Source organism: Ambystoma mexicanum, chromosome 5q, assembly GCF_040938575.1.
Source record: "Ambystoma mexicanum isolate Mex_15411 chromosome 5q, UKY_AmexF1_1, whole genome shotgun sequence".
NCBI classification, from domain to species: domain Eukaryota; kingdom Metazoa; phylum Chordata; class Amphibia; order Caudata; family Ambystomatidae; genus Ambystoma; species Ambystoma mexicanum.
In genome coordinates this window covers 1200934497-1201006585 of record NC_090933.1, presented here as the reverse complement: position 1 = coordinate 1201006585, position 72089 = coordinate 1200934497, and positions in this window count along the sequence as shown.

The window sequence follows — 72089 nt, the reverse complement described above, 5'->3', positions numbered from 1 at the left end:
ACACATTTGAAGGTTGCCAGAGCAAAACTGTCCTATCAGAAGGCACAGTGGTGTAGGATCCGTGTGAACTTCTTAGGGCATGAAATCACCTCTGAGGGTCTCTGTCCCCAGACGAAAAAAAAGTGAAAGCACTACTAAAACTAAAAGACCCCACATCTCTGCGTGAACTAAGGAGCCTTCTTGGACTGACTAATTACTGTAGAAATTTCATTGAGGATTACGCAGAGGTCACGAGACCCCTGGTCCATTTGTTAAAGGCCGGGGGGGTCAAGTAGGAGTGGGGTCCAGAACAAGCCGAGGCAGTGAAACAACTGAAGAGAAGCCTCTCACAAGCTCATTGTCTATCTTACCCCGTCAAAAAAAAAGGAGTTCTTCTTCGAGACGGGGTTCTTGAATATGTGCTTAACAGCAGTATTATACCAGAAGCATGACAAGGTCAATGAAGTCATCTCCTATGCGAGTAAAACTTTATCCTCTGTGGAGGAAAAATTCAATGATTATGAGAAGGCACTCCTGGCAACGGTGTGGGCATTGAAAAATTACCACCCGTTCATCCAGGGTGAGCACATCATTGTCGAGCCTCCTCACCATCCTTTGCAATACCTCCAAAGTGACAGAATCCGGGCAGGGGATGTGAGGAATTCCAGAATTACTTCCTGAATTCTGTCCATGCAAGGCTTTCCTGTGGAAGTCAGATATGGCCAAAACAAGAAGAGAGCCCTTGCGCAAGGTTTGGCTGACTTGCATGATTGTGCCCGAGAAAACTGTCTCGAGAACAAAAGTCTCAAAACCCAAGACAACATGGAGGTGTACCTGAATTCCCCTCACAAAGTCTATGAAGAAGACATGTGCAAGTGGATGCCCACAGTTTATTTGGACGGGTGCTCCTACCATGTTGATAACAACGGGGAGAAGTAACTGGTGGTCGGCATTGGGAATGCGTGGGTGAATGATGCCCCAGAGACCTCCACTGGGTACAAGATCGGTCCCTGCAGTAGTCAGGTGGCAGAGTTGATGGCAGTTCACCAGGCCATCCTCACTGCCATGCAACACCGACTCCACAAACTGGTCATAATCACCGATTGAGATTATGTCCCGAACTGGTTTGTGGAGCACCTGATTAATTGGAAAACCAGAGGCATGCTGAGTGAAAACAAGAAACCACTCAAGCGTGGCAAACTAATACAGAACATTGATGATCTGGTCACCTCTAATGGGATCACCATCTATTGGAAGAAGATCAATGGTCATTCCAGAATAGAGGGATCTGACAAAACCGGAAATTACCTGGCTGATCAGTTTGCCAAAACCGGAGCCATCAGGGGGATCTCCTTGATCCAGGTCGCTGCTGTCACCAGGTCCCAAACACTTGCTCAAAATGAACTCTCAACTGCCTAGTGGAGTAAGGAGAACCCAGAAGCTGATTTGATAACGGCAGTAAAAGGGTATCCGATTATTGGTAAATTTTACCAGCACATTGAGGACCCTGTGAATTTTCCTCTGACGGAAACCAATTACATCCGGAGAGAGGATTTCCGGGTGTTGATGAAGTTTCCCAAATTTTTCCGAATCCAAGATGGTTGGTTGGTAAGGAGATCCATCTCTGGATATGACCAGTGGGTGGTACCTACCTAATTCTGAAGCCTGATGCTTAGTCACGGCCATGACGTGGCCACAACCGATCATCGGGTGTTTCATACTACTTTGGAAATCTTGCGAGAAGTTGCATACTGGCCACACATGGGGCAGGACCTCAACCAATATTTGAAGGGGTGTCTTGTGTGTGCACAATTTCAGCCAAGTTCACTCACACACTGAGATCCCATCCAGAAAAGGGGGAGGACCCTGCCTTGGTTATATTTACAAGTAGATCTCATCAGGCCCGTGATTCGCTCCTCTAGGGGAAACAAGTACATGTTAACAGTAACATGCTTGCTTACCAAATGGGTAGAAAGTCTCCCAGCCCCAAATTGCAAGGCAGAAACAGCAGCTGCCCTGATGTTCAACCACATCTTCTCCCGTTTTGGCCTTCCCCAAAGGATTGAGTCAGACTGAGGAAGTCCCTTCTCCAGTGAGGTGATGACAAAGATGTTGGAGATACTTGGGGTAAAGAGAAAACTCTTTATTGCCTCCCGACTAGCTGCTAGTGGGGGAGTTAAGAGGTACAATAAAATGATTGAAAGCATTCTTAAGAGGTTTGTGTCGGTCTCAGTGCCTAGTTGGGACATCCGACTACCGCTTGTCCTGATGGCCATTAAGTCTACACCATCTTCTGCGACCAAAATGTCTCCATTTGAGCTAATGACTGGACAGAAAATGGTGCTTCCACAGCATCTATAGAACACAAGAACAGACACTGATGAACACGTCCACAACACATGAATATATTGAGAATCTGAGAAAACACCTTCAACATGCTTTTGCGTATGCTCAGCGGAATCTGGAGAAATCAGCAGAAGGAATGAAAACCCATTATGATTTAAAATGTACAAAAAAAGAATATCAAGTAGAAGACAGGGTCTACTTGTGCAATTTTCAGAGGAACGAGACCAAGGAGCGGAAATTCCTCCCCTCCTGGCACAGACCCTTTGAAATTTTCGACAAAATCTCACCTGTCGCCTATAAGATCTGCATCCCCAAAGGAGAACTGTCAGAAGAAAAATGGGTCCACATCAATCAGTTGAAAAGCTGTCATCCCAGACACGCTTTGCGACTGATTAATGAGCCAGATGAATGTCGAGCAGAAGAACCATCTGAAGAATGAAGAGAAAGGAGGAAAAATCAGATGGAAGTTATTAGAATTATATATATATATATATATATATTCCATATATATATATATATATATATATATATATATATATATCAGGGAGTAATTTACTTGAAGTTATCAAAATTGTGCAGGAAGCTGGATGGTATCAAAACTGTAAGTTATTGTCGTTGTGAACTCCTTGTAATTTTTTTCTATCTTCTATGAGAGAATTAACTTCCTTACATTCCAGCCAGAAAGGAACACCCTGAGGACCTGTAAGGGAAGGAAGGAAAGAGGGTACCAAGCCACACTCTCCAACAATAAGACGGAGAGGGATCCTGGAGTGCCACTCCCTGATGAAGGAAAATTCTGCCAAAGGAAACCCCACTTTGCCTACTCTTTCCCATAGAGCAGGGGTGAGGTGGGCTCTGGGCTGCATTTAAGGCCCTGAAACAGATACCCCTGTGTGGGATATTTTGACCCATTCCAATGTGCCCCACTGCATCACTTTACAAATGGGGAAAGAAACAGCCCAAAATGGATGCACTGACTCCTGTGCGCACAAAAATCTGCAAAACTGTGTTTGGGTCACAATCACAAAAAGCTGCACACCCTGCCACACACTGTCCAGAGGGGTGAAAAACAGAGTTCTCACCTCAGGAGCATGCCAGTGGGTTCTGTACATTCAACATGGAGCAAAGCAGCAGGATTGTAATGAAAACCGAAAATGCCTTTTAAAAATGTAGCTCTGAAAGCTTCAAAAGTGTTTTTTTGGCGCTAGATCCATTTATTTTCCATTTAATCAGTGAGATTAAAAGGGTACTGAAAATCCAGGATTATCCAGTATCGCTAGAGGAACCAGGCCTCATTGACTGACAGCAGTTCTGAAATGTATCTAAGGAAAAGGCAGTCCAGGAACATTTATTTTCAGTTCCACAGGAAAAATGCGGCTAAAATTGCAACATGTAACAAAACCAGCTGTGCAGACAGAAACTTTAAACAAAGGCTGGATACATGTATCCAGTCTGCAAACAGTCCCAGCACTCAAGGGAAGAAATAAGGCTGAATCAAATGTGTATGTACTGCATAGAAAAATCGGATTTAAAAGAACTCAGTTTAATGTGTTTTTCCATGAAGAAAGTGCAAAATCGCCTGATTTGAAAGCATGTTTTTGTTGAAAGGCCTAATTCTTTAAGAAATGTCAAAGGATTGCTAATGTCAAAATCCACCTATAAACTGTGTTAATTTTACATGTTTTAATGAAAGATGTAGGTAACTTCGAGTTAAAACCCACTCTTGAGTTAATTAACTATTACAATTCTGCTCTGACAGTCCTCAGCCTGGGAAAGATTGAAACTTCACTGCTGGCAGGAAAGGACTAATTGCTGGGGGGAGGCCTTGCATACTCATGACAAAGGACCTCATCAGACTTTCATTTGGGCCCCAGGCAAAGACAATGGAAGGCTTGAACACTCATCCCTACAGGGGAGGGGCAGGATGTTCCATTCTCTGGGAAGAGCCTTCTCATTGAACTTCAAAGGACTGGCCATTTGCTCACACTTGTGAAGGAAGAAAAAAAAAACGGACTTGTGATTTTTGGATTTCATTTGCTTACTTTGCCACAGAACTTCATGACATTTCACTTGGCAGCTAAAATAAGTAAACGAATGAAAAGTACATACATTGAAATCGGAATGTATGATAGACTTTTGAAGACTTGGTAGGAGTTCTTACTGTATAAGGAACAAAAGTTATGCAAAAACACTAATTGTGCAGAGACTATTAATGCTGAAAATCTAATATTGTGTACCCGTGTTCTAGGGGTGATTTCACATATATGTACCGAATTAGGAATTGTTAGGCCAAACATTTATGATTAAAATTGCTAAAATTCAATAGAAAGACAACACCAGGTCTCACTGACTTGGAAGTTGGATGTAAAGGTAACCCACAAAATCTGTAATGTATGTGTCTGATTTTATTAGAGGGCATAAGTATATAAATATGTATTTGTGGGAAAGTAAATTTTTTGGTCCAAATAACTATGGGAGTTTCCCAAGTCACATCATAAAATATGACAACCCATTTTGTCCTCCAACCAGCCAAGAGCAAGGAGGGAACTATGCTTTTGACCAATTATAGCCTTGTGGGTGTGGGTTGTAAGTCTGCCCCTACCATAAACTTAGTGATGTCATTTGGCAGGATAGATAAGGGAACCTCACAACACACAGACACACTGATTCCTGACTCTATCCTGATTTCCGCGTGGCGCTTTGTTCCTGAATTCTACAGCTTGTTCCTGATTCCAGATTCTTTACCAAGCCAAGGCTTCAGCATTGCTGAACTCTTCTTCAGCTAGGCCCAAATCCTGAAACCATCCCAAAACATAAGGGAAATAATTCTGATCCAGTCTGGCTTGCTACCATTCATGCTATCCTGCGGAAACTCACCATCCCGCTGATCTACAGTGTTCAGTAACGAGAAGGGCCAATCTAATCCAATCCAGTCTAAGGTGCCAGTCCAATTGACCAGAACCGCCCAACTGACCTATCCCACCAGAAGTGCCCTGCTGTCTGTAGACTCCAGATGACCAGAACCCTTGATGATCCAAATCCTAAATTAAAGTGGACTGAAAGTATCAATAGGAATCACAGTAACCCATAGTATAGTTGCCTTACATTGTCCTATCCCAATCTATAACTCATCCTATCTTTAACTTAAGAACTTGTAATATTGGCACCCCAGTCTTGAAACCTTGCTTTGATTTCTTGTGCTAGTGATACATTCTTTACAATCCAGTTGTCTTGTGAAATCCCAAACTCTTAATCCTCCCTCGGCTAATCCGACTGCGTCCTCCAAGGCGGACACGGAGGTGCTAGGGTTGGTTCCACGGACCACTCTGGAGCTTACTGTGTTTCAAACTGGTAACCAGCCTGAATACCCTAGTTTAGAGCATAATTGTCATTGTAAAAATTGATTTCTGTTTTCATTTTTGCGCCTTTATTTTCCAAAAACGCCTCTCATTCAAGCTTGCATAACTTCTTCAAATTTATAGCTGAAGACTTAATTTCAACTCTGACTTAAACCTAAGACCTTTAGCTACATCCACACCTAAGAACCGCCTCAAGAAACAGTGTATTTGACCTGTTTTTCTTAAAAATCGCATAGTGAAATTTAGGCGGGAATTCACATTTTTGCAAATGTTTTTCACGTGTGTTTTCCCATTCAAAGTATTTCCAAACTCTCATTCTGATTTAAAGTGTGCACTGTTGCTCATATTATAGCTTATGTTTGTTAGGATCTTTTCCATGTTGCTCCCATAGGAATTTATATAAATTTAAGGATTTTTGCACACTTTTCATTGTTTTCCTAAGCCATTTTCAAATGTCATTTTAAAGGTGTAAATTTCCAAAACGTTTTTCTCTCTTGTTTGGGGAGTGATGATTGCATTCAAACCCTACACACTGTCCTTTTTATTCCTGAATACCTGCTGCTTACTTACATCTGTGTAGAATTGCTTCTTTGTGAGTTGAGAAAGTTGCAGGGGGAAATCTTAACTTAAGTGCTATCTTTCAGATAAGCCAAACTGTTCTGTTCTTTGTGTGCTAAAGAGTGATTTCAACTGCCTTATCTACTTTCCTATTTGCATTGTCACCACATTGGTGATTGCTGCCCCATATATTAAAACTTGTGTTTGATTTGAATTTTAATAAATAAATAAATAAATATTACCATTACCAACCAGCCTGATTCCTGGTCCACTGTGACCTGGGGGTAGTTTGAGAAGGGGTGTGATATGAGTGGTATATCACTCAGAATACTGAACCTATAGACACAATAAATAAGTATTTCATTTGTGCATTGCATGCTAGGCTGAGACCGGGGTGTATTGCCTGATTGAAATCCTTAACACCTGTCACTTGAAAAGCTACAATAAACATTGCCGCCAAAAACAGCTGTGTTTTCCTTTCCCTGGCACATGTGTGACAAAACTTAAACATTTCACCAAGAACATTCCTGCATTTGCTTTATTCCATTTAAAAGTTAAAACATTCATTAAGAGCGACCCTGCGTTTGCTCCTATTCCATTGAATGACAAAAGCATTTAAACATTTCATCAAGAACGGCTCTGCGTGTGCTTTTATTCCAGCTGAATGACCAAAACTTAAACATTTCACCCAGATGGCTTTGCATCTGTTTTCCTTTCATCTGAATACCAAAGTTATGCACTACAAAGTGCTGAGGGGGGGTTGGCTAAGCAATATTATGTTTCCCCCATAAGACTTCAATCAACTTGGCGGAGGCCCAGAAAATACCAGTAAAACCAGTTTTGCTCAGGCAGGAAGAACTCAATGAAAAGCCTTGCCTCCCACTTGAAGTCACACCTATAAGTGAACTATTCTACAATGACATGTGAGGTGGCCGAGAGTGTGAAGATTCTCTGCTCTGCCAGACTAGCAGGCAGTACTGGCAGGGGGAACAAAGAAGGACAGTGGGGCTAGTGCTTGACCAAGAAGTGCGAATTCCTCCGGCACCCATCACTGAAGGACACATTGTCAAACTTCAAAGGGCATCATAAAAGTCTTTTGTTACAAGCCGGGCCAGGAGGAGACAGTTTGCTGTGGGGGGAAAAGCCCTGCCCCCATATGTGACAGATCCTCCACATTGATATTAAAGGACTTCTTCATTTTAAGAAATGTTTCCCAGCACTCTGAACAAGTACTACATTTGTTTGTCACTGATGATCCCCAACAAGGGTGAAACACGTGTATGGGGTTGCTGGTGGTACTCTCGTTCAGATTGGAATTGCCATTGTATTTCGGTGCTGGACTGCCCCTGGGCAGGACAAAGACTGATATGCAAATGGATATTTCCCATCTGTGAAAGGCACAGTGAGTAAAAGCAGTGGCTGCGAACTCTCAAGTGGTTAATAACCACTGAACAGGTTATCATGTCTGTTCTTGCGAGAGAGGGGCGCCCGCTACCTTTGCAAAACTATTTTTCAAGGAACCTGGGATTGGTAACCCTAGGTCTCCTGGGGGCAACCAGACGTGGTCTCCCTCTCACTGTGCTTAGAGAGGCATCAGCTTCACCTCACTGATGATCCCCAACAAGGGTGAAACACGTGTATGGGGTTGCTGGTGGTACTCTCGTTCAGATTGGAATTGCCATTGTATTTCGGTGCTGGACTGCCCCTGGGCAGGACAAAGACTGATATGCAAATGGATATTTCCCATCTGTGAAAGGCACAGTGAGTAAAAGCAGTGGCTGCGAACTCTCAAGTGGTTAATAACCACTGAACAGGTTATCATGTCTGTTCATGCGAGAGAGGGGCGCCCGCTACCTTTGCAAAACTATTTTTCAAGGAACCTGGGATTGGTAACCCTAGGTCTCCTGGGGGCAACCAGACGTGGTCTCCCTCTCACTGTGCTTAGAGAGGCATCAGCTTCACCTCACTGATGATCCCCAACAAGGGTGAAACACGTGTATGGGGTTGCTGGTGGTACTCTCGTTCAGATTGGAATTGCCATTGTATTTCGGTGCTGGACTGCCCCTGGGCAGGACAAAGACTGATATGCAAATGGATATTTCCCATCTGTGAAAGGCACAGTGAGTAAAAGCAGTGGCTGCGAACTCTCAAGTGGTTAATAACCACTGAACAGGTTATCATGTCTGTTCTTGCGAGAGAGGGGCGCCCGCTACCTTTGCAAAACTATTTTTCAAGGAACCTGGGATTGGTAACCCTAGGTCTCCTGGGGGCAACCAGACGTGGTCTCCCTCTCACTGTGCTTAGAGAGGCATCAGCTTCACCTCACTGATGATCCCCAACAAGGGTGAAACACGTGTATGGGGTTGCTGGTGGTACTCTCGTTCAGATTGGAATTGCCATTGTATTTCGGTGCTGGACTGCCCCTGGGCAGGACAAAGACTGATATGCAAATGGATATTTCCCATCTGTGAAAGGCACAGTGAGTAAAAGCAGTGGCTGCGAACTCTCAAGTGGTTAATAACCACTGAACAGGTTATCATGTCTGTTCTTGCGAGAGAGGGGCGCCCGCTACCTTTGCAAAACTATTTTTCAAGGAACCTGGGATTGGTAACCCTAGGTCTCCTGGGGGCAACCAGACGTGGTCTCCCTCTCACTGTGCTTAGAGAGGCATCAGCTTCACCTCACTGATGATCCCCAACAAGGGTGAAACACGTGTATGGGGTTGCTGGTGGTACTCTCGTTCAGATTGGAATTGCCATTGTATTTCGGTGCTGGACTGCCCCTGGGCAGGACAAAGACTGATATGCAAATGGATATTTCCCATCTGTGAAAGGCACAGTGAGTAAAAGCAGTGGCTGCGAACTCTCAAGTGGTTAATAACCACTGAACAGGTTATCATGTCTGTTCTTGCGAGAGAGGGGCGCCCGCTACCTTTGCAAAACTACATTTGTGTTATGCTATTTTTCCATGTGATTTCCAGGTGGATGTAAAGAGACTAAATGCATGTGCCTAGGACTTTGTGAACTGAAATGGCCGGTAAAGACTCGTTTCTGGCTGATTTATAAATGGGACAAGTATGAAACTTGGTGGAAAGATTCAAAATGATATTATGAACATGCGTAATCATTGCAGGAAGGAAATAACCAGAAGACAGGCTGTCTATGCCCCCAGACTCTGGAACTTCCTCTCCTCATGAACAGCACAATGTTCAGCACTTTACCTACACATTTCAGGAAGGAGCTCAAGACCCTCCCCTTTAAGGCATGGCTCTTCCTTAACACCTAGGTCCACACACCCTCCCCTCCCTGCCCAACCCAAGACTGGACGATCTGCTCCCTCCTTTTTCCTCCACTGGTTGGTAGTAGATCCCATGCTGCCAAATTGGCGCCCTCCTCCTCTGTTGTTAGCTCCCTGTTCCCTTGTATTTATGTTTTCCTCTCTGAGTACTTCCCTGTTTGACTGTAAAACACTCTGTTGCTTCCCGAAGCTAGGTACTTACTCAGTAAATATCCAAATAATACTAATAATCATAGAGAGGGAAGTAAAGTAGATAGGGAAGATATAAACTGAAGAGCATCAAACGACTTAAGATCTCTGCAAAGAAAAATAGAAGAGGGAGAAAAAACAGAAGTAGCGGGAAGGGTGATTAAGCAGGAAATGAACAGAAAAATAAGTTGGGTTCTAGAGATTGAAGAAGTAAGCGGGAGAGATAGGAAAGAGTTCAATAAAGAGAATGCACAGATGTGTGAGAAGGTGTGATGCAATTTTGGTGAAGGTAATGTGATTGAAATAGTGGGAGACAATGCCAGAATGCATGAATAGTAGAAAAATTAAGAAGAGAAAAGGGATGAAAGTAAACAATAAAAATCATCAGAGAAAGAGAGCAAAGAGATGCAGGTGTGATAGATAATCACAAACGTCATGGGCTAGGGTTTAGAAAAGAAACTAAGATGATATTCAAAGGAAGGAAAAAGTTTATTATCTCACCCTCTCTGATGGAGGGACATGAACTAGAGTAAAAATTATAGGAAGAAAAAAAAGAGAAGCTGGGGTAGTAGTGTTGGTTGAAGTGTTGGTTGAGAAATCTATGTCTTGGGTGAGACAGGAATTATTAATTAAGTCAAAAGAATAGATCTAAACCAGAGAGAGATTAATTGCATATAGAATGAGCATGCATTAGCCAAATAGAGATAGTGGGAGAAGTAGATGGAGAAGAAGTAAGAGGTCTTGGAACAAATAAGTTACAAAAACGAGGAACAGAGGGATGGGGAGGGTGCTGAAGGTAAGGTGAACAAGAATTGGTGAAGAACTAGAGGACAGGAAGGAACACACATGAAAGAAAAGGATGGAATAGTAAGGGTACTGAAAGAGGAGGGCAATAACAAGACTTCAAAAGGGGAGGATAGAATCAAACGTCAAAGACCAAGGATGGAGGGCCTGCAGCGCCACGTGTCCACATGGTATGGTGCAAACAAAAGAGAACACATCACAGCAAGAGAGAGATGGAAGAGGAGGGTCAACCAGATTACTTCATGCCACCTGCCAGTTGTGACAAATTCACTTCTACCCTGCAGGAGTACATGGATGAGTAGAGGCTAAAACACCCACTCAGCCCTCATACTTCTACAAACCAAGAGTCAACACAATCATAAAGGTAAAAGAGGCACAGTCAAGAGACATACTCTCTCCTTTTCCTTTTGTGGTAATGTGGGCAGAGGTAAGGCTATACTCTCAAGAGGGGTGTGAATGTGGCTCAGTAGCAGCCCAAACAGTGAAGTATAACAGCCTAAAATAATGGAATGTCCAATCAAGGTTCTATAACAAAATATATACTGTAATCAAACACCATGTAAAATAACAACTAACTTGAAAATACTGTAAAAACCCACTGTTGTAGAGCGAACACAGAATCGAATAGATGAACAAGTTATTTTCTTACCTGGTAACGTTCTTTCGATGGGATGTTCCGACGACGTATTCCACATCTATGACAGGTAATCACCACAGCTGTGCTGCTTCGGAAAAATTTTCAGCGTCTGCGTCCTTCATCGATGACGTCGATACGCTGTCCTCGAGGGCCTCCATCGAGCCGACGTCACCGGCTGTTATAAGTAGGACGCATGACGCCCGTAACCTCAGTTGTAGTTTTTTCCCCAGAACGTGTGGCACCAATTGTCTGCCAGAATGACTACAAAAAGCCTTGCAGAAACGTTAGCTGCAATCGCATAAGAAATTCTGTAGAGGGGCAGGCTGGGAGGGTTCGATGTGGAATATGTTGTTGGAACATCCCATCGAAAGAACGTTACCAGGTAAGAAAGTAATTTGTTATTGGAGGGGATTGGTTCCTCTGAAGTATTCCACATCTATGACAGACTCCCAAAGCAGTACCAACGTATGGAGGTCGGAAAAGAATTTTGAATTTTAGAATGCCCAATCAAATTGCAGAATAGAGGACTGCCTTACCAAAGGCCAAATCTTGCCCATGGATAGAATCCAGGGAGTAGTGTTTGACAAAAGTATGGACAGAGGCCCATGTGGCTGCTTCACAAATGTTACGAATGGGAACACCCCTCTGCAGAGCAGTAGAGGCAGCCACAGCCCTAGTAGAATGGGCCCGTAAGCCTACCGGAGGGTCCTTACCCACCAAACGGTAACATTCAGAGATTGTCAAGAAAATCCATCTAGACAAAGTCTGCTTAGTAACAGCTTGTACCAAACACCTTTCAGCGTATCCTACAAAGAGCTGATCGTCCACTCTGAGCCAGGACATGCGTGAGATGTAGAAACTTAAAGCTCTCCTAGGATCCAACCTATGGAGCCTCTCCTCTTCCTTACCAGGATGCGGAGGAGGATAGAATGCCGGAAGAATGACCTTCTGGCTCAAATGAAATTCTGACTCAACCTTCGGAAGAAAAGAAGGACGAACCCTAAGGACAACCCTGTCCATATGGGACACTGTGAAAGGTGGCTTAGTGGATAGTGCCTGCAACTCACTCACTCTGCGAGCGGAAGTAACCGCAACTAAAAATACAGTTTTAAAGGTCAACAGTCTCAAAGGACAAGAATGTAAAGGCTCAAACGGAGCTCCCATTAGGAATCTTAGAACCAGGTTCAAATCCCAACCGAGCGCCTGGAAAGGTGACGGTGGAAACACATTAGTGAGCCCTTTCAGAAACTGAGAAATCAAAGGAATCTTAAAATAAGAACACTCCTCAGACGAGCGCTTAAATATGGACAGTGCCGCCAGGTAACCTTTAATGGTACCCACTTGCAGGCCCTTGTGGGCCAACGAAAGAAAAAAAAGCCAGAACCACAGGAATGGCACATGAAAAAGGATCCACATTCTTAACCCTGCACCAGTCACAGAACTTTCTCCAACGGCAACGGTACAGGGAATTTGTTGCGGGCCTTCTGGCTGAAAGCAACACCTCCATCACGTCTTTAGGGAGGTCCCAATCCTTATACCTCAACCTTTCAAAAGCCAAGCATGAAGATTGAAAGACTTGACCTCTGGATGGAGAATCTGACCCCCTCCCGTGAGAGCAGATCGTCTTGGTAGGGGAGAGGGCATGGAGGGCAGATGGACTGATACCACAGTCTCCTGGCCCATGCCGGAGCAAAGAGGATCATTCAGGAACTGAACCTCCGTAGCCTCCACAGCACTTGCGGAATGATGGGGACTGGAGGAAACGCGTACAGCAGTGGGAAGGACCACTCCACCACGAACGCGTCCCCTAAGGCTCCTCTTGGAGGAAATCTCTCACGCTTCCGGTTGACACTGGTGGCGAAGAGATCCACTTGTGGGGTCCCCTAAAGGGCGAAGATCTCCAGGGGAATCTCCTGAGCCAGCTCCCACTCGTGAGAGACCGTGCTCTGCCTGCTCAGAGCGTCCGCCGCCTCGTTTTTGTCTCCGGCCAGATGAACTGCCGAGATCGAAATTTCCTGCTGGATGGCCCAGAACCAGAGCTGCATCGCCTCTCTGCACAGAGGGAGAGACCCTGCCCCCCCCTTTTTGTTGAGGTAGTGCATGGCCACTGTATTGTCCGTCAGAATCAGGACATCCTTCCCCTGCACAGACGGCAGAAAAGACTTCAGGGCTAGCCTGACAGACCTCAGCTCCAACAGATTGATATGGAGTCTGGACTCCGACAGAGACCAACGACCGCTGACGGTCAACTCGTTGGCATGAGCTCCCCATCCCGTGAGGGATGCGTCCATCACGATCATCTTCTCCGGCCAGGGTAGCCAAAATGGAGCCCCCTTCATCAGATTGCCTTCGACGGCCCACCACAGACTATCCTGGGAGACCGAGGGCGGCACCTGAACGGGATCCGACAATCCGCCGGAGGACTGTGACCACTGCAACTTGAGAGCCCACTGCAGAGATCTCATCCGCAGCCTGGCCTCTGGCACCAGGAGAATGCAGGATGCCATGAGTCCGAGCAACCTCAAGAACTCGAATGCCAGGAGACTCTGGGCACATTGAAACTTGTCCACCATCTGCAGAATGTGATGATCCCTCACCTGGGGAGGCGAACACTGCCCCAGAGATGTGTCGAGCACTGCTCGATGTACTGGAGCTGCTGGGTAGGTGTCAAGTGGGACTTCTTTAAATTGAGGGAGAAGCCCAGCCTGTGAAGGGAGTGGCAGGTGACTGACAGATGATCCAGGACTTGCTCGGGAGAGCGCGCCCTGATCAACCAATCGTCCAGGTAGGGGTAGACGTGAATCCCCCCTTTCCTGAGATACGCTGCCACCACCACCATGAGCTTGGTGAAGACCCTCGGGCGGAGGTCAATCCGAATGGCAGGACCCGAAACTGAAAGTGTGAGTCGCCAACCGTGAACCTCAGGTACTTCTTGTGCTTGGGAGGGATCAGCACATGATCGGAAGCGTCCTTGAGGTCAAGAGAGACACCAACCAGTCCTGAAGTTGAAGGGCCTGGAGGACTTGAGAAAGAGTAACCATCTTGAACTTGTCCTTCCTGAGGAGCTTGTTCAAACCACACAAGTCCATGATGGGTCTCAATCCCCCGTATTTTTTCAGGATCAAAAAATATGGGGAATACCATCCCTTGTTCCGCTCCGCTAAAGGCACCAGTTCTATGATGCCTTTCTCCAGCAGGGATTTGATTTCCGGCACAAGGAGCGGATTCAGACTCTTCAAAGAGAGATTCCCTGGTGGATTGTCGTGAGGCCTCTGCCGGAAAGGAAGACGGTAGCCGTGGGCTATGATCTCCAGAACCCACACATCTGAAGTAATGGCACGCCATTCTACAAGATGTTGCGCCAGCCTTCCCCCAACCGGCAAACCATGGGACATGGCCTCATGACTGAGCTGAATCGGCTGCGGAGGTGCCTGAGGGCAAAGAGGCAACTGCCCGAGCGGCTTTGGCACCTCGAGTACCTTGCTTTCCACCTCTGGTACACCTACGTTGGTCCCTTTGACTGGCAGCTCCCCTCGATCTACAAAAGGACGAGTAGTATCGAAAGGAACCTCCCTTCCATTGCTGTCCCCTAGGACAAAAAGGCAGAGGTTGGCGAACTACAGCGCTCAACGACTTTGCTGCAGCTTTGGAGGTCTGAAACCTTTCAAGGCTCTCGTCAGCCTTGCTGCCAAAAAAATGGTCACCATCAAAGGGCATGTTGAGAAGCCAGGCTTGTACATCAGGAGCAAACCCAGACTTCCGCAACCGCGCAAATCTGTGCATCACGGTGCTCGTCCCCATGGACTGGCTGACACAGTCTGCCACGTCCAGACCCGATTGAATGGCTTCACACATGGCATCCTTGCCATCTTGTACAAGGGCAAGAAAGCCATCCCGTTCCTCCCCTTCGGGAATATGTTCAGCCGCCAAAGATACACAATTCCACAGAGTGTAAGTGAAACTTGCTAAGGCACACACAGAGTTGACTGCCTTCAAAGCCATCCCCCCTGAAGAAAATAATTTCTTCGCTCAACCGTCAAAACGTTTGTCGTCTCTATCAGGAGGGATGGTAGGGCACGACGCCTGCTTTGCTGGGGCCGTAGCCGCCTGCACCATCAATCTCTCCGGAGTGAGGTGCAATGTCAAGTAGCCGGGTTCGCCAATGGCTGGACCGTATTTTTTCGGCAACGACTTATTCACTGCCGGGAGACTCTCTGGAGCAGTCCAAGCTGCCGCCACCCTTCTTTGCAAGGCCATATGAAATTGCAGTACCGGGTCAGTTGGTGGACCTTGGTCCAAGATATCTGTCAGGTCATCCTGCATAAAATCCACTGGTGGCGAAGTCCACCCCAAGTACTCCATCACCCTTGACATGAGACACCGGTATGAAGACTCGGTGTGCATGCCAGGCTCAGGCCTACCGAACTCAACCTCCGGAGAGGTGTCCAGACCACTGGCATCGTGCAAAGACTGACCCAGGTCTTCCATCTGGCTATGACCAGACAATAGTTCATCAGGAACCTCATCCGGAACCAAACCGTCATCAGACCCTTCATCCACCTCAGAGATGTAATCCACAGGCTGGAATAAATCCCTGGATGAGGGCACAGAAAAAGGTCCAAATACAGGCCTCACCGACTTCTTCAGGGCCTTCCTCGGAGTTTCCACCGATGCACGGGGTACCTCTGGTAAAGCCTCCCCAAAAGACGTCGAGGGCATCAACAGAATCGGCGTCGATGTGGAGCGTGGCGCTGACGGCTTCGACACGGGCCTCGAGGCCGGAGCCCCGAGCGTGTCCTTTGACGGCCTCGGTGCTGATGGTGTCGATGACTTCCTCTGAGGCGGAGCCTCGAGAGAGTCCCTCGACGGACATGGCGCCGATGGCGTCGACGTCTTCTTAGAAGACCTCACAGGCTCCGATGGTCTCGATGACGTCGAGGACCAGGACCTGGAACGGGCATGTCTAGAGCGATAGACCTTGTCCGATTGGGACCTCGGCGGCTCCCGATGATCGCGCCGACCGCCCGAAGGCGTGCGAGCGGCGGCCCTAGTGCGTTCCTTGCCGGCTTCTTTCGAAGGCGCGGATGGAACGGTCCATTTCCGAAGCAGCACAGATGTGGTGATTACCTGTCATAGATGTGGAATACGTCGGAGGAACCAATCCCCCCAAAGCATCAATCTGGGTAATGAGACAGGAGGGAAGAAAAGGCAATTAAGATCACAATGTTCAAAGAATATGTTCTTGAGGTTGCAAAAGGAATTAATTTCCATTCTCTAGGGCCCAAAGATGGGCCAGGGGGCATATGCTAGTCAATAATACCTTTGCAAAGGTCTTGGTGGTTCGACGGTGTCGAACCAAACATTTTGGCGTTGATTGTGGGTTCTTTACAGTTCCAAGATGCAGCAGGCAGAGTGGTACAGCGACAAGCTGGCGTCGAATTGGGGTTGAATGGAAGGTGGCTGCAGTCTTGAATTGTCTAATCATGCTGTGCAGATCCGGTGGTTGATGCTCGAAGTTTGACAGTGGTGAGCTAGTACCAGGATGTGCAAGAGAGCCGATTCTATGTGGGGGCTCGAAGGGCGCTGTTCAAGAAACACCAGGATTGGGTCGATCAAATTACAGGCATGGCGATGTCAAGGCGGTTTTTTCAGATAAAGATTCGAGCAAGGCCAGGCAGCAGTACTTCTTTGTTTCAAGCCGAGGCAACAACATGCTCCAGCTGGCTCCCCAGCTCCAAAACAAGGGGAAGGCTGACAAACACCTTCAAGGGTCCTGCAACACAGTGAGGTCCCAGGCAACGAGGTGGTTGGCAGTGATGAGGTCTTGGTCCAGCAGCAAAGATCGCCTCCAATGGGAGGACAATAAATGGCTGACCAGCAGGAGGACAATCTTATATCAATTAGTAAGCAGCTGAGTAGCCAGGCAGGGGCAGCAGATCCGTTAAGTGAGTTGCAGTAACACGCATAACCTATCCAAACATTCCTCTACATCGATATGAGGATGTGCAGCAATAACCTGAGCAGTAAATCAACATGCAATGTAGAAGCAGTGTGTGCGGCTATAAAGCAAAAGAACAATCCTACAAGCATACACCTTCCTACACCTTTGAAGACAGAAAAGGATCATAATGACAAGCAGATGACATGAAAATTAGCTGCATAGAGGCTGGCCAGGGATAAGCATATATGCCTAGTAAATTATTCTAAAATGCTGTATGCAAAGTACAATAGTCTAACAAGACTAAGAGGCTATTAGTGAGAGCTGTTCCTACTAGGTAAGACAGCACTGTTGCTTGATCAGACGTAAATTACCCAAAACCTTGATCGACAAACAACACCCCTCTACTAGCAGGAGGACAAGCTTATATCAAAGAGGTGAAGCAGTAGACATACATTAGAAGACAGAGAATGACAATGTCTGCTTATTGACAGAGTGTACACGGTTAGCAACAGAGTGAAATTGGGTGATTTACTATTCACACAAAATGTGTATTAGTTTACATGCAAGTGGAGGCGCGTAAGTTTAGCATTAGTGAGTCAAGGAGATTGCACTGAACCGGCTCCAGCGGCAGATGGCAAGGCAGGCTAGCTAAGAAAGCCTGGGTGTCCCAGATGAGTGAGGGAGTGGTGGAGGGGTGGCGAATAGTGGGGGCATGGGGTGTTGAGGCACTGGATCATTGCAGATTTTACGCCAAGGAGAATGGGCAGAATATGAGTGTGTTTCCAAGATCAAGGCAAGCGTTCCAGTGCTGGGAGTAGTGTACTTCCTACCTAGGCAGGGCAGCAGACAAAAACACAGGGAGAGAAAAGGAGGAATGCAAAGGAGCGCAGGGATGAAATGGTTAGGGAAAGAAGTTAAAGGGGCAAGGACAGGGGAAGCCCTGGGATCTGTGGGAACATAAGTGGGAAACTCGGCAGGTTATGGGGATGGAAGGGCAAAAACAGGAGGTATGAGCGGGCACCGCTGTTGTGCTTAGAGTTCATATAATCATGCAATTAATAGTGTCACCAAGTAACCCAGCATACACTGTACTGGAACAACTGCAGAACAGAGAAAGGTGTCTGATGAAAAGCTTCCATCAGACCTTGGGTCGCCAATTTGTAGTGAAGACTACTGATATTTTGTTCTTTCATATCATATAAATAAAGAATAGTTAGGATTGCATCCATACAGATAGACAAAAGTCCTGTGCGTTTCGTTTTGTGGCTTATTTATTCTCAAAGTTCATTTTAATTGAAGAAGCAGAATTCCTGTATGTCGGTCCTTCATCAGGGCGAATTCTATACTACCAAAGGAAACAATACAACACACCAATTAAGGTTATCTGAACTAAGTATTGTAAATAGATCAACATACATGCATGATAACAAAGAGCAGCATGTTGTCATGCTGGATAAAGCACACTGTAATTTCTGTTAAGTGCCTGCAGCTGCTTGAATCTTTGCCACGTGTCCCATGCGGTGATTGTCACATCACAATATGCACACATTAGTGGCTGACATTAATTCCTATTCAGAACTGCAAGATGTAATGTTAATTTTCACATCAGATCTTTAATGAGAATTGTCTCCGAGTCTTCCCTTCTGCAAAATATGTGAACAGACAATATGCAACGAGCGTGTTAACTAGCACGCAGATTCAGTTTCAACACATGTATATACAAAGTAAGAACAAGTGCGTACGTGGTCCCACAGAGTTTCATTTCAATTATCGTGCGGACTCATGTGAGCCTGTTAAGGCTGCACGTAGTGGCTGTGTGCAGCTGTCCTTTCCTCTAGATTATTTCGTGAACGTAACCCTGTTAGATATGGAACTTGATTTCAGTGACATTCTAACATATGGAGTTTCAAAGCCAGTAACAGTAACATAGAACTGCATTTATGGTGTTCTTACCTCGAGATCACTACCTTGTCTAAAGAGACGGTCTCTCACAATGTTGTTTGTTTGTTTGTTTATTCACTTATTACACGCACCAGACCCGGAGGTAATAGGGCGCGACAGTATGAGAATGCAAGGCTTTCATAGTTATACAGTAAACAGGTATGCACAAATATAATGCAAGGCTTCAGTATACACAAAGCACAATTCGAAATACGAATATAACATCTATATGGTTACAGTAATATATCATGTACAAGTATACAAGTTGCAGAATACTACACTCCGTGGAGCAATTAGACTCACAAGTAGAGTGTATTGTATAAAATTCAATTGAGCCGCAGTTCGTAGTTTCCGAATGCAAGCATTACCATAGAAACACTAATAAACTTAATGTGACGTGATTACGTGTCAATACGTGTCTTTTCTCAGTGTTGCTTGTTACCTGGGCAACAGCTTACCGTACTTGCCCAAGGAGGTTCACACGTAAAAAAAATAAACTTTTTCTTGGTAAACGCTCATGCGCGGAAGTGTGTGCATGTGTGCAAGCTATGTATTTGTTGACGTTATGCGACTTGAGTATGTATACTCAATATATGTCACCATACTATACCTTGAATACATGGTTTGTACGTCAATACCAATATCGTATTGTGTTCATATAATGCGCTCAAAGTGGCAGAAACTCCACGATGTTACTGTAATCAACACTAACTAAAAATACAACAGGCTCCTGTTGTTGAGACTTATATGAGACTCACTGTGCTTCTTACTGTCATGCAATTAATATATAGAGTGTGTACATCGGTGTCAGTGTTAAAGGGTAAATATTATGTTTATATGCTGCAAATGGCATAGACTCCACGCTGTTACTGTGATCAATACTCATGGCCCAAAGTTCATTATGTAGTACAGGCTACATCAAGTGGGGGGATATTGGGATTATTGAAAGTGCACCATGTCCAAGGGACCTAATATTCTATTACAGACTTGTTTCTAATGCTGATTGTTCAGATACGATGCAGAGAACAACACTTCCTCCTTGTAGAAGATACATGTCAATGATAGCAAATCTATTTCAGACTGTTGCCTGGCCTATAAACAGCCTGGTCTAGGAGTCCAAAAAACAACAGTCAATACCTCACCATTAATTGTGCATCCACTGATATAGCTGCATAAGCACATTCTTGGGTTATTCTTGTATGTGTACCATATGGGGATGTTAGGGCACATGATACCACAACAGTGGGGGGCAAACCTGACACCTTTGTGGGGCTGGAAGAAAAGAGAGGTGGGAACTTGGCAGCGGTAGGGATAAACTAAAAGTAGGGAAGCAATACCACATAAGAAAAAAGAAGGGAGTGGAAGAGAGGTGACGGACATCAGAGGAAAGCAGACAGTGGAATAAGAGAGAAATGTGGAGGAGAAAGGAAGAGAGGGAGGAGACAGCAGTGTAGATCCACTGCCATGAAGCCCAGGGAGCAGGAGAATACTGAATGTATTGCCTATGGCTAGGGGGTCATTATAATGTCTTCTTTTTAATACACACAGGCATTCTATGGTGACACCCGTAGCTTTCCTAATAATGAAAAAAGACCACACTCACAAATAAATCTCATTGTTTCACAATATTCTATATTGAAGTCAGTATATTCATGTACAAAGCTTGTTATAATAGACCTGTCTACCTAATTCATACATTCACACATTTGTCACTTATTTGCATACAGCCTGTATATATATTTAATTCAGTAAAAAAACTTTGTTAAAGGGACGTTATGGTTCAAAGTAAAACCGAAAACCCCCTGAAATTCACTAGTTATGGTAAGTATGCAACCATAACTCGCGCCACCACCGTGCATTGCTAGGACTAACACCCAGGACATCAAAGATGACATCACAAATGTCATTGATGACATCACTGTTGACATCACATGTTCATTTACTTTTCATGAAAGTCTGTACAAGGGATTCATATTATAATATTGACAAAAAAGGGTCAAGGATCATTGGAATAAATATTAGGAGCTATGCAGTGCATTAAGCAATGCATTGATATAAATAGCATTCTATTATGAAGTTCTTTATAGTACAGTAAGCTACTCATGTAGAATCATAGGCATTGTGTGCAGCATACATGATGTAAGTGCAATATTCATAATCTTCCCATGTTGAATAGTGAAATGATAAATGCTTTCTTATTAGAGTTTTGCGTACTGTGCAACATGTAATAAGTATCTAATAAAACCCACTTACTACATCATTTCATTATTACATATAAAACCCAAAGACAGAACAATGCATACAAATATGAGTATATAAAAGGAAAGTGAAGTACGCAAAAAAAGCAGCAGTAGAAATAGAAAGTGTTCATAATTTAACTGAGCATTATCTTTATGCACAGAAATGCTTGCGCTGCTTCAAACCTACTACTTCCCTATGTATAACTATCACATGATCTGACTGCACCCTAAAGAAAGTAATGCGAATACAAATATGACCATATCCAGAGAAAGTACAGTAATAAATAAACAGCAAAACAATAAGAAAGTGTTGATAACCTTACTGATTGTCTTCATACACAGAAAGTATTGTTGTGTTTCAAGTGTGTATTTTCCTTATGTATATGTTTCATATGCTGTGAGTGCACCCTAAGTGAATTATTGTAAGAACATATTAGAAGTATAAGTGTACAAATATAGTACTTTTTGAATTTTTTTGTTCCTAACTATTACTGAGCAAGATATATCACTAAAGGAAAAAAGAGCGAGTCAGACGTGATGTCATCAATGACATTTGTGATGTCATCTTTGATGTCCTGGGTGTTAGTCTTAGCAATGCACGGTGGTGGCGCGAATTATGGTTGCTTAGCTTACCATAACTAGCGAATTTCAGGGGTTATTCCGTTTTACTTTGAACCATAACATCCCTTTAAAAAAGTTTTTTTTACTGAATTTCATAGGTTTTCAGTAGCACAACTTAACCATAATGTCCCTTTAACAAAGTTTTTTTTACTGAATTTCATAGGATTTTAGTAGCGCAACTTAACCATAATGTCCCTTTAACAACGTTTTTAACAAAGCATTAGCATTTGAATTAAGGCAGGTGTCTGAGCATTACAGCTCGACCTGTTGGTTCAAAAGGAGCCAGACTGCAGAGGCGCCCAGAGAAAGAAAGCAGCAGGCGGCAGCACTGTGCTGAGCAGATGGCCACTTGAGTTTGCAGAGTGGCTGTGCTGGAGGCAGGTTGTCCGACCCAAGTCGGGACAACCCACGTCCCGCACAGCCACTCTACAAACCGCGAGACGGTGTTCCTAAGTGCAGGACAATCCCGCGAAATCGGGGACACGTGGCCACCCTACTACCCCCTACCTTAGAAATAACACACGGACAACATTTCCCCCTTTTCCATCTGCACCTCCATATTAGTGTTTGGTGCCTCTTCCCTCATTTCCATCCCCACCTTTCGTTCTTAGCTCTCCTGTCAAAAATAATCCATCCAGAAACAAAATAAATGTTCCTTTAGGAACCACCTTTCACAGTTAAAAAATACATAGACGCAATAAGATTTTCCAACATTTCCATTCGCATTTTTTGTTATAATAATGAGAATATTGTAGCGTTCATGTGCCATTCCAGGGACTCGAACAGTGGATAATGGCCCAGTAGCCCTAGTAATCAGCCCAGGCGAAGCGAGGGTGAAGAACGAGGTCTCTGGACCATTAGCCCCCATTTCAGCCCCTAAAATGGGGGATGAACGCCATTACCAGCCTAGGTTCCCAAAGCGGTAACCAGTGCTACTGAAAAATAGGATTTCTCGTCCTATATCGGGACGCGGCGTCCCGGTCTAGAAATAAAATCCTTTTCCATGATGGCCACCATGGAAAGGGAAAGCGGCAGTTCCATACAGGGCCCATCTTCCCTTTCCATGGCAGCCTCCAAAAGGCAAAAAAAAATCCTCTAACCATATTAACATAAGCACATTTTTCTTCCCTTTCAAATCTTTCCTAATTGCAAATACCTTTACGACAAAGCCAGTCCCAGGTGGACATGACCACTTTAATACTATGTTTTTTCCCTTCTGGTCATGGCCAGTAGCCACATTGTCTGGATCATGACCTTATACCACTACCCCGACATTCGGTCCACTGCCCATGACTACAGCCTACCCCTCAGGCACTAAAAAACCATGCTTCTCGATCCTTGCCAATGAGTCTTACGCAAATTTGCTGTAAATCCACCCACGTTTTATTTTTTCAAAACTGTCAAAATAATACAGAAATCATTCGTCATATAAGCTATAAAATTCCAACAAACATTGTAAAGTCATTCCAAATTACGTCTGAAATATTCCAACCATGATCATCACCTCTCACCTCCCCAAACATTATTGCATAAGTTTCACAAGTGCAATGCTTACAAAATATTATTGTCCCGAGGGTTTGACCATGTATTTTTGCACATACGTTGATTTATCGCAAACATTTCCACATCAGCTTACCGCATTTCTCCTCTTTGAGAAACGTACGAAATCTGGCAACAGGGCACGTCCATCTTGTGCTATTGTTAACCATTGCTGCATCAGCCTAAGGTAAACTGGCCGGACGTCACTAAATCATATGCCCGGCCCTGACCCTCACATAACCAACCCTCGTGATAATGAACACCTTTTTTGGTGACGTTCCTCTTCAGCGTAGCCAAATGCGCCCATAACTACCTACGTGACGTGACGCAGAACCCAAAAATCAACACACAACGACTAACAACATACCACGTCGCAATTCAAATTATTAAACCGCTCTTTAAAAGAAAACAATAACAGTATACAACTTAGAAAGTACTTTTATTTCACAATAAACTCTTCGAGAACATCCGACTGTTCCCATAATCAATGAAATTGCAAATTTGTTTCTTCGCTCGTGATCGAAAATGTTAATTGTGAGACACACGTTCTTCTTTTTCCATACACAAAATGTTTGTTTTTGATGAAGGAACAGCTTGGGTCCCACAGTGAATTCCAGGTCGTCTGCATCAATTTACGCCTAGACCACCAGCAAAAGAGGTTATGTTACTCCTAATCGCTAGTGCAGCGTACCGACAAATGGGCCCTGGCCGATCATCCCACAAAACAGTCACAGTAATCCACCCGTTCTACGTGCACCTGATGAATCTAGATGGCATCTAGAATCCATGGCAATCGCAGTAAGGCAGCATGTAGCTATTTGGAAAACATAACAGAAAATATGTATCAATACCCGACCTTTATTACACTTTATTGCAATATATGTATTATTTTCTTAACTCGGCATAGGGTTTAAACTAACGATTAGCACACACATCAAACAATCTCAAAAAAGACAAAAAGAACCTAGAAACTGATACACAATTCCATATAGTCATACATGACATTTTAAAGAATTATTAGCATTGAACCTGGGTGAATCTAGTTATAGTGGACATACGACTACATTTTGCACTTCCCATAACCACTTAAAAAAGACAACCACACAGAAAAATAGTACTTGAGTTACATTGCCAAAATTAATCTTCAGAAAATAATATGTTAAACCTCGTTTCGGTATACAGTTGTCAAAATCAATCTTACATAATATTCACCGTCTCCATTGTATTTGCGAAAATCAGTTCGTAATGCTCAATCCGCTTGCATCAAAGAATCTTCATGAGCTGAATTTACATGTTCCGTACAAACTTCTGGAATGCATAACCTTATCAAATGTTCTTTATTACAAACCTCCTCTCACTGACTCTTCACGAAAAAATCCCTTTCTCTCAAGGTCAAAAAACAATTGACTCTTCTACTTTCTGTCCCATGCGTGGGCTCCCTTAGCTTGAAACCAAAAAATCAAAGTTGCTGACCTTCACTCAGAATCTAAATACATTCTCACTTTGCAACAACACGGCTCAACGCACCCATGAGAACTCGTATTGTCATACACGTGCACGGCCGCTGTTTCCATCAAACACTGCAGGTGGCTGCCTCAGATGCCAAAGTCTAGGGGGCACCAATCTGACTCCAATATTATTTTACAGACATTGTAACACAGACACATTACTCCTTCACCGGTATTTTACGCACACTATATTGTGGAATACCTCCAAATAGGGTGGCCAACTTTGTCACATCCCTTTGCGGGACAAAAGGTGGTGATGATGTCACAGCGTCATTCACCTGGCAGAATCAATGCATTGCACCCAAAGCTACTGACATGACCAGCCTGCAAGCCTGTCACGTCAGTAGCTGCAGTTGCAATGCAATACAATAGGACTCTTATTTACAGATTAGCTGCCACTTGCCAGCCACTGTTATTCCCATTCGTGGAAAATGTATGTATATGACCTCCTCCCCGCTCGGCCCCAACCCCCAGCATGACTAATTGTGACTCCTAACTTACTCTGTTAGATCACAAATTGTGGTGTTCTGCCCACGGAGCGAACAGGGAAGTGTGTCCGCGGAGCAGACATAGATATCACTAATATTTTTAGACCTACTTTTTGATTGTTTAAAAAAAACTACTGGACACATTTTCACCAAATTTACAAAAGCACACTTTCGGGACTGAACTGCTGCTCCTGCCGCACATTTGTGAAAATCCGTCCAATGGTTTGATCTGTAGCCATGCGCAAAGTTTTTCCCCCATTCACTCTATGGGAAAAAAAGAGGTTTTGGGACCCCCCCCTATAACTTTACCCCTCCTGGACCAAACCTCACCAAACTTTGCAAAAAAATCAGAGTGGGCTATATACATTTTTGCATAGTTTGGTGAGGATTCGTCCAGGGGGAGTGGAGTTATAAGCCACCCAAAAAGTCCTCTTCCTATGGAAACAGCAACTTAACCATAACTACACGGCCACTAGTGTGGCCGTGTAATATGCGATGCCCTTGTCCAAGTCTCCATTTGCCCAGCCACCAGGGTCAGGATATAAGAAGGTCAAGGTGGGATTAGCTGGCACTTATGAAGGTGATACACGAAGGCCGGGGCCTGTGTTACATGCCAGGGGCAGCCCATCAACGTATTGCTTTGAACGCATAAGGTCCTCTTTCCCTCAGGATTCAGCCAGCCGCCACGTTAAAATGGCGGCCCATAGTGTGAGTGCTAAAGTAACAAGATAGCATTTAATCGATATCAAATACATTTCTGAGGACTTGAAATGTAAAAGAGGTACACATGAATTATTAAAGTTAGAAAAGCGTACATTGCCCACTGCATGCTAAGCTTTATCTTGTATGGCATTATACTTGATTCCCTTCAAGTGGTGTTAAAGCACCACCCAGGAGCCAAAGCTAAAGAAATACTGCCTGAATAGCATAGAATCACCGTCCTCCTGTCAGTAGCGCTCTTGCCCTCATAGTGTAGCCGAGGAATTCTTCTCGCCAATCTACCGAACTAGTCAGTACAATGAACAACCAGAACAATTGATTGGCGGAAAGATGGAATGCCAATGAAGAATCCAGAACCGCATGGAACAGGATATTGGAACGGGATGTCTTCTCAAGGTGTACAGGCAAGACCCCCAGACAGCTGCAATAAGAGCAATAATCACACTGATGCGACTCTATGCCAAAAATGCAGACATCAAAATAGAAACCAACCACTAACCTGTGCGGTTCTTCAGAATCTCCGAATCTCCGAATATCCCCAGGAAGGAATAAGAAGTAAGGTAGTGGCAAACCCAAAACGAAAGGACCAGGAAATCAATCCAGAAATGAAGGCAAAGCAAGAAGCAGGGTGAAGATCCAAGCTGAATGTCCAAAGAGCAAAATCTAACCCGACGGCACGAGGACGCCTAAAGGTACATTAAAGGCAGTCTCTAGTCCGTGTACCAATGGTGCAGAGTTCCAATGCAGGAGAAAAAAAACGGTAAGCGGGAGACAGTACAAATGAGTAGCAGGGCAGGTCCGTGGACGGTCCGAGGTCGAAGAGCAGGGCTGGTAGCAAAAGTACAAAGGAGTAAGCAATGCAGGTCCGTGGACGATCCGAGGTCGATGAGCAGGACTGGCAGCAAAAGTACAAAGGAGTAAGCAATGCAGGTCCGTGGACGATCCGAGATTGATGAGCAGGACTGGCAGCAAAAGTACAAAGGAGTAAGCAAGTCGGGTCCGGAGGCAGTCCGAGGTCGAGAAACAGGAAAACAAGGCAAAAGGGACAAGAACCTGGATACGAGAGAAAGCAAGCCGCTAGAATACAAGATTCAGAAGCGCCGGCAAAACGCACAGGCGTGGCTTAAATAATAGTCACATGATCACTATACGTCTTTCAACGTGTACGGGGAAAAGTGAAAGACGTGAGAGGACGCCATCGTCTCCATGCCAACTTCCAAGCTCCCGGCAGACGAGGTCTTAAAGGGACCGTAACCACCGTTCGTCGGCAAATACGAGAACCACAAGTATTAGGTCTCGTGGAAGCCGTGGAAGCCGGATAATTACGGCGTCCTAACACTGATTATTTCTGCCGATACTTGACACCTCCTGTGTAGAAAATTATTTCTTATAGGACCATTGCCTAAATAGACATAGACTAGAAGCTATTTGCTTGTGTCATTGCCCTCTAGGAAAGGCTATGACTTTCCCGTCTCACCTATTCCGCTATGCAGTGATGGTTCTATTGTAATAGCATGTAATGGCTCACAAACCACACTTAATGACATTTTGCAAAAATCAAGCACTAGGAATGGCAATTAACTTGACTCTAAACAAAGTATTCACAACAGATGGGGGATGCAACCAGCATGGTGCGGCCACACAGAGGACATGATGGCGCGAAGTCGCGCACAAAGCATGCAGGCTGCACAGAGCTTTAGGGGCACACACAGACTGGGGGTTTGAGAGGACAGAATATGAGCACAGTGGGGGTAGAAAAAGCATAGTAAAAACATTAGTGGGTGGGAATGTTGAAGGCACATTCCAATCACAAGTCATACTCCTGCACACACCAACCACACACATGAAAGGCTCTGAGCCCGCCTAATGGATCACAAACACCCCCAGAATTACATGGCTGAAAACAATCTTATTTATCGCACATCATGCTTTCTCTGTGTATCTGTGCACTGTCATCCTGGGAGACAGTGAGACCTTCAGATCTGCTCTCATCACCAACGCACCTCACTTTTCAGGGGTAAAACAATCTCAAATGCTTCTTGAGGTGTCAGTCATTCTGGGCTGTGATGATTGGCCTTAGTCCCTGCGAGGAATTTGACCATCCACATGGGGGCTTTTTGAAATGTTTAATTAAATGGAATGATGGTAGACCAACCTCAGAGAAATATGTGGGGCTAATCCACACACATTTTCATATGCTGACACCATGACAAAAGCATAGACCCATGTATTTCGGGCTGGATAATGATTACAGTCACCGTCCATCGCTGTCATATTTAGTTGGAGTGTGACAGCCGAGGAGTGCACAATGCCATCCACAGGAAGGGGGAGGAACAACCTTCTCCCTGCCACGGTCAGCCTGATTAACTGACAAAGGCTACGTGGAACCGCCCTGCCCTTTTGTTAGGTCCTGCAGCTGGTGGCAGCGATTATCACACCAACAGAGGGTATTTCAAACAGGCCCACATGGGGCCTGACTGTGGAGGATAACAAAGGAGGCAGGAAACCCAACAACCTTTCATATGCAACTGTGTCAATCTGAAGGCAGCTCCCGCCTCTCAGTATTGATGGCAGTGAACTGACATGTCTGGGTCTGTTGTTTAGAGTAGGCCACCCCGCAGGGGATCCCATTCATATGGTACGAGAATGTGGTTGGCAGAAGCCAGAGACTCTGGTTTTGCACAACTTCAAGGGAGTCCTGGTACTTTAACAGGAACCACACAGGGAGGACCATTAACCAGAGAGACTCTTGGAACACAACAGACAGGAAGATGGGTGGGACTTAGTAGCACAAGGGAGTGTATCCAGAGCACTTTCTGTTGAGAGAAGGGTTTAGCCATTTTAGTTCTGGGGAACACCTTGTTCCTGTTTTCACCCCTTTACCTTTCCTGTTGTAAAGCACACTGGCTATGACCTCACGCATACAGGAGATTGTTGGTAGGGACCCTCAACTTTGCTCACTAAGGAAGGCTTATTCTACACCAATCACTGTGGTCCACTTGGCTTTAAAAGAGCACTGAGCCCCACTTTTGGCAGATCATCTGAAGACTTCACAAGAAGTAAGAAAGAAGAACACAACCTTGGGCCCTGGCTGAAGGTACATTCTGCCTTATATCTTCCGCCAGTGAAGGAAGGCTAGGATATCCAAAGAGGGAAGCAAGATCCCTCTCCTAAACTTCTCCAGGGAACAAAGCAAGAAACAGAACTCAGAGGACCCTCCAGCTGCTCCAGAACCAGTACCCAGCCAGCACACAGTGTGCCTTGCTAGGCTCTGCAACAAGCTTCCTGGATAGGGAGAGCCAGAAGGTCTTTGAACCTAAAACCACGGACAAGGCAGCTGGCTGCAACACACTCCTCGGCTGTGGGCTGAGTGCCTTAAAGGATGACACAAGCCAAATGAAGACACTGGGGGAGGGGCTTCAACAAGCATCTACCACCATCTTCCTTAAAGGACATTTTTCAGCCAGTCGAGTTCCTCGATGCACCACCGACGGCAACGCTGAACGTTGTCAAGCCCCCTTCACTTAAAGACATCCGAGATGTCTCGACCAGAACCACCAATCAGCACTGAGAAAACAATTCCTGACCCCGAGCCGCTATGTAGGCCAGCCTGAAGTTGTTCATCCAGCTTCTCTAGCTGAACCATCTTGCTTCCTGATACCCACAGCTGTCACAGAAGCCTGCAAAAGCACCCTGCAGCTGACTCGACCCTGTTGAGCACCAGGAACACCTACAGCACAAGGTACATTGTGGTTCTCTCCCTTTGGTCCTTACCAGAAGGCTCTTAGAGACATTTTAAGACCCTTTTCCACCCTTGTGCTAAAACCAAGAAACCTTGACAAACTGTTGTGGTTATTAACCATACCAACTACCATCCTGTCAGTATCCAGAGTGCATCCCTGTTCCTTCTTTGAAACTGTCTCTCCTCTGCATTCCTTTACAGGGTGGGTTTTACTTCATTGTGTTGTATAGCTGTTAGACTATCTGTTGTGATTATTACGGTAGATATTTTTAATACAACCTTTATTGGACACTAATTGTATTTTTGCTGTGTTGCAACTAACCAATGTCCACGACCTTTAGGAGATAAACCTGCTGTTCTGTCCATGCACCAAAATTGGACAAGGAGGTTTCCCCCTCCAAAACTTTCCTGGGCTCAGACACTCAGTCCTTGTGAGGAGTTGGCCAACTTGGTGGGCAGACCAAATCATCTTAGTCATTCTGGGATCCAGAATGGACACTCAGTCTCTGAAGGAACCACAGTCGGTGATTGGTGCTGAGCCCTGGGAGGAGTCAAAGCCTCCTCTGGTAAGCTAGGGTCTCTGACTCACCCGAGCTAGAGCTCCAGGAGGCACTGCAGGCTCACCTGGTCCTTGAACTCCGGATCCCAACCCAATATGGTTGACACTATCCAGGGCAGAGTTCCGTATATCCTGAGAGGCAACTCCACCATCTCCAGGGACCCAATCCCAGACAAAGTGAGAACACCCAGGGTTGCAGAGAGTGCACATTATGCTAGCCAAATGGAAAACACATTTTACATTTTATATTTTATGGATAAAAAACAGAGCATTCGGTCTTGCGATGATGGCACATTTCAGTTTTTCTTTTTTTTTTTATAAGTGCAAGGTGCTGTCAACATGTGCAGTCACTCGATGTTGCGCTTGCAGGTACAACTTCCACACAAGCACGTTTGCCACAATGGAATGCAAATCACTGCCAGCAGCAGCGTGTGCGGCTCTTAATTAATCATAACTTTAAAAACATTCTTTTCTCGTGGTATGCGACCACCCTCTGCACAATCAGCCAAAAAGCTCAGAAGCTTTAAGGCGCTATAAGACCAGGGATATAGCTCAACAAATCTGACACTCGCTTTAGAAACCAGGGTATCTGGCTATGGCCAACCGGGCCCTTCTGTTATCCCCAGGTCCATATAATGACCCAGTTTAGTGGCTTATCATCACTAAGTGTAGGGGATATATTTGTTTGTTAATATTAACACATTTCCCCCTTTCTATCACATACTTGACCCAGTCCTCAATAAGCAGGATGGAGTTGAGGAAGAGTAGGACTTGTTGTAATGAGGATTACCAGTAAGTAAACGAGAGCTTCCCTGGTCATGGGAGTTGGGGTGTATCCGGCTGTGCGGACCATCTTTTCACTGCTGAGATTATGCTGCGCACCCTCTCATTGCCAGATCACAGGCAGCCAATGGGAGCAGGATGGGTCCATCTAGCGTAGGGGTCTGCAACCTTTGGATCTCCAGATGTTTTGTACTGCAACTCACATCAGCCCCAGCTAACATATTCTATGGGGAGGGACCATGAGATGTGTAGTCCAAAAATCTGAAGTTTGCAGACTCCTGATCTGACGGGAGGCCAGGGCGTGGGTGAGGGGAGGGGCATGTTGAGGAGTGGAAAACTGAACAGAAGGAAGGGCTCGGATTGGACAAAAGAACACGGATCATGGGGTATGTTCCATGCGAAAAACTAAAAAGGGAAGCAGGAGTCAAAGGGATGTCCCGAGGAAAGGGGGTCCAAGGAGTAATACATGCTTCAGCAGCCGGGATGGATAGCGTCATCGCCTTCAGAGCAAGGCCAGGAGACCAGTCCCAGGGATGCTAAAACATAGCAAAATGTGGGTCAGTCTGGTGGGGGCCATGAATGGGACGCAGATTGTCCGATCTGGGCTTGGGAGTCACCATGCATCAGCGAAAGAGGGACAGAGTGACCGGGGCAGTAGCAACATCATGCGTGACACATGACGACCTGCAGAAAGATCACCCTCCTCCCAATTTGGAAAAGACATGAAATCATGGAAATCATGGAAACAGGTATTTCTGGTTTCCCAAATTCCACACAGGTTCAGCTGGAACAACAACTACAAAGTGGGCCGGGTGCCAAGAGATGGGGTGACCGTGATTTCCTTTCATTTTCTTATTATTTGGATTTATAAAAAGAGCCAGAGAAAAAGAAAATTTAATCTAGGCATCATTACTCAGATCTTCATTGGGAAACATTTGGAAAATTTGGAAAAGACATGAAATCATGGAAATCATGGAAACAGGTATTTCTGGTTTCCCAAATTCCACACAGGTTCAGCTGGAACAACAACTACAAAGTGGGCCGGGTGCCAAGAGATGGGGTGACCGTGATTTCCTTTCATTTTCTTATTATTTGGATTTATAAAAAGAGCCAGAGAAAAAGAAAATTTAATCTAGGCATCATTACTCAGATCTTCATTGGGAAACATTTAATTAAATGCTTTTATTTGCACTTTTATACCCCATTCTACAATAAATATGATCTCTCTCCTAGATGGCATGAAATTCAGCATTACTAATACGTTATAACACTATTGTAAGCAGAGATTATAATACAGAAACATGTGCATGGCATGAAAGAGCCCAGATGATGCCATTCATTAAAATGCTTCTGATCAAAGGCTTGATGGTAAAAGATGCCAGCTTTGCTTCAGTCCATGGAAGTTCAAGTATGGTGTGCTTCTGTTCTCATGTTTATTTTTAAATAAAAAAATAAATGAAAGTACATAACTCACCTGTCAGTCCATGGTGCTAAAGCAAGCCCTTCCTAGCCGACTACTTAGGGCATGTCTCGGGAGGATAGCTCAACGGCAACATGCTCACCCTGGAAGCAACACAACACAGAGCAACACTGGTTCGATCCCAGGGCCAGCGCTTAGAAACCTCTCGGTATTAAGCGTGTTATAAATCACCTATCATATCATGATCAGCCGGCCAGTGTGCCACACACAGAGAGCACAAGGGGGCGCCAGATTGCCCCTATGAGCACCAAACTCCACCTCCATTGCCCCCTCCAATGGAGTTGGCGGTAAAGGATCCTTGCGCCCTGCTTCCAAATGGCCAAGCCCAGTGGACACCATATTTGCTCTCGGTCCAAAACTATTCTAAGAAAAGAAGCAGGCTTCCGACTGCATATTTTAGGGTTGTTTATTTGGACAAACAGTGGAAGCAGCAGGCCAAGCCGAGTCAGGACTCTGGTGACATTTTGCAGAACCGTTAAGTTAAACCGTTTTTGACAAGCAACCGAATAAACACAATTATACAAAATAACTACTATTAAATGATCTATGTAGCAACAGGTAGTGGCATTCAATCACATCCAGCCTCTAGCAGGAGCACGTTCCATGTTGCTAATTTACTAATATGTGTCACATTGTTTGCATGGCTCTGGAAGCTTTTGGGCATTCAGAGTTTACATAAATGTGCAAACAGGAAAGAAAGTTGAAACTTAACAGAGCAACATTGGGATGCTGGAGGGTGTGAGAATGAATTGATTAATGAACAAAACTATCCGGAAGTCGATGTAGGTTGCTGTTTGACTTCACAGCAATTCAAGAACACAGAGTAAAGCAAGGTGTTCGCTGCAAAAATAGACTTTTATATTCAAGCAATGTAATAGACAGGGGGCCTCATTACGACCCAGGTGGAGGACCATGGTGCTGTTAGCACCATGGTCCATGCCGGTGTCCGCCATGGCGGAATGGGGAATTTCCACCCCATTACAAGGTTGGCGGGGCGGTTATTCACCCTTCCGCCATGGCCCTTCCCCATTCCCATTTTTGCCCCATAGGGCACAATGGGACTGGGGAAGGCGCTAAGTACGGTACCGCAAATTGCAGTACCGTACTTAGCACCAAAGTCCCTTTGCGGGTGTAATGGTGTAGACCAGCCATTAAGGTCAGGTCCCGCAAAGGGACCTCGTAATCAGGCGCTAATGGGTTAACGGCGCCGCAGCCTTTTACTTCCCAACATTTGGATGGAGGCGTGAGCAATATTGAATTTGTTGTCATCAGAATATAGGTAAGACCTAGTTAGAGTGGTAGATGGCAAAGGTATATCACTCTTTACCCAAGGGGTCACAGCTAACAAAGAGCTGATGTCGTCTTGCTGTCCCTAGAAAGGTTCACGTGTCCCTCCCAGCCAACAAATGGATCCCTTGGATTTCTTTCAAAGGTTTTACTGTGGCAATGTTACCATATCAGAAATTCTGCTAGTGGCATTTGTACCCAATTACACTTCTCACTGAGTTCTTGGTACAGCACCTTTATGCAGTGATTCTGACCTTTGAGCATGGTCTCCTACTATCCTCAGAAAAGTCATGTGATTTAATGGGCACACATGTCTCTCCCTTTTGACTAGAAGGTCTGTGACATCCACATGTGTCTATGCATCAAGGCTTCTAGGTAGTTGGTCTCCATCAGTAACTCAAGCTCATTATCCAACAATGAAGAAAAAGCAGCCCTTTACAAAGGGGACACTGTCAGGTGGGGGAAGGTGGTCTTTTCCTGGAAGTAGTCGTAAGTCTCAGCAAGGACCCAAGAAAAGGGTGCAGATTTTAGGGCATCAAGCAAGCCTTATGTCACAATTTGCTCGTTTTATTCTCATTCCCACCACTTGGGGGCATGCTTAGGGACCAGTTCACTATTGGACTTTCCTTCCAAACCCTGTGACACATCACTGTGGTGATTTGGGTAATCTAAAACCACAGACCGTACTTGACATCTTATCCGGATCCATTTCAGGTTTGTTGCAACCAGTATGCTTTTTTTTCTTAAAGACTACACTTCCCAGAAAGCCTTGCCCATTGCTTAATCTCCACACTTGCAGGACAAGGTTGGGTGGAGGATGAAGAACAGGTGTAGCCAGCAGGCACTAACATCGATCTCACCTGAGTCAAGCCTCACTTCAATCCAGCGCTGGTCATTTGTGCTGTATCCCATATTCGTGGCTGATTCCTGGTTCATTATTCCTAGTTTTAGGGTTTCTAGCTCCTTCTTTCCTTTTCCTGAATCCTCGGATTAGATTTTTGGGTCCTTATTATTAATTCCTGCATTCCATTTCTAGCTTACCTTCTTTATGAAGTCAGTACTTTCAGTGCTTTTCTGTTCTTGAACAGCTCAGTTTGGCTGGGTCCTGTAGTTAGGTGACCTTGCTGTCTTCTGAAGTGTACAGCGTAATCTTGGGACACCCATGTCTGACAGAATTCCTATTTCTATTCCCTTTTCCTTGCCTTCCCTGAGTGGGGACAGGAGTGGTTTCATGCGTGTAATTGTGTTTTCCCTGCTCCTGTACCTTGAATCCCTCTTGAAGTGTGTGCCTGGTTTTCCCTTGCAATCCTTCCTTGGTTCCCTATTGAGTGTTAGGTGTGGCATGCTGTGTAATGCTTCCTTTGCTGTGATAGCCTTTTCGGGCCCCTATTCCATCAGCAGACTTTATTAGTGTTTGTTGCCTAATATAATACCAGGGCGTCAGCTCACAGTCCCTGTCGTTGTTTCTCCTATATGTGAGCTTGGTGCTGACAGTACCCCAACAGCAAATGTGGGTGAGCAGGTTGCTGACTCCCCTTGTAATCATAGGGAGCTGCAAAGTACTTACCCCACGTCCCTTTGTATCACCCCTCTACTTGCACATCCTGGGTGTTTATGTGCATGGGTCGTGGTCCCTGCGTGCATGCTGTTTGATACTTATCACTCCCTGGGTGATCTACTGCACGTGTCCCTTGCCAATGTAATCTGCTGAGGGCCTTCCCTTGGAACCTTACACTAGGGACTATAACCCACTTCTCCAGACTGGAACCTATTACCCTGCAAAACAGCAATTGCTACAACAGTCGCCATCCATGTTGTCACCTTAAAGAGGCCATTGCTTCTTCCTGTTTAGAAGCAATCCTGATGTCAGGCTATCTGGTACCATTTACCAGGTGCCATTCTCTGCTTTGGTAATAGGTATGACATCACATTTGAATAGTTGCTCTCTATGTTCTTCAAAGAAGGATGTTTGACTCTCACACTACCGATCAAAAGACATTTATTTTAGCCAATAATTCTCTTGCACCTATTTGAGCTACAAGAAAAGATTGCCAGGAAGTAAATGAGGTCTTAAATCCAAAATCTTTAGATAATCTGAAAAGGTGTGAGCTCATCACCAGCAAGTACCTAATTCAGGAAAGACTTAAAGTATAAATATCACCGCTTGCCAGAGCCTGTGAGTATAAAAAAATAAAATTAATGAAGGGTCCCCATACGTGTATGCTGTGCAGGGGACCTTTCAAGCCAAAGCAAACTTGCCACAATTAGTGGCGCGAGCGGAGTGTCATTAAATCAGTTGAAATTTGCCGGATCCCTACTGTGGAGGATCATTCACAGCGCTCCGCTCAGTGGCAACATTAAATTACCAGGTTGATACTGGCGTTTTGGATACATGACACCCCATTGCCAGGAGGGGTGCTGTGCTGGTGATGACCTCCGCATCCCGGTACTATTTCCCACGACACCATGTTGACAGGCAGGGCACTACATCAGGAGTCACCATCCATCTTCACTGCCACAGCCTAGACTGCTCTGTATTACACAGCGCTGCACAGCAAGGAAGGATAGAGCCGCCTGGTTCAGGGCAATCTTAACAGTTTCTGGGGCCCGGGGCCCAGTCAGCCTTGTCCCCCCGGAACCCATGCCCTACTCCCACCCCCCCTCAGACCCGTGTCACCCCACCCCCGAAACCCATGATCCTCCTGATCCGCAGAATGATGGGATTACATACCTGGAGTCAAATTCAACTGAAACTCGTCTAGGCTTCAAATGGATTATGTAGTTGTTAGCACAATATAAACATTACACATTTCTGTGAACTGTTTTCACAAGAGAATGCTATATTGAAGACATTTTCACTTTGTTTTTCAGATAATACATTCATTTTTAAAGAAAATAAAGGACAATGATTCATATGCAAGTGTTCAATAAATGATAACCTAACAATTCAACATGACCAATTTGTTCTGTTTGAATGTCTCTAAGGTTCATGCTCTAGGAACAACACGACATGACTAGGCAGCAGAGAAAATAAAAAAGCATGTAACAAACATTCCCTTAGCATTTCAGTTCATGTCCACACAGCAGACAAACAAATTCAAGTAATTGTGGAAAGCATGAAATGAAAAGCACCCAGTGGGTATATGCGTTCTACTGGCCACGGCTGATGTGCCTGAAACACTTCCAAGATTAAACTATATATTTCCTTCTAAATTTGCAGATTGCAAAAACATGAATTGTAAGAACATTCTATCTCTTGAACCATTCCAGACTCAGTGCTTAACAGAGCCAAATAATGTAATCTGGTTTCAATCATAAAGATAAAACAGGGACAGGTAAGAGATATAACTCCTCCACCATTTGCGGTAACATTGGCCGACGGAAGTCTATTCTCTTAAGATGGCTGTGAAGGTGAACCAGCAGTGACTCAAACAACACAGGATCACAGTCCAAAATAAAGGGACTGCCCAATCAAGGTTCTATAAAAATATATATACTTTAATTAAACACGCCACCTGCAATAGAACAAATAGAAAATACTGTACAAAAAATGACTCCAAAGGAAAAACAGAGAAGATGTATGTAGAAACTTGAATTGTGAGCATGGTTGCAAGGGTGGTAGGGGAATTACTAACCACTAAAAGGATATGTCGATGTTGAAAACAGGTGTGATCATTGCCTAACCATCCTTAAGGGCCCAAGTAGACTAAAGGGGCAGTTCAGGTTCACCAGTAGCAGGATTCAGTTCTTGGTGAGCTGAGTATGGGTGAATGTGATCGCTCTGTGCAGCAGAAGGGCTGATCTTAATGACGCAGGTCAGAGCGGCTCCAGGATTGCTTTGCAGTTGAGCCAGGCAGAGTCAGCCTTTAGCCGCTGGGAGGGGTTAATGAGTGACGCTCAAGCGTTTCGAGTTGGTGGGCAACAGTCGTCGAAGTGGTGACTTTGGGGGCATCGATGTGCAGGTCAATGAGGGGCCATTTGAGGGCTATCCAGGCTGAGCTATGGCTATAACCCCTGGTCAGAGTTGGTGTGTGGCTCACCAGTGATTCGGATCGGGTCTCGGCATCAAGCAGTCGATTACGGTCCAGCTATTTCATGAGGCAGCGTTAAGCTGGTTCGAAGAGCTAGCAATAGTTTGACTTGATGGAGGAGTGCAAAATCCAGCACCAGCACCTGCTCTTTCATTCATGGTGTGATAAACATGGAGCGACCTGTTTGGTAGAACAGAGAGCTTCAGCTGTTCGGACCCTCTGGCTCCTGTGAATCACGCTAAAATGGACTCGAGGACAGGATGGTTCTGTTCAGGGACTGCTCTCCCAGCTTAAGGAGATTCTGGTGCAGAGTGGTAGTTCCTGGTCCACAGCAAAGGTCACAGCTGATGTGCCCTGGGAGTGGGTAGGGGGCAAACCTTCCTTCCACCTTGGATGGCTCCTTCTTCACCTCAGGCTGAGGGCTTTGGAAAGCATAACTTTCCCAAAGGAAGACCATTCAGTATTTCTCAGGTGAATCTTTAGGGTGGGTGGAGTAGAGATAGTGGAAGAAGGGTGGGTGGGCTTTTGCAGAGAGAGTGGATGTATGTTTGGTGGGAGTAGAGAGTGTGAGGGTAGGTCAGTGGGGGTAGAGATAGTGTAGATAGGGTGGGTGGTGGTAGAGAGAGTGAGGGCAGAGTGGGTGGCTGGTGTTTGCATGGGGGTAGGATGGGTGGGGGTAGAGAGAGTGGTGGTATAGACAGTGGAGGTAGGGTGGCTATGTGGGTGGTAGGTTGAGTGGTGGGGGTAAACAGAGTGAGGGTAAGGTGGGTGGCTGGTGTTAGAGAGAGTGAGGTTAGGGTGGATGGGGGTAGAGTGAGTGGTGGTATTGTGGGCGGCAGAAGAGAGAGTGGAGGTAGGGTGGGTGGAGTAGAGAGTGGAGATAGCGGAGGGGGGTGGGGGCAGATAGAGTTGATGTAAGGTGGGGATAAAAGAGTGAGGGTAGGATGGGTGGCTGGTGTTAGAGTGGGTATAGAGCTTGGGTGGGGGTAGACTGAATGTAGCATGGGTGATGCAAGGTGTTGGAGAGTGCAGGTAGATCGACTGTAGGTGTAGGCAGAGTGGAGGTGCGTTGGCGAGTGGGAGTAGAGAGAGTGGGTGGCTGTAGAGAGAGTGGAGGTAGGGTGCATGGCTGGGTGTAAAGGGAGTTCAGGTTGGATAGCTGGGGCAGAGAGAGTGGGGGGCAGGGTAGGCTGGGTTGGGTATATAGAGTGCGGGTAGGGTTGGTGGATGGAGGTAGAGAGAAAAAGGCTAGGGTGGGAGGGTCTAGAGGGAGTGGTGGTAGGGTAAGTGGGTGGGTGTAGAGATAGTGAAGGTAGGGTGGGTGGGGATAGAGATAGTGAGGGTAAGGTGGGTGGGGGCAGACATTGTTGGGGTAGAGAGAGTGGAGGTAGGATGGCTAGGCACAGAGAAAGTGGAGGTAGGGTGGGTGGAGTAGAGAAAGTGGAGGTAGGATGGGTGGGGACAGAGAAAGTGGAGGTAGGGTGGGTGGAGTAGAGAGAGTGGAAGTAGGGTGTGTGGGGGTAGATAGAGTGGGAGTTAGTAGAGAGAGTGGGGGTTGGGTGGATGGGGTTAATGAGAGTATTGGTAGGGTGGGTGGATGTGGGTAGAGAAGGTGTGGATTGGTTGGGTGAGGGAAGAGAAGGAAGGGGTGCAGTGAGAGTGAGGGGGTAGTGTTGGTAGTGGTGGGTGAGTGATTGGGATTAGAGAGTGTGATGTTGTCGGTTGGGTGCAAAAAAACATGAAGAACAAAGCAGCCTACAGAGAACTTGTCAAATGTTGCCCAAAATAGCCCAAACTCAATCCAACCAGCACATGTAATGGGGTAGAGAGAGTTGGTTTCAGTAGAGAGGATGGTGGTGTTGGGTAGAGAGAGTGGGCATGGGGTAGGTGGGTGTGTGTAGAAAGGCAACCGCAGGAGAAAGAAAGAAATAGCTACTTACAAAAGTAGCCCAAAACATCCCAATGGTTTGCGGGGTAAATAGCCAAAAAATAGCCCAATATGACATCACTGCAAAAGCCCTTCTCCCGACTTGCTTCTTACAAAGCTGCTGTTTGGAGTGAATATTGTTCGTGGACCTCTCATTGGGTAGTGCAATAGAGGAATTTGTAAAAGAGATTTTAGTGATTTGGTAGTTTCATGCAATGGCATTGCCCGTTGCTATGCCAGCCAGATATCTCAGTTCGGAACTCCCATTCCTCTGTTTCTCTCGTCTGTAACAATGGTTTATGCAATTTTTTGTTGGAAGTGCCACAAAAATTCATCAAAATCAAAAAATAGAAACCTGCTGTTGTACTAGGGTTGAAGTCAAGATCTATCTATATTCCAAACAATGGGCCTCATTACCCCCTTACTACGAGGTCCCTTAGCGGGTTGGTGCTTTAACGCCTGCTTTTTGCAGGCGTTAAAAACCAACCCGCTAAGGGACCTTGGTGCTAATTACGGCACTGCAAAATTGCGGTGCCGTAATTAGCACCTTCCTCATTGCCATTATGCCCTATGGGGCAAAAATGAGAATGGTGAAGGGCAGTGGTGGAAGGGGGAATTACCGCCCCGCCAACCTTGGAATGGGGCGGTAATTCCCCTTTCCACCAAGGCGGTGCCGGTATTTTACCGGCATGGACTAAGGTGCTAATAGCACCTTGGTCCATGTGCTAATACCGCCATCCGTGTAATGAGGCCCAATGACTAAAAACAAGCATGGCAAAGTCAACAGTTATGGCTTGCATATAAGCTACCCCACCACCAAAACCAGTAGTGAAAGCTACCCTACCAACAGACCCGGAAGCAAAAGCTACCTCACCACGAGATCTGGTAGCGAAAGCTACCCTACCAACAGACCCGGAAGCAAAAGCTACCTCACCACGAGATCTGGTAGCGAAAGCTACCCTACCACCAGATCTGGAAGCAAAAGCTACCCCACCACCAAATTTGGAAGCAAAAGCTACTCCACCACCAGATCCAGAAGCAAAAGCTACCCCACCACCAGATCCGGTAGCGAAAGCTACCCCGCTACCAGATCCAGAAGCGAAAGCTATCCCACCACCAGATCCAGACGCAAAATCTACCCCACCATCAAATCTCGACGGTCTATTATTTAGCAAGGTTTTGGTGTCATTAGATATGCCAAGATTGACTTTACTTCTGTTGTGCACAAAGTCCTCATTCTGCGATCTGAGCACCTTCCTTCCATGCCGGCCCACTGATCTTCCCAATCACGAGATCCTCAAATACCTACAACTATTGTGAAGTAGTCATGGACAGCACGATTTGCCCAGAGGCGAAACAGGCATGCAAACCTGCCCGCATATTCATTTGCAGGCTCCTGCCTCGTCATTTTCAGAGACCCAAGGCCTCATCTACAAAAGGGGTTTTCAATGGAAAACCCCCATTGAAAAACACTCTGTAAATCAGGCCCGCAGGCTCATAAAGCCAGTCTTCTGAAGGGGGCATGATCATTCAAAGCACAGCACCCCAGTGTGTGCTCCTGGTCTACTGTTTTGTGTGTGTACGTTCACAATGTGATTGAAAGATGCAGTTTAATTTTGAAATAAGAGTGGACAAGACGTAGATTGTATGTAGTTATTTATATATTGTGACCTTCCACCACTCCACCCCTCACCACTCCAGATTTGGGCCTTGATTGTTCAGTAATGCTATCCAAAGTTGAGCCAAAACAAATAGGAACTTGTGCTTCTCCTGTGATCAGCTTGACTTGAGGAGTGGATGAATGGTGTGGCCCTTCCAGTAGATCCTCCAACCCCCCTAGCCCCTCAAGCTCTACAGGCCTCTGTCAAAGAACCGTCCTGACACACTGGCATTTCTTTTCATAGGCAGCAGAGAGCAGACCAATTAGAAAGGTTTGGCTTTGACAGCTCCAAGGAAGCAGAATCCGAGCAGCACTGGACTGACCTGTTTATACTCCTGCCCACATCCATTGTATTGGGATATTCCGCAGACGTAAAGGAATCTACCTTCACGTCAATGGAAACTGGAAATAATTGGACTTAGAGATGGCTCCAAGACATGCGCACCTCGCAAACACAGTGAATGGCATCAATGCATCCATGTTAGAATTTTGTTACACTAAGAAAGAAGCCACTCTTAGGAATATTTGCAAGAACTAACCTAAAAGCATGGTGCATTTGATTTATTTTCGTTGGAGAAACAAAAAATCATGTTACTATTGGCTGCCGTCCCTTGGAGTACATACAAAGTCAGGTCTCTGATTATTATGTGAGTTAGGACTTGTGTATTGTGAGAGAATAAGGCTTCGACATTATGTTTAATTGAACTGGTATTGATATAGTGTTTCAAAAAAGGGGGGGCTTATTTGCAAGTTGCTCAGGCAGGCGACTCCTTACAAACCCTGTCAATCGGCCAGTAAAGTCTTTATTTGGTTCACTGGGTTCCCAAAAATGTCACGGGTCACTGGATTTGGACGGAAAATAAGCCCTGACCGTCCTCAAGTAAACTAAGAAAAAAGAGATAACTCCTGGACTCAGCGCCAGTAAAAAAGTAAACGATTGTTTTAATGTACAATCAAATTTAAGAGTTAGCCCTCTCCTTGGTGATTACACGTGTTTCGGATCGCCTGAGCCTTTATCAAATATGGGCTAAATGTATAAACAGAAATTATATCAAAGTATTATCATTCATACCGATAATTAAAGTCAATGTAGACAGACAAGAAAAACAAAACATACATGTGAAATTCAAAATGCAAAGCCATGGTACCATCATACCCCATGGTATGTCAAAATTATAAAAGACAGAAAAATAAGAGTTGGTGAAGGGTAGGATTGGAAGGGGTCGAGAAAACATGTCATGGTAGGCAGATATCACAAAAAGTAGAAACTAAAAATAAAAGAAAAAAAGAAACCATTAGTTCAGTTGCTAATAAATCAAATTGTCAGCACCATGTGCAGAGTAGTGTTTCCAGCAAATGCTAATACATTAGCTTACCCAATAATAACACGATAAAGTCCATATGACTGTTGTCATGTGAAATGATAACTGGGACAAATCCGCAAATTCAGTAATCTGCAACAAAGCATTTGGCATATTCCTATGTTAGTGTATATACATGATTGCCCACTAGTAGACTTAATAGAAAGGGAATAGGCATCCCATGTCAAGTAGGTAGTAGGGAGCATGCACAACATCGATGATAATCCAGTGAAGTATTGCAAGCTATGCGGATAAAATTTGTAAGGCAGTTCCATCTTATTCTCAAAGCATCTCATTGCTTGTTATAAATGTAACCAACAAAGAGAGTTATTAAATCTACGTGAAATAATTCACATCATATCGGTATTAGGTGCAAGCTAAGCATGATATGTGCAATATTAGTTAATGTTTCAGATATCAGATAAAATGGCTGTAATTCTGCAAGTCGCAATTGCGAGCAATCTCTATTGCTTTCACGGTAAAAGGAGAAAAGCCCCAAGTAACGGATCGTCACCAAGAAAGGTAAATGGCACGTAATAGCGGGCCATTACTATCAAATCCATTGCATAGATGGATGCTTGCACATATAATAATGACATAAAATGGGAACTTACCCTGCTTGCTCCGATTCAAACGTGTCGGCTGCATACAACGCCATTTTAGATTCTCTGGTAGTGTTAGGTCTCCATGGCAACGTGACCACGCGTTGTCATGGTGCACTCGGTTGATCCTAGCAACGATTGTTAATAATGGCGGCAGTGTTAGCTAAGTAATGCCGATTTCTATTCGACCCTACTGACGGCCGCCACAAAATATGCTAAGTGAGCCCAATGCTCAGCGTGAGTTTGGTATTAAATATCATGCCATGTTGGATTAAGAAATCTAAATATTTATAATGGTGAGATCCATTGACGAATCGTGCTTTTGCTAGAAAGCATAATTGGCTCAATTGATGTATTAGTTGATTGATGGTCAATTCCGATCATAGTAGATATATTTGTATGAAAGACGGCACAACTACTCCATTAACGCAAAATTGCCTAATGAAAACCTGTTCATGCTCAATGTATACGTGTGAATGACAGCAATGCTACTCCGTTCATGCTCAAAATGCCTAATCAATGCATTTCACTAAAAATTGATTAATTGAATGAATGCGTATGTAATACGGCACAACTACTCCGTTAGCGTATAATTGCCTAATCAATACATATTCATACTCCAAGTATATATGTGAATGACGGCGCTACTAATCCGTTCATGCACAGATTGCCTAGTTAATGTGTGTAAACTGAATGAAGTATAGTTAATCGTATTGCACTGCTGATGTGAAAGACCATTTAAATAATGTTATGAACCTTTGTTAGTGTAAAATAAATGAAATATAGCTTATCAATGCCCAAATGCTTCCTACTAAACTACATACATCAAAAGAAACATTGGATGTATGCATAAAATGCAATCAATCGACCAATTATACATTGTATGAATCAAAAAACATTTTGGTAAGTGGTTTGAAACCGACTGGCCTTACAGGAATGACACACTCTCCTTGTCACTATTAAGACCTGTTATGGTTGAATTAAAAAAACATATAGCACGCGCTTCAGACTGTCTCAATGACTTGAGCCTATCTTCTCCTCTTTTGTTCAGTGTAACATGTTGCAGACTTATAAATCTAATCTCAGATTTGTTATGCATTTGGTGGTGACAGGTTTGCCAATGTTCAGCCAACGGCAGAGAAGTATCTTGGCTGCCGATCTTGGCCAAATGTTCACAAATTCGTGCTCTTAACTCTCTTTTAGTGCTACCAATGTAAATCTTTTTAGACACAAATAATACCGTAAATAACACATTTAGTTTTACAATTAATCCCTTGTTTGATTGACCATAATTTTCCATTAATATCCTTGAATTCAGTCATCTGTTCATGTGCGTATCTACACTGTGCGCACGTGCCACACATTCTGAAGCCACTTAAGTTACTATGGAGCCAAGTCGTCTGGTTCACTTGCTTGATATCTGGTAACATTGATGGACTGAGTATTGTCTTGAGTGTTCCGGCTCTCTTGAAGATCATGCGTGGCCTCTCCCCACATACTGATTGTAATGTTCATCAAGTTTCAATAGGTACCAGTGTTTTTTAAGTATTTTTTGAATTTGCTGATGATCTCTACAGTATTGGGTTATGAAACATGGTCCTATTGGTCCGTCTGTGGTTTTGTCAGATTTAGGTTGTAGAGTGTCACGCTGTTGCATCAATTTGGTTTTCATTTACGCAGACTTGACACATCTTTGAGAATTTCCTCTGTTCTTAAAACTATGTTGTAGAAGCGAGCATTCTTCTTCAAATTTAGTGTCCTCCTGGCAGTTACGCCTGGCTCTGATATACTCACATAATGGTATATTGTGAATTGTCAGCTGATGATGACAGCTGCTCGCATGGCGCGTAGAACTAACTTCTGTCTGTTTCCTGAATGTCTGAGTACATAGCTTGTTGCCTTCTGATTGTATTGCCAGGTCCAAAAAGTTGATAGTTTTGGTATTGCAGTCTCCTACAAATTGGATATCATAACAATTTTGATTCGGTGTGTTCACAAAGTCTTGAAAATTCTCTTTACATCCAACAATAATACAAAATACATCATCAATGTAACGGGTCCACATTTTAATTCTGTTAAGAAAGAAAGGAGCCGTGTACACCACATTATCCTCTAGCATGCCCATAAAGAGTGCTCGCTGCTACAACATCGTTTTTAAGAACAGAGGATATTCTCAAAGATGTGTCAAGTCTGCGTACATGAAAACCAAACTGATGCAACAGCGTGACACTCTACAATCTAAATCTGACAAAACCACAGATGGACCAATAGGACCGTGTTTCATAACCCAATGCTGTAGAGATCATCAGCAAATTAAAAAAATACTTAAAAAACAGTGGTACCTATTGAAACTTGATGAACATATCAATCAGTATGTAGGGGAGAGGCCACGCATGATCTTCAAGAGAGCCGGAACACTCAAGACAATACTCAGTCTATCAATGTTACCAGATATCAAGCAAGTGAACCAGACGACTTGGCTCCATAGTAACTTAAGTGGCTTCAGAAAGTGTGGCACGTGCGCACAGTGTAGATACGCTCATTAACAGATGACTGAATTCAAGGATATTAATGGGAAATTATGGTCAATCAAACAAGGGATTAATTGTAAAACTAAATTTGATATCTACGGTATTATTTGTGTCTGTAAAAAGATTTACATTGGTAGCACTAAAAGAGAGTTAAGAGCACGAATTTGTGAACATTTGACCAAGATCGGCAGCCAAGATACGTCTCTGCCATTGGCTGATCATTGGCAAACCTGTCACCAAATGCATAACAAATCTAAGATTAGATTTATAGGTCTGCAGCATGTTACACTGAACAAAAGAGGAGGAGATAGGCTCAAGTCATTGAGACAGTCTGAAGCGTGTGCTATATGTTTTTTTAATTCAACCATAACAGGTCTTAATAGTGACACGGAAATTGTGTCATTCCTGTAAGGCCAGTCGGTTTCAAACCACTTACCAAAATGTTTTTTGATTCATACAATGCATAATTGGTCGATTGATTGCATTTTATGCATACATCCAATGTTTCTTTTGATGTATGTAGGGTAGTAGGAAGCATTTGGGCATTGATAAGCTATATTTCATTTTTTTGACACTAACAAAGGTTCATAACATTATTTAAATGCTCTTCCACATCAGCAGTGCAATACGATTAGCTATACTTCATTCAGTTTACACACACATTGGGCCTCATTAGGACCCTGGCGCTAAGTGTTTAACGGCGCCGTAAAAGGCTGCAGCGCCGTTAAACACTTTGCGCCTTACTACGAGGTCCCTTCGTGGGACCCGACCTGAATGGCTGGTCTAGACCAGCCGTTAAAGTAGGGACCCGCAAAGGGACCTTGGTGCTAAGTACGGTACCGCAATTTGCAGTACCGTACTTAGCGCCTTCCCCAGTCCCATTGAGCCCTATGGGGCAAAAATGGGAATGGGGAAGGGCCAATGTTCAATGGGGAATTACCACCCCGCCAACCTTGGAATGGGGTGGTAATTCCCCATTGAACATTGGCGGACTCGTTACGATACCGACACCACCCATGGTGCTAATAGCGCCATGGTTTAGCGCCAGTATCGTAATGAGGGCCATTGACTAGTCAACCTGTGCATGAATGGATTAGTAGTGCTGTCATTCACATATATACTTGGAGTATGAATATGTATTGATTAGGCAATTATGCGCTAACGGAGTAGTTGTGCTGTATTTCATACGCATTCATTCAATTAATCAATTTTTAATGAAATGCATTGTTTAGGCACTTTGAGCATGAACGGAATAGCATTGCCGTCATTCACACCTATACATGGAGCATGAACAGGTTTTCATTAGGCAATTGTGCGTTAACGGAGTAGTTGTACCGTCTTTCATACAACTATATCTACTTTGATCGGAATTGACCATCAATCAACTAATACATCAATTGAGCCAATTATGCCTTCTAGCAAAAGCACGATTCGCCAATACTAAATACTTTATTGTGGTATAATCCAAAAAAAGGATTTTACACTACACATATTTAAACACATATTCATAAATAAATAAATATTTATATATATATATCTGTATATATATTCAGAATACAGAATATAAAGGTATAAAATATATAACATGTAATACAACATAAACATAGTATCTAATACAGCAATACAATAAAATAAAAGGGTGTAGTCTGGTTCTAGTAGTATTAGTATCAATATTGCTGTGATACCTGAGGTAGTGGCATAATTTGTGTCCATACTCTGAAGAGTGCAAGCTGCAAGCCAAGAGATTCAGTATTCAGACACATGTACCAGAATTCATCCTCCTTAATTGCCTCAGAATTATGGACCCATTTTTCATATGCATTCATATACATAGGACCCATTTTTGGGAAAAGGGTTAGTACGTGTCTAGAGGTTTCCAATGCTCCTGCCCCCTGGCAAATACGGCATAACCTGGCCTCCCGAGAGATCTTCAATCGAGGGCCTATGATAGTGAGAATCGGTAACTGGTTGGTTCTCAGTCTTAATAGGAAATGTCTTACCTCAGGGGCCGGGCTTAGTAGCAGATAGGGCTGTGGTTTTAAATATCTATGTGAGACATACCTGACCGCCTCATATCCCTTCAGTTTGGACAAGTGGTCTGAGTTAGCACACCAGTCCCACTTGTTCAACTTGTCCTCAAATGCCTTTTTTTGGTGAATATATGGTAGTTCACTCAGTTTTGCGTAGCGCCATCAATTTCCCTGAAAAGTGATTCATTCAGGTCTTTATAGTTCAAACCGCGTGGGTGATTTTCTATCTCATAGTTTTTTCCTGCCGGACTCAATAATTTACAGCACAGCTCTGCACGAGATTTTAGATAAAAGGCACCCCGAGCCCGAAGTGCCCTACCTCTCAGGGAAATGAGGCCCAATTCTAGACGGAGGTATTGTATCGAACAGGAAGGTCCCAAACCAAGCACCATACACCAATAATGACCTTCTAATATGTTTAGCCAAGTGAAATCTTGCATAGCTAGATCCTCCAAACCATACAATACTGCAGGTACAAAGCATTGATGGTAGAGTTTCAATATGCCAGCCATACTGAAACCTGCAGTGCTCTTTGCAAATTTGCAAGCCTGGAGGGTGAGTAATTTTGCTCTCCGTGTCTTATATCTTTTTATGGCGTCATAATCTGTAGGTGCTCTAGAGTCTAGACCCAAGTAGGGATATTGCTCTACCACCTCAATTTTTCCCTCCTTGGTGTCTATCCCCGTACGGCGGAGTCCCTTTCGTGCTATTGTGATTATTTTTGTTTTCTCCACATTGATTACGAGTCCTATCTGAGTTGAGTACTCCACTAATTCATTCATCATGTTCTGTATACCAGACATCGTACGATCCAGGAGGATCAAATCATCCGCATACAACATTCCTTTTATGGGGATCTTTCCTAATTTAGGTGGACAATTATATTTTAGTGCCATACAGTTGAACAAATCAGCTATACATATATTATATAGCATTGGTGCAGTTACACAGCCCTGTTTGACCCCCATGTTGGTAGTGATTTTGGCAGTTACATCGCCTTGGTCATTTAGGCGGACCCTGGTAGAGGTGTTGCTATGTAGGGCTATTAGTATATTTAGGATCCACTTCGGGCAATCCATAGCCTTTAATTTAGTCCATAGTATGTTCCGCCCCACCAGGTCAAAAGCGCTACTGAAATATACAAAAGCGATGTATAGCGTAGCATCATTACAGCTCGTTGTGTTATTAATTAGTTGATCGAGTACCCTGATGTTATGGGTAGTACTGGACCCCGGTCTGAAACCCGTTTGTGCATAATTTAGGATGTGGTTTTCAATGACCCACTTTTCTATTTCCTTAAGTACCAGGGTATTGAAGATTTTACTGGTAACATCCAGCATAGAAAGTTGCCGATAATTGGCTGGTTTAGTCCGCTCCCCCTTTTTATATATTGGAATTAATACAGATTTCTTCCAGGTGGTCGGTATCTGGCAAGTTCTGCATATTCTTGAGTACAGGGTGAGTAATAGCTGGGCCCAGTTATGTGGGTCTTTTTTCAAAACTGCATTGGCTAGTCCATTTGGGCCAGGGGCATTGGATGTTTTTAGGTGCAAAATAGATTGCTTTATGGTCTTATAGCTAAGAGGGAGGGGCTATGTCCTTACACCCCCCAAGCTACTGATGGTACTCATATTCTCTTTATAGAATTTATTAGCTATATATTCCACCCATGTATCCCCTGGGATGGGATTGAGAACCCTCAGTTTCTGTTCACCCCCCGCCTGGGCCAGTATCTGCCAAACTCTGCGGCTATTTCTACTACATAGCGCTACAGCAAAATTCTGCCATTGTTTTCTTTTTTGGGTTTGGCGATACATTCTAAGCCACCTCTGATATTTTCGTTTTATTTCTGCTATCTCAGCCTTTACCTCATCCTCGTCCCTTTGGGTTGTTTTATGCACTCTCATACTTTAAGGGCTCGTTGCATAATGCGTTTCTGATCTCTTATATTTATATCAAAATTTGGGGCACCCCTCGTATTCCAACTCAGCCCCGAAGCAGGGCTACCTTTAAACAATGAATGGGTAAGATGTGTTATCCAACATTCAATGTCTTCAGGGATCTTTCCCCACATTAGCTGTCTAATGCTAGAGCAATTTGGGAAAGTTATACTGGTCATCTTTTCGATGTTTCGCTGGGTCCATCTAATCTTGTTTCCCGCATGGTTAGGTATAATTTCACAGCATATGCCCCCCTCTGCCATTTCACCACCTCCCTCCACACTTAATGTTAGCGTGTCGTGGTCACTATGGTTGTTCAACTTAACATTTAAGTGCTGAGCGTGGTTCAGTAAACACTCAGAAACGGCCATGTAATCCAAAACGGAACGCTTTTTTCCTGCCATCCAGGTTTCTTTACCCAGTGTGTCCCCCCTTATCCGTCCATTTAAAATGGTGAGGTTCCATTCCTTAAGTATTTCGAGCCATAGTCTCCCTTTACTGTTACTCTGGAGTAGGGGTAATTCACTGGTGTTCTGCACAAAGGGATAATTCCCACAACCCTCTAGATCACAGAATCTTGCATTCAGGTCACCACCGAGTATGATAGCAGCCACTTCTTCCCCCATACACCAGGTGGTTAGCAAAGTGTCCAACTTGTCTCCCAAGGCTTCCGTAATCAATTCCCCAGGTGGGTCATAGATATTAATGATCAGAACTTCTTTACATCCTGCCCAAGCACCTGGTGGACTTATCTGGATTGCTAGGATGTTTCATCCGGTCCCATCCTGATAAATCAGTTTAGGGTTGTATGCAGTTTTCACACTTATTAGTAGGCCTCCTTTTGGTCTTCCCCGTTCTCCCCTAATAGCCATGTTTTGATAAGTTGTATATCCGTCAAATTCCAGATCAAAAGTAACCCACGTTTCCTGCAGTAGGAATAGATCATTCGCCAAATGTAGATCCCGTGAGGGACCCTCACTCATTCAATGGCTAAAACCCCTTGTATTCCAACTGGTAACTATCGAGGATCACCCTCTTTTTTTCTGCGCACACATTTCTTGCAGCCATTCCCATCCTTGCTCATCACTGAACCTTTGTGTAGCTTTTGTTGGTTTTGTTGTTACCGGTCTAGTTGTGCATTCACACTTGCATTTTTGGCAGTTTTCATCTATCAGCTCTACCAGAATGGGAGCATCCAGCTCAAGTCCTAGATATTCAAGTGATGATCGGTTTGCCCTTTTCAAAGATGCAGTTTCAGGGAGGCAGCAGTGAATGGTTGTATGTTTCCCTCCTTTTATATGCAAGGGTTCAACAAAGTCCACATCATTAGAGTTTAAGATTCTTAGTGACGGTATTTTAGCAAATAGGGCAAATAGTGTAGGTCGATTCAGCTGTATGCCAGGTTTGCCATTCTCTACTGGCGATATAATCACATTTTCGATGTCAACCTTAATCGACTCAGCTCTCTCCCACCCCCCCCCCATGTTTGGTGCTACTTGGGGAGGGCCAGGTGTGGTTGCCGGCTCCTGTGCTGGTTCTGGCACCATATGGGATGTATCAGGGCCAGATGAAGCATAGGAGACAGACTGGACAGCAGAATGCTGATTTGACTGTGCCGGTTTTTCTTCGATAAACCAGCTCGTCAGCGTACCCACTGTTTGGGCCGATCTTCTTTTTCTTCGTGCCGCTCGTTTACGCTGCTTCTTAGATATGTTTTTGCCCGGGGGACGTTGGGTGGAGTATTGTTTATTTTCTCTGCACGTTTGTTCGCCGCTCTTTTCTGTTTCCTGTTTGGGTGACCCCCCGTTTCAGGTTCCTCATCCTGTTCCCCTGATGGACCCTTTTCATCCTAGGTAGTAGGCTTCTTTTCCACCATCTGAGGTTGGTTTGTCCCATCCAGATTTTTTTGCGGTACTTCTGATGTCGGTATTCCTCTCAGGTCTATACAGGGGATAATGGGTGCTTTATTAGTCGGTTTTAAAAGTTTATGGAGGGCTAGAATCACCCTCCCCTGTGCTTTTAAGTCCTTGTGCATCGTTCCACAGAGTTTTAATAAAATTTTAATGGCAGAATTCAAAGTAGCATTTCCAGATTGTGAAGTTTCATGTGTACTGTATTCTGGTTGTACAGGATCGTCTATCGAGTTTGCTGAATCAAACGCCATGTTAGGGCTGGCTGACAGGCGTGGTGCCTTTGATGCTGGGGTAGGTGTGGTAACAGGTATGGGAACATTTGGGACAGTCTCAGTTTCTGATGCTGAGGATATCAGGATGGGGGAGTCATTTCCCCTCGGTAAATGGGTAACCAATGGCTCCTCCAATGAGGGTACCAGGTCACCTTTCTCAGCCTGTTTATCTGCTACAATGTCAATAGTTGGTGGGTGTACGGAGGGCTCTTCTTCTGCAGATTTCCCCTCTTGTGTTCCCACCCGTTCTTGTAATGCATAACACAATTGCAGGAGGGAATCATTATCCAGATCTAGCGGGAGGTAACTGCCTTCACCCTCCAATTGTGATGCATTATTTTTATTGGAAGCGGTCACAGCCTCTCCTTCCCCCGATTTGCTTGGGAAGTAGGCATCTAATGGTCCTTTTAGTGGGGCCACAGACTTGTCTCCGGGTTCTTTTGATCCCCCACGTTCAGAAATCGTTTTGTTGCTTGTATCAATGGTCCCTTTGTTGGACCGTAAGCCATAAGGTTTCTTCCCTCGTGTCGCTGCAGATTAATTGCGGTTTGATGCCTTTCCCTGCATTTTTTGGGTCTTACAACAGCGCTTTTGGTTTCCTCAATTAGACGCTGTTGTACACTAAGGTCAATGGGGTATCAGTAACCGGGAGTATAAGATTTTAGGGTAGCCCGTGCGCTATGGCAGTATATCTGTCACACTCCCATGGTCTGTGCAGAAAGTCTGCAATGGGTTCAAGGGCTATGGCAGTTACGACTGTCACACTCCCGAGCTTCCCTTCCCTTTCCCAGTCAATGAGCTGATCGTCTGATACTGGCCAGGTATACCCCACAACAGGCTGATTTGAGCAGTCAATGGCCGTATGTGTCAAGATTAACAAAAGTACCTGTTTTCACGTTTGTTTCACCTTCTTCCTGGCTTTTTCCTCGCTCTCCGAGGAACACGACAAACACACTGCGCACACCGCGCGCTCCGCGTTACAATACCTATTTGAAAGGCAAGTCCGCACTCTCCAGAGGGAAAAGAACAGCCACTGTAAACAGACTGCTGCTTGAAAAGTCTTTGCAGGAAACACGAGAAACACATTGCGCACACCGCGCGCTCCGCGTTACAATGCCTATTTGAAAGGCAAGTCCACCCTCTCCAGAGGGAAAAGAACAGGCACTGTAAACAGACTGCTGCTTGAAAAGTCTTTACAGGAAACACGAGAAACACACTGCGAGAAACACACTGCAATTCGTCAATGCATCTCTCCATTATAAATATTTAGATTTCTTAATCCAACATGGCATGATATGTAATACCAAACTCACCCTGAGCATTGGGTTCACTTAGCTTTTTTGTGGCGGCCATCAGTAGGGTCGAATAGAAATCGGCATTACTTAATAATGGTGGCCGTGTTAGCTAACAATCGCTGCTAGGATCACTCGAGTGTACCATGACAACCCGTGGTCGTGTTGCCATGGAGACCTAACACTACCTGAGATTCTAAAATGGCGCCATCTGCCGAATACTCGTGTGCAGCCGACGCGTTTGAATCGGAGCAGCAGGATAAGTTCCCATTTTATGTCATTATTATATGTGCGAGCATCCATCCATACAATGGATTTGATAGTAATGGCCCGCTATTACGTGCCATTTACCTTTCTTGGTGACGATCCGTTACTTGGGGCTTTTCTCCTTTTACTGTGAAAGCAATAGAGATTGCTCGCAATTGCGACTTGCAGAATTACAGCCATTTTATCTGATATCTGAAACATTAACTAATATTGCACATATCATGCTTAGCTTGCACCTAATACCGATATGATGGGAATTATTTCACGTAGATTTAATAACTCTCTTTGTTGGTTACATTTATAACAAGCAATGAGATGCTTTGAGAATAAGATGGAACTGCCTTAAAAATTTTATCCGCATAGCTTGCAATACTTCACTGGATTATCATCGATGTTGTGCATGCTCCCTACTACCTACTTGAGATGGGATGCCTATTCCCTTTCTATTAAGTCTACTAGTGGGCAATCATGTATATACACTAACATAGGAATATGCCAACTGCTTTGTTGCAGATTGCTGAATTTGCGGATTTGTCCCAGTTATCATTTCACATGACAACAGTCATATGGACTTTATTGTGTTATTATTGGGTAAGCTAATGTATTAGCACTTGCTGGAAACACTACTCTGCACATGGTGCTGACAATTTGATTTATTAGCAACTGAACTAATGGTTTCTTTTTTTCTTTTATTTTTAGTTTCTACTTTTTGTGATATCTGCCTACCATGACGTTTTCTCGACCCCTTCCAATCCTACCCTTCACCAACCCTTATTTTTCTTTCATAATTTTGACATACCATGGGGTATGATGGTACCATGACTTTGCATTTTGAATTTCACATGTATGTTTTGTTTTTCTTGTCTGTTTACATTGAGTTTAATTATCGGTATGAATGATAATACTTTGATATAATTTCTGTTTATACATTTAGCCCTGATTTGATAAAGGCTCAGGCGAGCCGAAACACGTGTAATCACCAAGGAGAGGGCTAACTCTTAAATTTGATTGTACATTAAAATAATCGTTTACTTTTCTACTGGTGGAGTTATCTCTTTTTTATTGGTATTGATATAGTTCCTTTATCCAAGATGCTGCACAAGACTGAAAGAGTTAGAAATTCAGAGAACCAAAGATGACTCGAACGACTTTCAGAGAAACTTCAAAAAGGCAATCACTGTTGAAAAACAATCTGTAACGAGCCACACTTTGGTGTAAATGAAATATCGCTTTTACACGATCCCTTCTCTGTAAAACGAAAACTAACAAAGGCTATCTTACCAAAAATCTGCTAAAAGCATCTTAAAAATAAAATGGAAATACATACAGAGGAAGGTGGTTAGGGCATTAAAAAGAGGCAAGTAAACATGTGTGCAGCAGGGTATTGCAGGCTTGAGGTAACCTTTGGCAGTTTCAAAGTTAACCATTTCACAGCTGCTAAGAGAGCGTTCTGCTGCATGAGGCACGATCTGCCTCTCCCCACAGGGTTAACTTGGATGTTTTAACCTTGAATGGGGATGTTTTGCTATCGGAACTAACCTTGTTTAAGCTGGTGGGCAGATAAGAGCTCTGGACGCGGCAGACAATTTATTTGCAATGTGAAGATTTAAAAGGGGCTCAAACTTCTGTGTTAAATGCCCTCCTTTAGCAGTCTTCAGAGAGCTCCTCTACACCTTCTCTGATGAACTCCATGAGAAACTGGTTGGCAGATAAGCGCTACGGACATGGCAGATGATTTATTTGCAATGTTAATATTTAAAAAGGGATAAAGCGCATATGTTCAATGCCCCCCCAGAAGCAGTCTTCGCATAGCTCTGATACGCTTTCTCTGATGGACCCCACGACAAACTGGTGGGCAGATAAGCGCTCCGGGCGTGGTGAATGTTTTAGTTGCAATGCATAGATTTTAAAGGAGCCTGTTCCAAAGGGCGTTTATAGAGCCATTCCTGCACCATCACGTAAAAAGGCTCCTGTGAACTGCACTCGGCTGTATAAAAAAAACACAAAGTTTGGTACAACAAAATGGCTGCCTTGCCCAAAAAAAGCACAGACTGTATACCCAATCACATCCTAGTGATCACAAAACTGCAGATCCAATCAGGTACTGCTTACAACACAACAGACTGGAACAACACCCACAAATAAGTACATTGCATTTTCAGAGATATTTTTCAATAAAATGCACCTATAACAGTAACTTTAATACAAAATACACTAACATATGTAACATAACTTAAAACGTGTAGTAAATATTTTTTAAAGCATCAAAGAAGTCAAATAACTTTTTAGAAATATTAACATATGGTGGCTGCCATTTTGGAAGTAAAAATGTCTGCCAAATCCAGCACACAATACAAATGCAGGTATAGTGCAAAAGGGGTGTGGTTTTGGGTGGAGAGGGCTGAGAATGGGAGGAGAATAATATAGAGTTCACTTTGAGATGGACATTAAATGGGTGGACACATAGCCAAACAACACAAATCCATCCTCATATGTCATCTGCATTAAAAAAGCACTACGGACCCTCATTCAAATCCCCTGTTTGAAGCTCATAGTTTAATGACAATAGTTTTGGCTTAAAGGTAGCTCTTTCAGCATCACCTAATAGCCAAAACTAAAAAGTAAACCAGCATTCCTGTGTCTGCCTTTCCTTGTGTTATAGCTTTACTCTAACCCTGTGTTTCTTCCTAGAGTTTTTGGAGGGTACCTGTTGCATTTCCTGACCCAGTCCTTTTCCTAGAGTGGCACACCCAAAGTGGTTCAGGAATGCAGGTAAGCAGGGACGCCAGACACAGGTTGAAGGACGATAGTTATGGGTCAGAAAAGTGTATTAGCTTGTTCACCTGCACCTGTCTCCCAAAAAGTTTGATACAGTCCACTCCCCCTACCTTAAAGTAAACACTGCTCAAAAACAACTATAGACATATAACGTTTTTATAATTTCACTGTTACTTGCAGCCAGTGCCACTTCCAACCATGTTTGAACATGAAGGCTCACATGCCAAAACTGAAAGTCAAACTTGGGTGATCTGAAAGCAAAGGTTGTAAAGCTAGTCGGAATACAGGTAGACACACTACACTTGGCCATAATAATTTGGCCGCTTTCAGTGTTTCTCAGTCAGCCACTTCAACACCACCCGCAATCTAGGGACTATGACAGATATTGATTGAAACGCGGGGAAGGGGAAGGAATGGTCATGGAAAGCTCTGATGGTGGCAAGTTTGGCTATAATTTCACTTGCATGCTTTCGCTTTATGAGTAATGAGTATGTTTTAATGAGATTTATAGTGGGTCACAAAGACATGCATAGTAGGCAATGCTTAAACCTTTTGGGGTGAAGTAGCAGTTCTGTTCGGAATCAGGATGGACTGCATGGGAGAGCAGGACGGGTTGAGACTTTCAGAAGCAGTTTAAGAAAAATAGTTCAGTATGTTACTTCATGTAAGCTTATAGGCAAACTGTGTGCAATTTCCTTAAAGTACAGAAAGTTTTTAATAGCACCCTGTTTGGTTATGAGTCCGGATGGATATCGCAGAAAAATGTTTTAATCATTTTATGAAACGTTTATTCAGAATTGTAGCAATCTGGGAAACAATGTATGTTATAGGGCGTCCCATTAAGGGATTCGCGCCTGGGATGTACAAGCTGGTCCCATGTCAGAGACAAGCACGTAAATTGTGAAATATACTTGTTGATGCTGTCTCTTTTCTGCCACTGTGCAGCCCCCTTGTTTTATGTCATCATGTGCCTCCAATATCCAAAGGGAGGCTTGTCCAAAATGGTCTGAACAGAGGGGAGAGCCCCCCCCCCTGCATTGCGCTTGTTGGAAGACTACTACAACATCAAGCTCCCCACCCTTAACTTGGACACCTCTTCTGCCACTCCCTCTGCCATCTATGGGAATTCCCACAGTGGACAGTGACATCACACACCTCCCACACTCACAGGAAGATGCACAGGCATCTAGACAGTTCAGCTCCCTGTCGCAACAGTGATTTAGAGAGACTTTGTGCACTTTCACAGATCTTTTGCAGAACTTGTCTCCACACTTGTGAATGGCTTTCGGCTCTGATTTTACACGTTTGGTCCGTTTTTGTGCTACATGCACTTGTATAAAATTGGATTTTCGTTATGAAACAACTGCTTGCTGTCACCTTATGAAACTGACATGTTATAATTTAGCAAACCATGAACGATAGAAAAACAAAGGGGGGTCTGGGAATCTCTCTACCAGCACGAACACAGCCCAATGACCTGTTCTTGGGTGAATAACCCCTGGGAGAGACTCTACCAAGTCTTTAGTTCACTGTCCCTTTCACAGAGAAGAAATTTCCCCGCATATCAGCCTTTGTCCTGCCCAGGGGCAGTCAGTCCAGCGCCGAAATGCTAGGCAATTCTCCTCTGAACAAGAATACCAACAGCAACCCCAGACACGTGTTTCGGTCTGGTTGGACCTCATCAGTAGGGTGTAGCTGTGCCTCTCTAAGAATAGTGAGCAAGGGGTCCATGTCTGGATTCCCCTAGTAACTTAGGGTGAGACCCAAAGTTAATTTATGCAAAACAAAGGGGGGTCTGGGAATCTCTCTACCAGCACGAACGATAGAACCAATCAATCTAGATTCTATTGATAAAGCAAAGGAATCACATTGACATTAGCACAGCTCCGCTTCAGATTTAAGCAGAAACATCAAAACCTATTAGTCAAATGTAACAAGCTCAAGAATCACGACCTACCCACAAGAGTTTACTTTCTATATGTAACATTGGCTTCTGTTTGAATCCAAATCCTTGTAACAAAAAAGATAATTCTCTCTGTTCTTGCAATCCATATAGATAGCTCCATAGGGCCTGACTTGTTCTTTGTTGAAAGTGATGTGGCATGCACTCAGATAATGATGAAAAATCATGCCGCTGCCCATGCACGATATATGGATTGTCGACACACATGTTGGATATTTTAGGGCGATACATACATTAAAAAAAACATTACCTTCTGTGTATACCCTGATAGCAAAAGTATGATCCAGTGAAAACGTGCCTTCATTTATAAGAGTGATTTACCCCCAAATCATATGTTGCAAATTCTAAGAACTACAGGAAAATGCTGTTTAAAGATGATCATGTGCTGATAAAAGCGACATATTTCCAACATTAACAGTGTTCATTTTCTACTTGTGGCCATTCTAGAGCAAATACCATGATTATCAATGATATGAGTGTAAGCTGATGCTTAAGTTAAATGCACATTATTTCTACAGCGAATCGAAAGGCATTGCACAGGGTTAAATGTGTACTTCTGGGGGGGCGCTGTTGAGCAGCCCGCAAGATGGCTGCCTAGCTTTAACGCTCCGTGGCCCGTCGGCTGAAAATCCGCCTGAATCAGCGGTTCCGTTCACCATCTGGAGCTGTGAACCCGAGCATTGTGCTGCTCACCGCTTTTGCTTCATCCTGATCTTTTTTGGGACGAAATCAGAGCTTTGTAGCTGCTCCGTCTCTGCGCGGGGCGCCCGAGGGCTGAGGCCTCCTGTGCCGCGTGACCCGTCTGCGGCCGTCCCCCCTGCGTCCTGCGGGAGGCCGCTCTACAACATCGACTGGCAGCCCGGCTCCCTCACCTGCCTGTGCGGTGTCCTGCCGCTTGGAGCACCGGGCTCACCCTCTACGCTGCCCGGCCCGCCTTGGACGTGATCTTCGTTCGCTGCTGGGCGGCGCCTCCCTTCGCGCCCCCTCTCTCCCTGTGGAGTGGTGCGTCTGGGCCCGCGGCTTGCCGGCGCGGCTTCCCTCTCCGGCTTGACCCTCTGGGACTGCAGCGGCAGCGACATCGACCCTCTGGCTGGCGGAACTGATCCGTCATATCGCGGGGGCTGCTGGAGCTGCCCCCCACAATGACAACACCCCGCCATATCTGCCTGGCGGTTCCATCGCCGGCGTCCCCGGCCCCGAGGGCGCGGCTGGGGCTGGACGGCTGCGTCGGGGCCGACGCGGCTCCCCTGCTGGTGCCCTATGGTCGATCTCCCACCTCTAATTGGAGCCCCGCTCCCGCCCGGACTGCTGCCTACATTCCTTGACTTAGCCTAATACTTGAAGGTGAGGAGTTTGGGGGCCTAGATTGATGCGTACTACACCCAGTTGGAGACTGCCTATATCCACTGGCTGCGGTCGACCCACTTGGGTGGCGCTGTTGAGACTCTGGGCCTTCCATCATCCTCTTCTCCCCAAACTGTGCATCTATCCGCCGGCGCCCTGAGTTCACTAGGTGCCCCCTGACTGTGCGGCCCTCCATTGCTGGCACCGTCTGCCTGAGACTCTCCTGGCTCTGTGGCATGCTCCGCCTGACACTATCCCTCCCTGGTGATATTGCCGTTTGGGACACACTGCCGGCCCCCTCAAGGTGGGCCCAGCGCCCTGAAACACACCTGCTAGGGGTACTCTTCGCCCCTACCCCTACACATTCGTCGCCCCAGTGCTGGTCGGGAACCGAAGACCCTCCTTAAGACCCCGGGGCCCACTGCTAACTAACTGCAAGATCCGCCCTGCTGATCTCAGTGTGCCCCCGAACATGTCTGGCAAGGCACGTGGGGCCAACAAAGCTGGAGCAATGGACAAGTTTGCCAAATCACTTGCTAAGCAGGATCAGGGTGGAGCTGCCCTGCCTCAAGATGACCCGGATGCACCCTCAAGTTCTCCTCAGCCAGACCTTACAACACTGATGGAGTCTATGGCCAAAAACTTTGCGTCATTTCATGAACAATTAGATGATATAAACGCCAGTGTAGCCTCACTACGCACTAAAGTGGATCAGCATGGCACTAGGCTGGTTGAGGCCGAGACCAGGATCGGGGCCAATGAGGATGAGGTACACGTGCTCCAAAACACGGTCTCTGACTTGGTGCGAGATATGAAGCAGGTCAAGGCGAGGTGTGACGACTTAGAGTCCAGATCCCGCAGGAACAACATCCGCATTGTGGGGGTTCCGGAGGCAGCCCTCAAAGGCAAAGTGGAACTCGCAGTCGAGACCCTTCTGAGAGACCTCCTGGGTGATCCTCAACTCTCCCCGTTCTTTACTATTGAACGCGCCCATCGTTCACTGGCCCCACGCCCCAAGCCGGGCGATTTCCCTAGACCTATTATTGCTAAGGTTCTCAGCTTCAGGGATAGAGATCACATTCTACGTTTGGCCCGAGAAAAGGGGGAACTGAAACTTGAGTCTCAGACTATCCGTATCTTTCCCGACTTCTCGGTCAATGTCCAAATGGAGCGCAGACAATTCAATGGTGTGAAAAAATTGCTTAGAGAGAGGAAAGTGGAATACGCCATGTTGTTCCCTGCAAGGATGAAGCTCACCCACCGTAATAAACTGTACTTTTTCAGGGTCCCTGAGGAGGCGGTGAAATTTATTGAGTCCCATATTCCGGTCCCAGGTCCGGCAGGTGACCCTGTGGATGAGGGTTGAGCTGGCCTGCCTTGCACCCACTGCCTGAATCTCCTAGTGTACCAATGCCACGCTTGTCATTTGCATTTTCCTTGCTATCTCATGTATCCTTTCTCTTGTGTATTCATTGCTTGTCGTAACTTGTTGTGAAATCTCATGAAAGGCAATATGGGTTACAGTTGTATGATTTGCGGTATATCGCACCAAGCCTGGGATCCTCTTTTTCTATAGCCTCTGTTTACCGTACTCTACTATGGTGTCTCCTCTAAACGTAACATATTTACTGCTGAACGTTATTCCGTGTATCCCACCGTTCAACCATTTCAAACGGGCCCACGGCAGCAGCGACCCCCGCTGCAGTTGCAACGCCGAGTTTGGCTTGTTATGTTCACGGGTTGCGCCCCAGTTGGGTGTGTGGGCAGGCCTTGCCCTGTTGGGTTTGGCACAATCGCCTTAGACCTTTGGGTGGGCTTTTGGGCACTGCTGTGTTGGGGAGGCAGTGAGGGTGGGGGGGTGCAGTTGGGGGATGTTATAACAAGAATGGCGAGGTAGTGGTAGCTTTTGATGCGATGCAGCGGGCCACTGTTTTGGTGCCCGACACTTGTTCAACAAAGTATGTCACATATTACTAGGATCCCCCCAAAATGCTACTGAATGGCTATTAGGCTAATGTCTTGGAATATTAGAGGGCTCAGCAACTTCACGAAGGCACGCAGGATCACTGCTTATGACCAGAGGCACGGGGTCAAAATACTTCTCTTGCAAGAAACCCATGCCCTCGCAAAACTCTCGTCTTCTCTCGCCCTGGCATGGGGCTCCAACAAATACTACACGGTGTTCTCCTCACAATCTAGAGGTGTCCTCACCCTGATACACAAGTCCTTGGAATTCTCCCTCCGCACCAGCCATATAGATGACCAGGGTAGATACGTGACCCTCCACTGTTTCCTTGCTAATACAGAATGCCTTCTGGTCAACACATATGCCCCGTGCATAGATGCACCCGATTTTTTTTATCAAATCCTTGACATCCTCCTAGGATATGTCGGGGTTCCTATCATATGGGGGGGACATGAATCTCATTCTAGATTCCGAATTGGACAGATCTGGGACCGCACCCAGAACAATGTCCAGGGCCTCTCGCCGCCTCCAAGCACACATGCTCACTGCCGGTCTGGTAGATGCCTGGAGAGCACTTCACCCAATGTCGAAAGAGTTTACATTTTACTCCTCTGTCCATGACAGCCATTCCAGGATTGATCTTTTCCTTCTCTCTGCGGGGCTCATGGGCAAAACACTTACCACACAGATTCTGCCGCGCACATTATCCGATCACTCCCCGATCACATTGGACATTGCTTTGCACTCTGCCGTCCCCCAGCACTCTAACTGGCGGTTTAAGTCAGATGCACTACATGCCGACATGCTTGCAGATATCACCTCGTTTTTTGATAATAATAAACGCCACGACACAACAGATGGCGTAAGATGGGAGGCCTTTAAGGTTTTCATCAGGGGCATGTGTATCTCCAGGGAGGCTGGGGTCCTGAAAGACATTAGAAACTCTTTGCGCCGTTCTGAGTCCAGACTTAAGGAGCTGGAGCGTGAGTACATGACCACCCCCTCTCCACCCAAGCTTGCATAGATAAGAATTGAACTAGACGCGTTCGAGTCCTTGGCCCTCAGCGAGATAAGATACCTTGCCCGACCCATTGCGGCCCGAATGTATGGTGAGGGAGAGAGGCCAGGTCGCACCCTTGCCCGCCTTGTCCGGACCGAGGGAGGTAGGGCCCGGATTGATAGTATCATCGCAATGACGGAGTGCGTCATTGGTCTGACCGGCCCATTCTTGAGACCTTCGCAGATTTCTATGCAACCCTTTATGCCCAGCAACGAGAGCACAGCCCGCAGGATCTGGACACCCTCCTCGACCGCATCCCAATGTCCCTTATATCTCTAGCCACTAAAGAACAACTAGATACACCCTTCACCCTTGATGAAATCACCGCTGTCATTTCGGCCCTCGCTAAAGGTAAAGCCTTCGGTCCGGACGGCCTAACCGCAGAGTTCTATCAAGAGCATGTTGCCCTTCTTGCCCCACGGCTTCACGAGGTTTGGGATGAGTCGCTGCGTCTTACTACCCTCCCCCGGTACCTGCGCAAGGCTGTCATCACCATGCTCCCCAAGCCGGGTAAACCTCTAGATGAGTGTGGCTCCTATAGACCTCTGTCCCTCATCAATACCAATACCAAAATCTTTGCCAAAATCATAGCAAATAGGTTCCTCCCCATCATGAAATATCTGATTCACCCAGACCAGAGAGGTTTTGTCCCTGCCCGTTCCACTGCCTTAAACATTCGACGTCTGTTCAATGTCATCTCTAGAATTGACCCCAAAGCCAACGCTGTGGCCGTGATGCTAGACGCCCAAAAAGCGTTCGACATGGTCTCGTGGCAATACCTGTGGGCGGTGCTGGAGAGGATGGGGATCGGCCCATACATGATGTCCTGCATTAAGTTGCTATATACTAACCCCGTGGCCAGAGTCCTGGTTAACTCTCATCTGTCAACTCCCTTCACTCTCCACAGAGGGACGCGTCAGGGATCCCCATTTTCTCCCCTGTTGTTCGCGATGGCTATCGAGCCCATGGCGGATAGTGTAAGAAACAACCACGTATGCAAAGGGATTCGCCTGCGGGACACCCCTGAAATTATATCACTATATGCTGACGACGTGCTTCTATACATTAGAGACCCTTCAGTCCACCTCGACCCGATCATTCGTGAAATAATCAAAATTGGCACATTCTCAGGCTTCACCATAAATTACACTAAATCAGAAATCTTTCCACTCACACCCGCAACTTCCCAACCTGCATGCGAATTTCCGCTGAAGTGGGCCCCTGAGGGCATGAAATACCTGGGGGTCCAGGTGTCCCTCTCGGAATCCTCTTGATTGTCTGATAACTATGGGGCTGCCGCGCAATATGCTGATGCCAAGAAGAAAAGATGGTGTAACCTCCCCCTCTCACTATCAGGGAGACTGTCCCTTATAAAAATGATCATAGTTCCAAAGCTCCTATACATATTTGCTAACGTTCCACTTTGGCCTGGGAAACAGTACTTTGCGGACCTGCATGCGGGGTGCGCCCGCTTTCTATGGCATTCCGGTGCCCTGCGTAGGAAGTGGCAAGATATGGCTCTACCTTATGTGAAGGGTGGCTTCAATGCACCTGATCTCACCCAGTATTGGATAGCTGCTCAGGCTCAGCACGCTACATGCTGGTACCATCACCAGGACCCCCCCCCCCCCGCATGTTGAGCTGGAGATCCTCACAACTGGGGAGGTAAATGTCATGTCCTTGATCCTTTTTCACTCGTATTGCTCAGACGCCCCTGCTGACCCAGTGGCCTCCACTATCAGGGCGTGGCGGAAGGTTCTGATGCCTTACTCTGACTCCCCCCTGTATTACAAATGGCTTCCCCTGTGGTCGTTTCCTGGCCTCACCCCCACACAAGATAAGCTTCTTATGCGTCACTGGTCGGACTTGGGATACAGGTCACTCTCCGACCTGTTCCCCGATGGGAAATTTATCACCCCACACACGTGGAAGCCAGGGCACTCCAAGTCCTCACTGGAGCTGCTGCAATACTTTCAACTCAGGGCGGCAGTCCAAGACATGTGGCCTTCGTATCCGGACAAACCCCCCGAGTCCCCTGAGATCTGCTACATTGCTAATTCCGCTGGGGGTAGTGGCATTGTGTCCTCCCTGTATAGAATGATGATGGCGTGAGCTGTAGAACCCCCCCACACTGTTCGGGACGCTTGGAGCGGGACCTGGGAATGGACATTACTGACGAAATGTGGACCAAAATGTGCATGCATACACGCAAGTTTTCCCTCAATTCCAGAGATGTGTTCAATACAAGCTACTCAATCGCCTGTACTACACGCGGTTGGGAAATTTGCACAGGATCACTCCCACCCCTTCCAGAGATGTAGATCCAACGAGGCGGACCACGCTCAAATGTTCTGGTCTTGTGGGGCATTGGCCCCGTTCTGGGAGGCGGTGCTCGGGGCCCTCTCCGAGATGGTGGGGTTCCGTGTCAATCCTGACCCCCTGTCTCTTCTGTTTGGGCTCTGGGAGGGGGCTGAGGCGAAACGGGTAGCTAGGTTTCTGAATGTGGCTGCGATAGTGGCCAAGAAATGCATCCTGCAATGTTGGAAGCGCAGATACTCCCCTTCGCTAGAAATGTGGCTGAGAGCTCTTACCTGGACACAATCTTGTGAGGAAGACTACATCAACTTGTTGCCTAGTAATGCTCGACCTAAAAACATATGGACAGAGTTTTGTAGCTACCTGAACCGCAGGGTGGACCTGGAGCTTCTGTCGTCTCCCCCATCACCCGATCTGGGGACCGATCAAACTACATGATGAATGGCTCTATTGTAATCTACCTGCTTTTATGATTTTATGAGACCTTCTGTAGAATCTGTGCTTTAGCATTCAAGCTTCAAATCTGAAATGTGTGTTGTTGTTGTAACCTGTAATGTGCCAGCTACTACCTCTTGCCAATAAAGAAAAGTTTTTAAAAAAATGTGTACTTCTGAAATGCTACCTTTGTGGATTTTGCTGAATTAGGAGACCAGGCCTGCGAAAGTTGGTGTTTCCAAGAATAAACTATAATCCGCCAGGCATATTGTCTACTTATCTTGAGTGATATTCCAGAATGATTTGAAGAATAGCACACTTCAGAGAAAACGGGAAGAATGACACTGACAACGACAGACTAAATAAAATCTACCACGTCATTCAGGCATTGATGGCTACCCATAGCCTGTGCCTGAATGATGATAAGACTGACATTCTTAAACTAGGTGCCCCTATTTACCTCAAAAAACGTAATCCCAATTACATCTCATTCAACATAGATGGGAACCTGATCACCACTGCTAAGGAAACTAACACCTTAGGCTTCCATCTCGATTCGGCCCTGAACCTTAAGAAACAAGCTAACACCACTGCCACAGCTACCTCCTATACATGCAAACTTATCCTTGCATGTAAAAACTATCCCCGACGAATAGCTGCATGATCTTGGCACGAGCATTAATCATGTCCAAACTCAATTACTGTAATGCTCTCTATGCAGGCGCTAACAAACAAGTTCTAAATAAACTCCAAACCTGCAAAATAATGCACTAAGAACCGCCTTGAGTATCCCATTGAAAGACCCATATATCCGAAACAAGAAGAAGTCACAAATGGCTCTCCATGAAGGATAGAATGTTCTTTAAAATTGTCACCATCTCCCACAAATGTCTTCAGAACGCTGCCCCTAAATACCTGATTGACAAAATTGTCCCTAAAACCTCATCCAGACCTACGAGATCAGCTAACTCCTACAGCATTATTGCACCTCCCTACAGCCTAAAAAGAGCGGGAGGCACTAGCTTCCCAGTGCAAGCAGCCTTAGCCTGGAATGCTCTCCCTCTCAACCTACACACCGACTGCAACCTCCACAGCTTCAGGCCCTACACTAAAGAATGGCTCTTTACCAAGGACGGAGCACTCACTGCCTGACATGACATAGGGCCTCATCACGACTTCGGCGGTAACCCTTAAATCCGGCGGTAGCGCTATTACCGCCAGCGGGAAATCCGCTGGCAGTATTAGCGCGAAGATTCCCCATTGAGCCCAATGGGGAATGGGGCATTCCCGAATGGGCTCAGTGGGGAATGGGGACTTACATTACCGCCGAACTCGTGATCCGGCGCTATTAGCGCCGGGGAGTTCTGCGGTAGGGCTAATACCGCCCGTGCTAATAGCGTTACCGTTACCGCCCAAGTCGTGATGAGGCTATAGTCTTGCATGTAACCAATACTATTACCCGTAGCCTTCTCACTGTCAAATGTATTTATGTATACATAGTCGTTGCCAGAAACCTTTATGCTACTGCGATTTCTCTGGTGTACTATGCTGAATCCCGTTTTCATGGCAATCTGTATCAATGCCTCAGTTGTATGTATGTATACTAAGCTGTCTTGAAAAGCGCCCAGATACCTCAGGGTGTGGCGCGCTATATAAAAATAAAAAACAAACAAACAATGTTTCCAGGTGTGTCGGGGATGCTCAAAATGCCGATTTGCATTGTGTGATGAAAGAACGATAAAGTTATCAGTTTAGTTTTCACAAACAAATGTTCAAGAAGAGACCATTTTCTGTCCCAGCCAAGTGACTATATGTTGCAAGGAAATGCCCTTAAATAGTAGAAAATAATTCAGTTGTGCGGCATCTGAATTGATTAGATTCTGCCCAGGTCCATCAACATTCATTGATTGCTGAAAAAGTTGTCAGATGTATGCTATGCACACATGTGAAAAGAATCTCTATTGGGCTGGTCTAGTAGAGCCTTCACCAATCAACACAGAGGAATGTTGGCCTTTGAGCTTAGTCTTCTCTGAGACCCATTCAACTTTACATTTAATAATCAATAAGAACAGTGATACGTATCTGGGCGCATGGGCTGTAACACATGATGTTATCTGGCTTGAATGTAATCTACTGAACATGCAGAATAAACAAGAAAAATGGTGAGCTAATTTACCCCACGTTGGAAACCCATTGGTTATTTCGAAAGAAATATACTTCCAGCTTGTGTTCACGTAATACACGTTTCAGGAAAAGCTGCTGTGTAGTGAAAAGGGAATTATATCTTTAAAACTGACATATTTTAAACTGTTGTTCTTAGTATTAAGATTTGTCCATAACTTTTCAGGAATACATTATATAAAATTATAACCCTCCAAACCCCACTTACATTATTTTTCTCTGTTTTCGAGAGTGAACACGCTGGGAACACTTCTGTCCCCAGCCCATCTGCTCCTGATGCCACCATGAAAAGGGAAAACGGACTCTGTTTTCCCTTCCCTGGCAGCCTTTTCTTTGACCTTTTTTTTCAGAACAGAAAAAGAATGCTATTAGTATCCCTGTCTTGTGGCCGGGGTACTAATAGCAATAAGCCCCTCGCTGCGGGGACGTAACTGACTTGGTAATTCCCCCGCGGCTCGGGACCTATTGCTTAATTATTGATTACATCAATGCCAGGAGTCAGCAACCTTTGACTCTCCAGATGTTTTACACCCATCTGTACTGGTCAGCATGATAAATGGTTTGGGATCATTGAAATCTTAGTTCAAAACATCAGGAGAGACGCTTGGTGCAACCCTTTGATATATGCAAAGTTAAGAGCATTGTTTTTCAGCATATATCAGATTGGTATATATTCAAGCACAATTTCAAAGGCTTGTGATATCTTTGATTTGCTCATTTCAGAGAAACAGAAATCAGATGATTAAAGACAGATCGTTCATATAAATCTAATGTCACTATTTTTCAGGTTGCGGAAAATATAATAAATAAATATTTATGAACCATCATAATTATTTCAGGACATTGGGCCTCATTACGACCCAGGCGATAAGTGGTTAACGGTGCCGTAAACGGCTGTGGCGCCGTTAACCACTTAGCGCCTTACTACGAGGTCCCTTTGCCGGACCCGACCTGAACGGCTGGTCTGGACCAGCCGTTAAAGTAGGGACCCGCAAAGGGACCTTGCAGGCAATTACGGTACCGCAATTTGCGGTACCGTAATTGCCACCTTCCCCATTCCCATTGAGCCCTATGGGGCAAAAATGGGAATGGGGAAGGGCCATGGTGAAATGGGGAAATACCGCCCCGCCAACCTTGGAATGGGGCGGTATTTCCCCATTTCACCATGGCGGACTCGTTACAACACCGGCACCAACCATGGTGCTAATAGCGCCATGGTTTAGCGCCGGTGTTGTAATGAGGGCCATTGTCCTCTTGATGATGTCACTGTACAAGGGAAGGGATAGAGTGGATGTGGAACACTGCCAAAAGAAAGGGGAGTTCAGATATCTGAACCTAAACATTCTGCCAATGGGTTCTTTACCATTAAATTAACCACTTAGAGAGGTTAACTTTGTAATATTCCCTTGAGCAGACTGACCAGCCACTATATCTGACCAACAGAAATGACCCTGCATCACAGAATCATATGAGGCCCAGGCTCAACCACAGACACACACAAATGGCAATATTCCATATTATCAGACTTCAAGATAACTAAATATGTTGTTAATTTAAATAAATTACTGATAAAGATGTTGTTCTTGGGTGTTTAAGGGAAAATCTTACACATAATAAGACACCTCCTATATTAAAAGTCTTTTATAGCTAACTAGCTGTATCTAATTTAACTAATGAAACACGAGTGTGGGAGATCCTATACTGAGGACGAACATGGTTCAAATGACCTGTTCTATAGAATTTCTTCAACACAGTAGGGTCTACAACCATGTGATTTAACTACTGCAATTACCATAATATTTAGCATTTGAAGAAAGAATTTCTGCACATAATTGATTTTGCTCCAGGCATGTTTTCCTGAGAATCCAAGCATGAAAGATATAATTAGACACAGCTAATACCAACACAGCGTTAACCATTCTTTTGCTTGCTATGAGTAGATTCCCTTTCATTTTTGCAGACAGTAATTACTTTGTGGTAAGTTACCACACAGTAATTACTTTGCATTTTTTCATCAACATTTTATTTTTAATTTGTGGGGTTGCTCCACCTTCCCCTTCATTCCTGTCCATACCCGAAACCCCTCCCCACCCCCTTTTTAGCCCTTTCCCCCAGTTCCTTCAATGAAATAATAACTTTGTGGTCAATTATAACAAAGTATTTCATGGCAGCGAAACAAAGGGCTAGCCCATGACAGCTGCTATGGAAGTTCGAATGTTAGCCCCCTAGATTCTTAGCTTCAGATTATGCATCGGGAGGCTATAATACAAGGGACAGAACAACAAGAAATGAGTATCCCTCTCTCTCATATTCAAACAATGTGGTCAAGCATCAGATTTACTCAAACCCCATGTAAAGGTGTGTGTGTGGCTAATGGTAATATTCCACTTCTAAATTTGAAAAAAAAATGGAACCTGCTGTTTTAGAACCTGTTTAATCCAAATATGTCTCATAGACCACTGAAGTTTTACATTCCCAGTTAGTAGCAAGCTCAGACAAGCTCAGGCGCTCAACAATTGTCTCTTCCAGATCTCTCTGTTATACTTCTACTTATATAGTAGATTTCACCTTGCTGTTAATTTGATCCGGATTGGTCCAATTATCGAACCATGGGTTGAATAATATATAGGTACACCAGGTTAAGCATCTCCTACCTTCTTGGCTCAGCACATCTTATAGAGCCTCCCTATTTTTGATCAGTGAGGGTGTACGCCATAACCGCATCCATCTTAATATAGGTTTGAGCGCAATCTGATGTCCAATGTATCTGAAGCCGGTGTCTACTTGCAATGGAATCATTGGAATACTCTTAGGTAAATCCAGGAAACTTTTTAAAAATGAGTTCTCTGTGACCGCTAGTGCTTTGATATTACCATGACCCAGACCTCTGCACCGTAAAGTGCAGCTTGTTGTGCTTGCAGCTTATAAATATGAATGACTGGTTTGACTACGCCTCTCCCATGGTCTCTCATAAGTTTGATAGTTGCTGCACTGTACCTTTTCAGTGAAATGTTTGACTTGCCCAATTGCATAACCCATTTGCCTGTGTCTGTGAATCGTATACCCAGATAGTCAAACGAACGTGCTTGTTGTATGGGGCTACTACATAATTGTAACCTTAAGTTCTTATGTTTTTTCCTTACTTAAGCAATAAGCCTGGAGCTGGTGGGGCATTTCCGAGACAGGTGATGGCCCGGGTTCCATAGCTACAGGCCCGAGCAAAGCCTTATTGCTATTAGTACCCCAGCCCATAAAACCAGGTTACTAAAAGAATTTTTTCTTCTGTTCCGAAACGCTCTGGTGTTTTCGAAACAGATCTTCTTTTTTTTTTTTTAAAGGCTGATGGGGAAGGGAACATTTAGTCCCTTCTCTCTTTCCAGGGCACCCATTAAAAAGGTTAACAAAAAAAATGGCTGCCATGGAAAGGAGAGAAATGGACTTCAATAAAGGTAAGTGGGAATGGGGGCGGGGAGGGAATTCTGTGGATGGGAGAGGGGAAGTGCGGCACCACTTACCTCATTCCCCGGCGGGGGGAAGATGGTGACCTCCAGCCGTGAGGCTGCTCGCAGTGGGGGGATTACCGCTGGTAATCTCGAAAATTTTACATTATGTTTATCATAGATAGCATTGGTACCCACTTTTCATTACTATATTTCTTTTCCTTTTGGGTAATCGCTGATTTGTAAGTGCTCCTCGCAGTACGAAGATTAGAGAGTGAATAGTTAGAGTTTTCTTTTTAGACAGTTCAGTAGGTGTCGTTTCGTCTTTTTACAGTCATCATCAACCCATTTGACCTTTCTGTTACCTTATCGAGCAAACATATGGTTAGGTTTATGCCATATCTTCTCGGCGATTTCTCCATAGGCCTGTAAAGCATTAGCTGGTTGTGGTTGTGGTTGGGAGTTAAGAAGTATCCCCTAATGGTTGCAAGATTTTGTGATACATTTTATTGTTTGTACATGTCTTGCAAATGATATCCCATTTAATGGATAGTGTTTAGTGCCCTTCAGATCTAAATGGCACTAGTTTGCTTTGATCACTCTAAGGGACCTCCAGAAGAGTAGAATTGCCAAATGAGAGCTTGAGGGGCACATCACTTCCACATACTCCCAAGTCCACAAAATGCCTATGTGCCTAAAACTGTTTTTAAACACTCACACGCCTACAAAATAAATACCTGCCTAAGACTGCTTTGATGTACT